The sequence below is a fragment of the Amblyomma mixtum genome, chromosome 2 (genome assembly GCF_055824585.1).
Source record: "Amblyomma mixtum isolate Tamu chromosome 2, ASM5582458v1, whole genome shotgun sequence".
NCBI classification, from domain to species: Eukaryota; Metazoa; Arthropoda; class Arachnida; order Ixodida; family Ixodidae; genus Amblyomma; species Amblyomma mixtum.
This window is the reverse complement of record NC_143013.1, coordinates 17164444-17228325: the sequence shown is the minus strand read 5'-3', so window position 1 is coordinate 17228325 and position 63882 is coordinate 17164444. Positions and strand designations below refer to the sequence as shown.

The window sequence follows — 63882 nt, the reverse complement described above, 5'->3', positions numbered from 1 at the left end:
TCGGCCTTAAGCAATTTCTACAGGAATTATCCTCGCGTACGTCGAGCTCCCCGAAGCAAGTAGCTTCGCGGTTACTCGAAAATCATGAAGCGCCTGTTGTGTACGCATCGCTCGTAAAATGAATGGTCCGTCGACGCAAAAGGAAATACTGTCACGTCATGAACTGGACATAAATTCTGTAAAACCGGCACCTCTATTTACGAACTGCCATTCACAATGCCGAAACGACCGGTTCGATTAAATTTCTCGGGGCAGCACAACTAAACATTCACTATTCTCTGACACCTGTCCTCCGCTTTCGGCACACGTCCGCCTACAGATATGACGTCAAGGCAGCATCACTGAGGCCTCGTATCTAGATGATGTTGGTAGAATAAGGATAGCACGCTTTTGCAGGCCCCGCCGCGGTGGCTCAGTGGCTACGGCACTCGGCTGCTGGCCCGAAAGACGCGGGTTCGATCCCGGCCGCGGCGGCTGAATTTCGATGAAGGCGAAATTCTAGAGGCCCGTGTGCTGTGCGATGTCAGTGCACGTTAAAGAACCCCAGGTGGTCGAAATTTCCGGAGCCCTTCACTACGGCGTCCCTCATAGCCTCAGTTGCTTTGGGACGTTAAACCCCAATAAACCAAACCAAACCGCTTTTGCAGGTAGAGTTGATGGAGACAAAACGCAAAAACGACCGTGCGCTGAAAGAACGCCGGTTGGTCTAAATTAACCCGCAGCCCTTCGTCATGACGTCTCTTACAGCCCATGTGAAGCTCTGGGATGTTAATCTCACCGTTTCCTTTCCATTTTTCAGTCAAAGCAGAAATCTGGGATAGTTGGTAGTCATTCAGGTTAAAAGTAAGACAAGCCCTTAAGACGTGGACATAGAAAAAAAAAAACGACAGGATGAGCGTTAATATGTTCCATTTTTCGTTAACTATTTCCTGAGGAGCCTCGAGTTCGCACAAATTTTTCGGTATATCTGTTCCCACCAAACATGGAGGGTAAAAGTATTCACTAACAGTTTTTCAGAAATAATATACCTTGAGGACTCCTATAAGCCATTTTTAGCTTTTGCGATGCGTCATTTTCGTGATGACTGATACTCGTGCCGCTTAAACTGCATTAGTCTTCACACTTGGTTAAAGTTCCCTTTGAGATCATCCTTAAAGGGCTTTAAGGGACTTCTAAAGAAGATATCCAGCAAAATACAGCGAAGCTTAATACAATGCTGTATCAGCGGAAATCTGCTCTAGCAAAGAAGACCTTCGCATGCATGATCTGAGGACATATACAGAAAACAAAACAGCACCTTTTGAGTGAAGGAAAGAATGTTTATGAGCCTGGCAGCCGTGCGCTATAGTACCTTCTCTCCCCCCAAAAAATTGTATTTTTTTTTTATCTTTTAGGTTTGTGTCTTGTATAATGTATTGAGAGAATTCAGGAAGATAAGCCAGAGGTTTAAGTTTCCATTCCCGTGCTTCCGCGGAGCATTGAACGGATTCTGGATGGGAAGCGATAAGCGCCGAATTGGAGGGGAGCCATAAATTGTGCGAACCGTTTGAACCGTGGATACCGCTTAAGTCTTAGCTTTCAACTTCATTGCGCGGCATGCTCCAAGGTGGAGGGAAGGGTGCGCGGAGTTGATAAATAACGGGCGCAGCAATCAAAGTGACACTTTCTAAAGAAACTTCTAGGTCATGGCACACGAATAATTTACTTTTATACTTTCTGGTCCCTTCTGGTTGTCCGAACTGAACATTCCTGCGACTTACTCTTATTAAATGAAAAATAAGATGGGCTTCATTCAACAGAGGACGAAGGGTAACTCTCTGCCCCGAATTTCTCCGTTTATTTGTTTTCTTTTCACCGAGGCAGCTGTAGTGGACAAATGAACCACAACATGGCAAATACCTCAGCACCATAAAAAGATGAATGCATGTTTCTTGGATGGCAAGAGCATGCAGATTACATTAATTGTGGGTAGTAAAGGCAACGCTTGTTTTCACTTACGGTGCGCAAATAATGCTTTTTTTTTCAGAACTTTGCCATGATTTAGCTTCTATCAACCACCACATTTCGCTTACTGTCTGCTCACACTAATTGTCCTGTTTGTACGGCCCGACTGAGTGTCGCACCGCCGCGCACACGCAGTCATTCGTTTTGGCATAAGTACTGTTTCAGACAGAATCGTAACTTTTCTATAGGTGGCTCGCATTAGAAGGAGAGCAAAGCAAACAGAAGAAAAGTAAGGTGAGAAAGAAGAAAAAGAAACGCTAGGAGAAACGGAAGGAGGAAAAGAGAGGAAAAAAGGAGGGAAGAATATAAGAAACCGGAAATTGGAAATGTGTGCGAAGACGAAGGGTGATTTAAAAACGATGACACATAATTTGAACAGTACGTCTTCTAACAATATGAAAAATATGTATCAACGTGCCCGATTCTATTTGATTTTGTACATGAGAAGCCTGGCTTTTATAATATACCCAATGATTCACTCGCTGTCCTGTATAACAGGGGCGAGTGTGTGGTCAGCCTGGTTAACACTGCTTGAACTTTCGGCTTCGGCTTTGCAGCACGCCAGTGCGAGTTGCAACAGCGACAGGCGAAGCTAAAATAGCTGCTCAAACGACAGCGCTTTTCCATAAATCCTAGTTCGCGGCTAAAAAGGATAAGAGCAAGTCTTGCACAAAGCGTCGCATTCATTTCGTCTTTAACCCCTCTGGTGCCACCGAGAAAGCTAACGCTCCGGTCGTATCTCCCGAGTCATTTCAAATGTGGGACCGGTATGCAAATTAGAAGCGCAGCGCACTTTCTCGCGTTAGAAATCCGGCCACCTCCTCCTCTTCCCATTGTGTCCCAGTCTTAACCGGCTACGCAGCCACCCACCGAACCCGGCCTCCTGAATCCCGTTCCCGTTATTTTGCTTCTTCCCTTCCTTTCCACATATTTCTCGCCGTACACAGATCCCTTTCTCGTGCTTTACTTTTGCTCGGCATAATTCGGACTTTCATTTTTTTTTTTTTTCCCGCCATCGCATCGTGGTGTCTCGTCCCTCTGTCATTGTGCGGGCGAGTCCTTCCTCTCTTTGTCACTGGTCCGCGTTGCGAGGGAAAGGGGAAGGAACCGAGATCCCGATTAGGATTCTTTTGGACGCGACCAGCTTATCGGGAAGCCGTACAAATGGAAGCGCGGTCCGAGGCGAGGAATGTCAAAAACGATAAGCCTCAGCTCAGAGCCGGGAGAGTGGGATGGAGGTGTAGGAGGAACAACTATCTATTATTCGCGCGGCCAGAAGACGGCGAGAGTCCAATGTTCGTCCCCACTGTACGAATGGACGATGTGATCCGTTCGTTCGTTCTTCGCGAAGCTTTTCCCCCTTCTTATCGTTTGAACAGCGCCGCGGCCGCCTTCATTAAAGCGAGGCTGGAAGCGAAATGTATGGGTTTCCTTTTTATCTCTCGATGGAGCCGGCCGCAACACTATTCTAGCTGCCGCATTTCTTGTCTGATTTTATTAACTTTTATGCTGCTTTTGGACCGCGATGAACGATGAAGAGATTACCAGGCTAGTGCGGGAGCGGGAGGCTCCGAATTCGGGCCCGGAATATTGGAATTTTTATCGCCTTCCCTCGTTTATCGGTGGCAGCAGCAGTTGCGTGCGAGAAGGGTTGGAAAAGAGGGGGCTTTAGCTTTTTTGCATCAGCACAGTTCCTGTAAGTTTAATACCTCTAGTTCTTTTATCTTCTGTTTTTCTATTGCCTGAATGCCTGGTTCTCGGAAGTCCGGGAGTTACATTACAAAGAGATATTGAATGTGGGCGTTCCAGAGAGAGTGATAAGAGCGCCGATCTGCATTGGCCTCACGTCGCGAATCAGTATTTTGCACTTTTTTTATCAGCGAGCGCGTCTTGCTGCCAGAGCTCGGAGCTAGAAATTTGTTCCGTGGTGCTTGCGTTATAAGTTTGAACGAAGATAGGCTGCGAAATTTTCGAGACGAAGGCGGTGTATTACTGCTGGGTGCGATTATCCGCTGCACCGACCTTTCATTACAGACAATGGTGCGATTGTGTGTAATGCAATTCTAGGTTTTGCGGCTCGACAGCGGCTAAGTTAAGAAGGCAAATATACATGTAGTTCGATAAGATAAACGGTTCGCAGACAACAGCCCCGAAGGGACAAGGGAGAACCTAAGTTGATAACCTCGTAATTGTGCGATATATAAAAGGTTGATTATACTTCTGATCAAAAGAAGAGATATCGGGGTGAGTTGGTGTGGTTTTACGATCGAAGTATAGAGAAAACAAAAGTCCGGCATCGTATTCATGATTTTCGTGAGAAAAAAAACAATTTTAACTGCGGATCGCTGACATGGAGGGGAGAGGGGGCTCCTCCTGATGGGAAGTCGTCACCACTTCAGCCATGATTTGAACGCAGCAGGAAAAGACCACAGCGGTGATCGTGTGGCTTGAGCATCCACCTCGCTTGCGGGAGGTGTGCTGGGTTTCCCAGCGGGTTTCCCACCGGTTTCCCAACGGGTACAAGCTATCCCCCGTCCTGGTGCTCTCGGCATCTCTGGGGTCTTGGACCAGACTGTTGCTCTCACGGATCGGTGATTCACTGAGCTGACAAATTATAGCCTTCCTAAATGTCTTCTTGGAACTCCGCCTCATGAGGTAAATAAAGCCTACTTGTGAGCGCCATGAGCATAACCGCCGCCTGCCTCTTTTCTCTTAATTGCGCTGTGGAGCCTTGAAATCCAAACTGCGTCTATATAGTTTATTTTAGTTAGACCAGATCAATTCAGGCCCACTGAGTACTCGCGGCGATGAAGGGCGCTGTAAGCAATTATATACGCGCTTTATGTTGTACCTCTTGGGCATCAGCGCATTTATATAGCTTATACACTTTAAAGCGCAAAAACGTTCAAGCAAACGATACAAGCGCGCTGATTTCCTTATCTTTCTAGAACAGATGAACACTGTGCACAAGAAGAGGAGACAGTCTCCAGGTTCGAAGTTCCCCCGCGTGTTGGGTATTGCTTTACGTGTATCAAACTTATAATATGTGCTTTCAATTTTGCTCGTATTTATTCCTTAATCCTAAGTTATCGACCTTAAAATGAGCACTGCTGCTGTGCGCTATCTGTAGCTATTTGACTGTGAGCCACAAACAGCGCAGGAGAAAAACATCCGCTCGAGTCATCGCCTTTCTTATCTCCTTGTACCGAAAGCCTCCGCGCTCGAAGTGGGAGCAACCGCATAGTGTCGCGAAACAGCGGCTCTCCAAAATTGCCTGCGTTTCGTTTGTCTTTTCTTTTTAAGTGTTCAGTTAATGGAGAAGAGAACAAACAGAAACCAGCCGCAGTTTGGGGTTTCTTCTTTGAGAATCGATATTGATTCGTACCACGACTGAGTTTGTTTTCTTTGCACTGTTGAATTTTGTTCTTTTGTGGCTGTCGTCACACTTCTGGATCGTTTTCTGGTACAAGAGGTGTCTGTATGGGGACCAGCTTGTCTCGATATCCCAAGTGTCGTTGATGTTCTTTAGGGAGACTGCGACAACTTATCTTTACTTGTGCTGGAGAGAAAAAAGAAAATCGTGATTTCATACACCTTTGAAAGCTCATGCGGACTTACGTAGGAGGACGGGAATCATGCGAAGCGGGTACATTTCGTTGTAAATCAGTAGTAGTAGTAAAGAACATTATTAAGGGCAAAGATTACTGGAGCTCACGAAAAACTAAGATTGAAAGCTGGAAGTTTAGAGAAAACAAAGGCGGGTAAACAAAAACAAAAATTGAAAAGAAAAGTCTAGACGTCAAGAAACAAAATCCATCAGGAGAACAAAACAGTCAAAAGGGAGAAAAGAAGAAATAACACAGTATGATGATCAGTAACTTGAGCAAAGCATGCGCACTAATAATTAAGAAAAGTAGCACTGAAGAGGTGAAAGTAATCCACAGGTATGGCGCAGTGTGGTTTGTTGGTTAATAACAACTACCTGTTGTTAAAATTCTTGCCTTCTTTAATTACTGCAATAAACTGAACACTGTTAAATTTTGTATGTACTGTGATGTTATATTTTGTTAATATATAGCTCTTTCTTTGACTTTGAATTTATCCGTATTTTTGTTTTGGCCTTTGATATATTTCATCATAATATGCAAGTGTTATTAGCTTTATATTTTTTCTACCGACACATTTCACCTGTCTGAATTGTCCTCTTTTGCTCTTTTTCTTATATTAATTTTTCTATGCTGTTAAACCTATGTGAACATTGTTACTGTTGTGACTACAGGAGGCCCCATTACAGTCTTCGGACTGTATACTTTTCGAGATGTTTGTATGTATTACCTCAGTAAGCCTCACCAATAGTCCAAGAGTGCAGTGTGCGGTACCTTCCAGCTTCAATAGAGCTATCCGGAGAGCTAATTCCACAATGTTTAATCTTACAGTATTGCACTAGTTTGTCCTGTGTCGGTATAGTTCTAAAAAATTCAGGCACGCTGTGTGTTTCAAGCAGGAAACAACAAACGACAAAAATGCTACTTAGACGGATTCTGTACTCTAAAGCTTTGCTGTAAACCATTCAATGCGCTCCTTCGAGAATGACTTGAGGCTGCAGATGCTCTAGACAAAGGACGGCATGTATTACCATGGCAGCATCACTGTGAGACCACTGCAAATGTCGGATTATAATGAGCAGCAATCAGCAAAGTACAACTGGAACGTGCGCCGCACGCTCAGAGCTGTCGTGCGCAGCCAAGCATTAGCTTTAATGAGTAAGCTTTTTTGTGGGTTGAACGCTAACATTACTAGCAGGTGCATTATCCTGCCTTGCCGAGAATGCCAAGTTGGTCCTCTAGTATAGACGAGAACGGGCGCCCTACGCTGTGATAATTCACGTCACCGCCAGCTTCCTTCTTTCTTTGATGTGTCGTCGGCTTGGAAACGTAGAAAAAATGTGAAAGAAGTCAGGGAAGCAGTTATTGCAAAGTAATTAAGGAACCATTGACGTGCGTAGCTTACACTTTGAGCACTAGGAGGTCCCAGTACAGTCAATGACTACGGGGCCTCTTTCTGTGCACATTTGCCCATGTTATAATTCCTTTTCTATGCCAATAACCTGATTCTGAACGAATACACAGCTTTTAAAAGAGAGCTCCGTGCGTTTGCGCGTGCACTTGTGCCGGCATGCGTTTCTTGTGGCAATAGTTTGACGTTTCCCATATGGAAGAGCATATCTTTGTTTTGGCCTTTGATATATTTCATCATAATATGCAAATGTTATTATCTTTACATCTTTCCTACCGACACATTTCACCTGCCTGAATTGTCCTCTTTTGCCCTTTTTCTTACATTAATTTTTCTATGCTACCAGACCTTCAACGATCATGACTTTCGCGCTTGCAATCAAAGCTGTTTACATCGTGGGCAGGACAAAAGGGAAAACGCATTATGAGAGGAAAAAGCAGCGGTTGGCGTGAGCAGTGACAGTTTTTACGTTCATAACTGCAGAGGAGACCAGTTCACGAACAGCTGCTACTCCGATATTACGAGCCAGTATTGAACTCTAGGCCAAGCCCGTCCTGAAAGGCATAGTTTCTGTCAGTGCCGACAGCACGCCGTCGTAACTAAAGGCTTGTCAAGCATGTTGTGTTTCCGCCGGCTGAAATGCTCAGAGCAGCCCGGCAAGTATTTATCGGTAATCAGTGAGTAGTGACAGGCCTTTGGGCGTATGTCGTTTGCGATCAGTCAGCGCAGTCGAAAGCATGTTCCCGCCAATTGTTACATGATTTTTTTCTGAGCAGTGCAACCGTAAGGGATCAGAGCCAATTTATTCACAAAAATTAGCTGTTACTTCTGGTTTTCTTCAACTCAGGCTATGAGGGGACGCCGTGGTGAAGGGCTCCGGAAAATTTCGACCCCAGGTCGAAGTTTCACTGCGTGCGAGCAGGTGGTCGAAATTTCACTGTGTTCATGTAGTCTTACCTCATTTTGTTGATGTGTTCCGGATACAGTCAGCAGGGTCATACGCTGCGTCTGTGTTCAGCGCGTGGGCAGGTGGTGCCAGAAAGGGTATGCATTCCTTAAAAATTAGCTTCAAGTAATAACTTAATGCTGCTCGTGTTCTTTCCACTCTATTCATGAAATTGGAAAATTGGTTTTCTGGGAAAGGAAATAGCGCAGTATCTGTCTCACATATCTCGGTGGACACCTGAACCGCGCCGTAAGGGAAAGATTAAAGGAGGAACTGAGAGAAGAAAGGAAGGAAGAGCTGCCGCAGTGGAGGGCTCCGGAATAATTTAGACCACATGGTGATCTTTAACGTGCACTGACATCGCACAGCACACGGGCGCCTTTTGCGTTTCGCCTCCATCGAAACGCAGCCGCCGCGGTCGGGTTCGAACCCGTGTACTAAGGCTCAGTAGACGAGCGCTCTAACCTCTATTCATCGCCTGCAGGAATTTCCGCTAGGGACAGAGAAAAGCGGGGAGTGGGGGAGGGGTTAGTGGGGTGAGTAGTGCTTCATTCACACGGTATAAACGAAGCCTTCCTACATGATGAAACCGTTTATCATTCGAGCCGAATGCGCACCGTTATGAACGCCTAATACACAGAGTTGAGTCCACAGGTAAGTCATTCTATTGCACAAAGTCAGTGCTCACTGCCAGTTCAGCGCACAGAGCGGCTTCAATGCTGTTACGATGCAGTCCCACGGGGCTTGCAAAGGTAGTCTGGAGTATAGTCGGACGTAAGGGGTCCATGTCAAGTTGATGCTCGTCGACGATATTGGAATGCATGATTATTTACTCACAGCCTCCAACTTAACACTGAGGGCCCTCACAAAATCTAAAATTAGGCAAACTAGAACGATGAGCGCAAATTCCTTCGCGAATGAAGATGCCAATCGGACGATGCGTGCACTTTGTACGCCGTTGTAGTCCACCAAAATTGAATAGTTCTCTGACGTTCCTTCTTGTATATCTTGAAATGCAAGGCCGCAGAACAGTACGCCAACGGGAGATGTCCAGAGAACAACGAACAAACGTAAGATAGAGATTTTCAATGACGTCATCTTCTGGCGTTCTTGCCAGTGTCTTCTCTACGTGGTGCACTGTTGTGATCCAGCGTATTTACATTGTCGCATGTTGAGCCTTGTATTCCTCGCCGTTCAAATGTAAATGTGTTGCACTCGGTATCTTTGCGCACAGCGATAATTGTCTTTTTTTTTGTTGCACACAGTATACAGAGGAGTTGAAGCAACGAGAACGAAACATCATATCACTGCCGAACGAGCCGGGCAAAGCGATGACAGTGTCAAGTTGCTTTGTAGCATGAAGGGAGTAATAATAACCGCCATCTTCTTGGGGAAGACCATAACGAAGAGCTTGGGCTTTCTATTTCTTCAGCTTGTGTGTGCGTGAGAATTATTAGATAATTTCCTCGGCTGAAAACGTTCAGTCGAAACCACTTCATTACGTCCGGATGTCACATTTCGCTTTGTTCGAAGAACAGTTGGGCCCAGGCATTCCAAACAGCTTCTTTTCTGGCGAAACTGTGGGTCTCGGCGTTCTCTTCTGCATCTGCCTGTTATGGCAAAAAAAAAACAAAAAAAAATGCCAGAGTTGTTCAGAATGTACGACATTTTTCATAATGCATGTGAATGGAAAGCCGATTTGTGTGCACGTTTATGGAAAATCACGAGAGGTGTTCCCATTTTAATTATTGCAATACTGTTGTAAAAGCGAAACTACATGAACGAAGCACCCGGCCTTTTCTTGTTTTAAATTTAGTTTAGTTTTAGGTGGTTCCAGGTAAACAGAGCAGAAAAAAAAAACTAATTTTGTAGAATGCACCACGAAGGTGCTAGGCGCCCTTTTTTTTATTTGGTTATCATTCAATTATTTCGGGTGACTAAAGTTTTTAGATTAAATTCGCGACAGTTCAGGGTTCTAGAGCCGCAGTTATGCAGAATGATTATGGCACTATATGCATAAAGCTTTCCTTATTTTTAGCGCCCACATGATGGAAGCGCATTGAGGTAGTTCCGCAGGGTGACTGTACTGGAGTTGAAATTAATAGTACCACGTTCCATCAAGATGCGTACGCCAAGGTGCAAACATCGAAGCGCATGGTTTTCTGCACAGTCGTCACCCTTATAAAAATGGTCTACAGGCAGTCTATGGACTTCTTATAGAATGTATTGCTTCCTATAGCTATTTCTTTTTGTCTATTTATAGTCTATAGACTGTCTATAGACAAAAGTCTACTAAAAGTGTATGACCATAAATCTATAGATTGTACATAGGCTGTTGAATTGCCTATAGACTGCTCTTTAGGATTTGTCTATAGAGAGAGTATAGACTGTCTAAAAATTTTTTTGCAAGGGCACAACCTAGCGGCAAACGATTGGTACGATGATTGGCGTTAAAACTTTACAAAACCCTGACCATCGCAGTAAATCGAGTGTTTTGACACTGCGCGGTCATGTAGGCGGCGCCCCTATCTCACCATTGTTCAAAGAGAAGGGATACTTTAGCGCCAGCATAGTAGGTATGCATAACTGTCATTAAGCGTAGAAAGTTGGGCTAGTTGGTTGGTAGTACTATTGTGATACATTCCAGCGGCTAAAAAGACACGGACGAAGGTAGACGAGACCGGCGTTCGTCCTGTCTCGTCTACCTTCGTGCCGGCGTTCGTCCTGTCTCGTCTACCTTCGTCCGTGTCTTTTTAGCCGCTGGAATGTATCACAATGCATAACTGATTTGCTCTCGCGCGACAAACGGATGCAGACAAAGGTATCAGCTTTGATAGCGAGAAGCCTTACCCAAAGAAGTTTTTTCGTTGTTTGTGAGAAGAAATCCGCGGGTTGTTCTCTCTCTACTGCATCGGCGTAGTTTTCTTTGCATAAACGATATTTTAGCCGCTTATATCTGCTGTGCCTGGTGCTCCACCTGTAACGACATACACTTTGTAATTCACGCCTCTCATTTTATCACTCATCAGAGGAAAAAGTTTCAACGCACAGAGAGAGAGAGAGAGAGAGAGAGAGAGAGAGAGAGAGAGAGAGAGAGAGAGAGAAACGATAGACATGCACAGCCAATGTGAATTATCAAATGTTTTTACAACACTACAGTGACATTAATACTCATTACAAAGAGGCGAAACTCAGCACGGTTGTCGACTTATCTTAGCTGCCAAACATGAATATTTGGTTATTTGCCGTAATGCAATGACACCTCGCAAGCAACAGTTATGCACTGAATGAACATTCCCAGTTTCATAAACGTGTCTTTATTAAGCAGGCCCGCTTTTTATAGCGCTGCTTGATCACAGACATCGTATTGCGAAACCTCGGGGCCCAGAATCCCTACATATACTCTAATACCATGCATGAACTTTAATGCAGCAAATATTAATAGAATAGTTTAATACATAGCTGCAATAGAAAAAGAAAAAAACTTTTTCTGCTTACTTTATATGTACAACTTAGAGTCCTGGAGATCCAAGTCCTTGTCCGTGCTCCACGCGCGCCGAAAGTGACCGGAGGGCATCTCCAAGTCTGCAGAAGAAGGATTTAATCACCACTCTTTAAGAGCAATCCTAACTTACCGCTCCCCATGCTCCCATATTCGTGTATAGTCAACCAAAAGCACCCAGCTACCACAACGTCCACAGACGATTTTTTCCCCAACTGACGAGTTGGAGAGGTGAACTGAATCGTACCACTAAGTGTACACTTGCAGAATGCCCAAATATTCAGAAGCGTCCATTACAAAGCATTTGCAGCTTTGGTGTCTCCTATGCACGTGTCGCGAAATTAACCCCCATAAAAACACATTTTTTTTTTTTCAAAAATGGCACCAAAATTGTCGTTTTAGTGTCCGTGCTGCCATCTGCCGGCAAACTAAAAAATTCAGGGGGCACTTTGACTGCCTAAAGTGGGTAGAGGCGGAAGCGTTTTCCGCACCACCTTAGCTGTTTCTGTGGCACTGGTGGCGTCACATGTAATTAAGTACTAATTACTAAGTGATGACAAATCACTAATTAATTGTTAATTACTGGTTAATGCCTGAATACTAATTAACTGCTAATTAATGACGCTTAAGCTTCGCCTTTAGGAGTGCAACGCGACAGCGCGTTGTAGCGCTGCCAGGGAGTCCACGGAACGCCACCACCCGTTAGGCGCGATGCCTTGCAACGCTTTTTTGAAAGAAGATAGATAAAGTGAAAGAGAGGGAGTGAAAGAAGATAGATAAAGAGGAGCCGTAATGAAGAAAATGAAAATTGTATTTGAGGAAAGGAAATTACGCAGTAACTGTGTCACAAAATTCAGGGGGGCACTTTTTTGACCTAAAGTGTGGTCACTGATGTGTGGTTAAGATAACATCGCCTCTAAGAGTGGAACGCGACAGCGTCTTGCAACGCTGCCAAGGAGTCCATAGAACGCCATCGCCCATTCGGTTCTAGGCCTCGCTCGTCGGTAAATTGGTTTTTGAGGAAAGGAAATGTATCTGTCTCTCATTTGTCGGTGGACACCTAAACCTCGCCGGAAGGGAAGGGAGGAGGATGGCAGTGAGCGAAGACACCGTATTCACTAGACGCGCCTTTGTTCATTCCAAACCATCGAGCTGGCATGGCGGAGTGGATAGCATGCTCGTCTCTCACGCCGAAGACCGGGGTTCGATTCCTGAGCTCGACCAATTTCTTAATCGGTTTTATTTATTTATATGGCCTGACTAGTAAAGCTAATTAGGCTAATTGGGTAATTAAGCAATTAACTAAGCTCAGTCCCACTTACTTGGAGCATCACTATACGATCCCTGCAATTGGTTGCATGGTTACTAGCCAAAGTACAATTGGCCCCGTTTGAAATTCGCGCACTGTGACGTCACGACCGTTTCCACCAATTGAAAAGCGTGACATTTTCTGTCGACAACTGCTGCTTACAACGATGAGACATTAAAGGCTTCCGCCTTAAAAAATGCTTCGACGAGCCGTACTCGCCTTAAACAGGACACACAATGCGCCTCCTTGGTTGTCTTTCTGAGTGAGGCGAGGGGCAGCAGCAAGGCGGCGCCACGCGTGCAGCTCTCCAATTTTGTAGCGAAAGCTACACTATTCGCCGTGAGCCTCCGAATGACCTTGAAACGACCTTGAGATAAGTCATGACTAGTGTTGCTATGCACATATACCTGACCATGTGTGATCCGCTTAATAGACCACCTTCGACATTGAACTTTGACATTCAACTTCGTCCTTGGCCTTTCGCCTTGGCCTTTGCTTTCACCTTTGATTTTTGGCCTTGACATTGACCCTGAACTTTGATCTTGAACTTCGACATTGAATTTTTACATTGCAAGTTGTCGGCACGTGGCAGTAAGGAAGCCACGTGGTAACCACGTTGTGTCACGTGATTCAGTTCATAGTTGTGATGTCAGGTATGGGGTATATATAACCAGAGTTATGCGCTACTGACCATCGATCAGTCTTTGTCTCCATAAAGCCAATCAATGAAGACGGATAAGCGACTGTGATGTGGTAGGGGGAATTAAGAAACAGTAAAAGATGTACCAAAGTAAAACCATGTTTAATCATGCTTATGTAGCTTTCGCTACGTGAAACTCGGTTCGGCAAAGTTGAACCGCTGCCGAACTTTTTCAGTAGCATATCGATCAGAGAGTCGTTGAGTGTCCCATGCAGGACCACCGCGAAACGGGCGACTGTACGCGCATGCGCACAGAGCTCAGCGCGTACTCTCGCCTGTTTCGCCCATGGTTTCGCCACTGCTTTCCTACATAGGAGGCTGAACGACCGGCTGGTAGATGTTGCCATGGTATTGCTGAAAAACTGGAGAATTGTACTTACATTAAGTATCTTCGCACTACCGCCAAACTGAGCTGGCAGCCCGTATAGTGGAACGTGGTGAAAAGCCTGGCCCTTCGCTTTTCCCTACGTGCACGCTCGCTTGCATCCGGTTTATTAGGGTCACGCTAATACGAGTGATAGATGGCACGAGCTTTCCTTAGAAAGTAAACGTGACGTTTTGAAGTCATCTGTGCCTGGCAATCCTTTCATTTACTGCGCCTCGTAAGGGGCGGTATATAAAAGGCTAGCTCTGTGTGCAGTTTCACCGCAAACGAGCCAGTGGTTGAGGTAAGAAAAATTTTGAAAGTCTTTACGATAAAAACGCACAATACTGTATAATTGTGGTTATGTTGGTCATTTGACTCTCGCTGTATAGTTTGTGTCCCGGCAGCTCTTGCGTGTGTGCATTTATACACATGAATGTACTAATTGTGCTGTGATGTATGTTTTGCTTCTATTATTTCACCCGTCTTCTCTGCCAAACTGTTAGGGTGCCGAGGCCTCATCAGGCTTTTCAGCCTTTTGTCTCGGCTGCCTCTTTCCGTAGAAAGAAAAACAATAAAGAAAAAAAATTAAACCGGGATGCCACAGTTATAATGATTTCTACGTTCCCCGCGTTGAGAGTGATCCCCCCAGCGCCCCGTTCCGGAGAATCGAGGCAGCTTTGCTGAATGCGCGCGATGGACGATGCAAGCTGTGCGCTTACCGTAGATCTGCGCCGTGCAGTTTCCGGCCGCCAGCGTGGAGGCGTACGCCGCCTCAGTGGAAGACGGGAACGCCAGCGACGGCGTGGGCGAATAAGTGTTCGCCGCTGGGCGGCCGAAGCAGCCGGCGTCGTACTGTTGCTGTTGCTGCTGCTGCTGTTGCTGGCGAGCGGCTTTTGCCGCGCGGGCGTGCCGCGCCGTGCTTCCGGAGGCGACGCCACCGTTGAGGCTCGGCGCCACGTTCGCGTACTTCGCGATCTTCGCGCCGGACGAGTCCTCGTAGTCGTCGTCCAACCGGTACTCTGCGTTAGGCAGGCGTCATGGTCATTGTAACAATAATTACAATCATCCAGATTGCTTACATTCAGAACAAACGGCTCCCCCGTAGATCTGCAATAGTATACCTTATCTTGGACCAGCCGTAACCATCCTGTCCCAGTAGGTTTCTTTACCTTTTTTTTCCCATCTTACTCTCTGCTGCCTCCCCCCCCCCCCCCCCCCCCCCCGCGCCCTCATATGCTTGCTGTCTTTTGGAAACCACTTTGGTGCCCCAGCCCCCGTCCTCATACGGTTCCTGTCTCTTGGAAACCACTTTGTTGCCTTAGGAGACAACCAGTTACGTGCTTCCCAGGCTGCCCGTTCCGACAGTCTTTTCCCTTGCTTCATTAGCACAATTATCTCATTAACGCGAGTTTGTTCTCAAATACGCGCTGCTTTCTGTCTGTTTAAGTCACCGCAAAGTATTTTTCGCTCCACAGACACCCACACACAAAACGATATGCAAAGCAATAAATGCCTGGCACAGCTTGCTCGTTTCCTCCCGTAGACTGAATTTGTAATGAGGAAAGCAGAAGACACGGACTAATGAAGCTGCGTCTGATGTGGCATGCGACCGGATCTGCATAGTGAGCGTCGAGATTCAAAGTTGTAATTATTCACACACACTGAATTTAGTTATATGAATAGATTTAGGCTGTAAATCACATTTAATTTCATTAACTTAATTACCTTAATAGATTTTCACGATCGTATTTGATAAGAAATGCGTGGCAATCACCAGAAGATCCTTTCGACTCCCAGAGCGCTTCAAATTTCGTTCGTCAGCTCGAAATGGCATAGCAAATCTGCCTAAATTGAGGGAGTACAACCGGTGCACGCAATATATACACACAATACGCGTATGCAGTAGAGAGAGAGAGAGGGAGAGAGAGAGAGAGAGACGTGCTTATTCAGAGATAAGGCAAAGAGGTCCTAAGGCAAAACGGTCTGCCTTAGGGATCATCTGTCCTGGTACTCTCAACTGGGGAAGGGAAGAGAGGTAGAGGGGGCTATGAGAGGTGATTATGTGGACAAAAGTTTGATGCGAATATATGCAAGCACATAAGGAGCGCGCCTAATCACAATCGTGAGTCGAGACCGCGAATCACGAGTCGTCTACATTAGGCTACCCTTTTGGTCGCAAAAGCGCGATATAAAATCAGTGGCTGTGTTTCGGCGGTGATCCTCGAGGGCTTAATCAGATGACGTGATTCAGTAGAACTGTTTCCGTAGTCACAAAACCGTCTCGCATAACTGCGATGCAAGGTTAAGTCTTCTGAATACGGCCTCTGATGTGGCGCAACAAATGCTGTTTGAGCAGCTACTCACTCTTTCTTAACTGGCTGAAGCCTTGCTGCAGTAGCCACATAGGTTATGCCACCGAATGTTCTAACTCTGAAGATTACATGTGAATTAGCATCTACAAGAAGCTGAATGTCTTTTTGCGCGCCCAAGAAATGCTGGGCTCAAATTGTATGCATGGTTGAGGCTGAAGTCTAGCAGGCATGCAAAGCAAAATTGCCTCTAGGGCTAACGCCTCCAACCAGGGCAAATGTTACGCAGCAAATGATTTCCCTTCTCTCAAACAAATCCCCGTAAACCGAAACAAAGCCGGAGACCATGTCAACGCTGTTTGACAAGATTCTATTTGCAGTATTTTGTAACGGTACAGCTAGTTCACTCATATAAACAAAGTGAATCAGGGTTCCGTAAAAGTCGCTGGAACACTGTCGTGACATCTCACCTTATAGGCTAGCCACCAATCTTTTCTCAGAACGCGCTTTGCGGCTCAGGCCAGCCAAATTCATGCACGTGAATCAGTAATTTGCGAAGCAGGGCCAGTAAAAATCGAATTCTCGAGGAATGAAAACCGACAAGTGTCACTACCTTGCGCGATTGTTTTCATTTCATACATAAAGGGCAAAATTTTTGCCTGATGGCATCATGGCATCAGCTTGTGCGATGATTTTGAGACGAAAAAAATGCAATTTCGGTATGCGTGGCAAATTTAGTAACAGCAGCGGAGAAACCGTTGCAGCCTATAACTGCACAGTTGCTTTTGTAGGGTAGCTAACACTAAAATAGTATATGGTTGAGTAAGTGCATGGTTGCGTATGTTAGAACAGGAAAAAGTATGTTGTTGGAATGTGTGCCATGCTGAAACTATCTCTAAGCGTGTGGATATGAATAAAATGCTTAACACAAAAAATATCAGTTTCACATATAGCTAAGCGTTAACAAATAACTGAAGGCGAAGCAAAAGTTTTCATCAAAAAGCACGCGCTGCTCGCCCCGGTTAGAGCATACATGTCACTAGATCAACTTATGCAGCGCCCAGTACGTTGACGGACGAAACGAGCAGTTCGCACTTGCCTCCCTTGCGAAAGACGAACCGCATGCAAACGATTTCACGAAGTTCGAGAATGTGGCCACAAATAAATTCGTCTCGGACGCGAACACCGAATACGCTTTCGTTGCTCTGCACCGATGGTATTGGGCGAAGGCCGTGTAGAAGACCTGACCTCGAGTTAGGGCCCAAGAGCTGTCCACTGGCTCGCTCCAGCCTGGGCTTTCAGCAAGCAGGGCGCAGGTGTCAATGGCCAGCCAGAGACTGGTGCCGTACATAGGCACAAGGCTGTTGCTACTTTGCTTGACGCAGGAACGATACGCTTGGATGGAGGCCTCGCTGGCGCTGCTCCACTTCGTGCTCAATACTATGTCCCACACGGCGGTCGCCAAAGCAATGCCGACCGTTGGCATGGACACCAGCATGTCTGTGACGTTCGCCAGCAGGGTCATGGTGTACACGTCCACAGGAACCATCAAGGTCTCGTCGTCGAACGAGATGTTGGGTTTTTGGACGCGGTCGATGACGTCTCGAGTGATGTTCAGCACTTCGGCGTGGTGTCTGCGAACACGGAACCTGTACTCTCGTGCCGCGAGATAATCGTGCGCGAAGCTCTTTTCATTGAGTGAAGGAACCTCTAGATTTGTCGGGACGACGTCTGAAGGGAACAAGAAACGGAGGTTCCTTAGCTTTTGGTTCATTTCCCTGAGGTCCGAGCTTGTCATGCCGTTCCGTAGTCTCTCGACGACGCCTTCCACGACACTTTCGTACGTGGCTCGGATGGCGGCGTCATGGGGCTGCGTTGGATAATGCTCGATTTTATCCAGGATCCACAAGGCTCGCAGGTTTCTAGCCTTTTTTTCGCAGAATTCCGAAATAAATTCGATGGTTTCGTTTCCTTCTGGGCTGATCTTCTTGGCCAGGTGTACCGATGCAGCGACGAGAATTAATGCGAGGCTGCGTTGCTTGTTTTCGGGCTCCAGCAAGTCGGCGAAGTATTTTTCCACAAAGACTAACGGCGGAGTCACAACATACGCTATTCGATCATATTTTGTAAAGCCGTTTATAAGTTGGATCCACTGAGATGCGCTGACTCTGCCATCTGTAGTCTTGGTGAAAGATACTATCGTGGTGTTCTGAGTGGCCAGGCCTTCACTAGATTTTTGCAAGGCACTGAAGTAATTGCTGACTTCGTTGACGGATAAAGTGGCTGCCAGTGCCTTGTTGACGACATCAAGGGCGTCACTTGCTAAGCTCAAGAAGTGGCTTTCCGTGTCTAAACCGTTGCTCTCGTTGAAAGACGGCACAGAAACGTTCAAGACGGTGAACGGGTCCGTGCCGTTGCCGTGCAGGCGGATGCCGAAAATCGAAGGCAGCTCGTACTGAAGAGAAAGGTCTAGCATCAGATCAATGATGTTGACCGGGGCCGTGGAAAAGTCCAATTTCAGCGCCAGATCCACGATTGCCTGCGCCGAAGTCGCTCCGTGCATTGAAGGGTCTGAAGCCCATGAGAGGCATTGCTTGTGGTAGCTGGACACTGCCCTTCCGGCCTTCGTGACGGGGTAGCCTTCTATGGGGTCCGTGCCTAGGTTAGCGATCCAGGAGTAGCCGTCTCCACGGCCATCCATGTAGCTGTAGCAGGCGTACTCAAAGAAGTGTCCGCACGGGTCCAGCGTCAAGTTGGCCAGGTTGTTGAGGCGGCCCAGGAAGTGCGGGCAGCAAAAGGTGCGCTTGCGTGGCGAGGTGCGGGGCGTCCTCGTTAAGTAGAAGAGCACCGCGGCGGCCACCAGCGAGGCGACCACGAACGCCACCACGCAGCCCGCGAGCGACGATGGCCGCGAGTGAAAGGAACGCAGGACAGAGCGGGTCCTTCCCTCCTGCTCTTCAGTCATAGTGCGTCGCAGCCTGTGCTTCTGTTGCTTGTCCTCTAGCAGCGGTCTCGCACAACGCCAGCTCCTCTCGCTCAATCTTCTTTGTCCTCCACAGCAAGAGCGGCAGACCACGTGACAAAGGACTAGGAAAGCGATGCACTGGCAGCTCTGGTGGAACAGATTAATTAAAGTTACCGCCGAGGCAAAGTTGCTTGTAACATTAATAATTGACGTGACTATTACAAGTCGATGCAGTGTTAAAGGGGCCCCGAAACACTATCTTAATTGACTATTCTGCCTATTGATCGCGTACAGTAGTTACAATGGTGCTATTAGCGTCGGTAATACCGCGTATATTCCGTTTTTTAATATTTTAATGTCCTCCCAAAAACAAATTCATGGCTCTGATGGTGTCCCCACACAGTGGCGGGTTTCAGCAGCGGATATGAAATCACCTGGCGCAAGCTTGATGATTGTACAAACAGTAAATATACTGCAAATTGTGTGAATAAATAGAGAAACATTTTGTCACCTGTCTGCGTTTTATATTAGATCAACAAAAACAACTTGTTTGTTTTAGATAAAAGCCCTGCACAGCAAGTAAAATAAAAATACACCACCAGGGGCTCCGGCATGGAAATGACGCTGCCAGTCTCAGCAAGAACGAGTTAAAGAGAGCAGGCAACCGTGGAGTGCAAACTTCCGCGACGTGCTCTGGCAGGCTGTTTTGATTGGTTGCGCTAGGTGCCGTCATCGGGAGAGCGAAATAGGAGTGGGAAGCCCCGCCAAAATCGAGTTGAGGGCAGCGTTTTGTTTGCTTGTATTTTGAAATTTCTTCATTGAATAACTCCCGTTCCTGTGCATCGATTCCTGTAATTCTTTTTAAGTCAGCTTCTGTGTGACATAAAGTATCCACCTGAAGTATAGCCGTTATCCCCCCAAGTAGTGTTTCGCAGCCCCTTTAAAGCCTACCCAAATCATAGACTATTCTAGGATCTAGAGGGCGCTAGCGTTTACTATCTACCACCGCCTCGTAATCATCATCATCATCATCATCATCGTAACGCGTTCTCATTTTCGTTCTTTTAAATTTTCGCACGGTTTAGGTGGCAAGCTGGTCTTTTTTAACGAGTTTTCACAACACTGACGGCGCCGCTTCGCGCAGTCGGGAAGGCTGATGAATGAGGGAATAGATTATTGAGGGATCAATAAGGAAGTAATTACTCTAAAGGTACAACAGGTAGCATGAAATCTGATTCAGAAGGCAGGGTGTATCAAAGATAGATTTAGCCGAAACAAGATTTGGACAGTACAGCGAGGTAGAGAGCAAGAAAAAAAAACATCTCGAAGAGGCACTGTTGCTATACTTTGAACTGTTTTGTCACTGTTTTCTTTTGATACATTATTCATATGATATTTGCTTAATACGAATATTCATGTAAGACAGAGACAGTGCAGTTGAAAACAGAATCGAATATACTAATTGAATATTCGTAATATTATTCGTTACTCGCGCTAATATTGATACAGAACCACTTATCATGTGCTACAATGAACCGCTAGAGGAGTCGCTATAACCACAAGCTAAAGCCGTAGCTGTCGAAACACGCAACGATAATCTCTACCAGGGAGGACACAACATAAAATCAGTGTACTAAGTCGGTGACCATCATACCATGCGCACAGGAAAATTTTTTTTTGCTACGCAGGACGATGACGGTCAAACTAGCGCCGCTTGTGAGCTGGTGAGAGGGGCAGGAGTTATGAGAGATGGCCTCCGATATCCGGCGTGATGAAGGCAGTGTTTGCTGAACCTGGCTAAACCCTGCTGCGTTGCCAGTCTTTGAGGCCATATATGTACGAACGTCATGAACTCCGCCTCACGAATTGACCTCGTCGCGGCGCTGTACGCACAGACCAATCGCGAAAGCGCTTTGCGCAGCGTCGTGGCGCGCGCTGGTTTTGAAACAGCCGTCGAATAAAATTACGGCGTGCCATATTCGAAGCACATACATGCCTATTATTAGAAAACTACCGGGATACTTGGCATGGTATTTTATTTGTTCCGAATAATTTCGAACGTGCAGTTTTGATTAGTTCATCCAATCGGATAGGAGGATGTTCGATTCGCTATTAGAAAATTGTGAATATTCACACAGCCCAACCGACAACCTTTTGCGGCTTGGGCTGACCAGTTTTTCCACCGGTGCTTCCTTGATTCGAATTAAAGTATTATTATTATAATACTTGGTGCGGCAAACTGGTGCGACAGTTAAACTTTTTTCTATCGCTTTTCGCGTAAGCTTATACGCATCTTGTTGGTGCCATCGCTCAAATTTAATAGCATGCTATCACTATTGGCCCGCACTCTTTGGAAGTACTCTGGACACTCTGTGACATATGGATGGTGCACCAATCCGACGATATATCGGTGTCGGTGAGAGCGCTTCGAGGGCTCTAGAATCCGGCCACAGTACCACCAAAAGCTGCCACTGTGAAAAAAAAAAAAGCAAGCTTTAGCTCAGTTTCCCGTTCACAATTTTACCTTTTTCGGCGTCCTCAAAGCTTCGTCTTCGCAGATCTCTGCTTGATCTCCTCGTGTCGAAGATGTACTCGTAGATGAGACCGGCCAGCAGGCCCCCAGCCACAGGCCCGAACCAGTACACCTGCGAATGCGCAGTTGCGTGAGTCACTTCAGCCGCGTGGACCGAAGACTTTATGACAGCCGCCTGTGCTTGAGCGGTGAACCATCAGCCGACACAAGTGCAAACATAAGCCTAAATGTCAGACGCAGAATCTGAGTATTACCCTAGAGCTGGCCATAGCTAATGAAGCCAACGAGTCCTTATTGATGTAATCATCGCTTTCACGGTTATCAATGCATCTACCATCATCTTCTCCATTCAAGGGTCCATAGTGAACGATTATCTTCACTTATTGGCACTAGGTCTGTAGATGCCTATCCTTTTCACCTCTTTGATACCTTTTTTTTTTCTCGCGGCGGCGTGGTTCAGGTGTCCACCAAGTGTGAGACAGCTGCCGCGCCTTTCCGTTCTTTGAAACCATTTCCCTCCATTTATTCCCGTCGTGTGCTTAGCAGGGACTGCGCTATAGTTTCGAATTCGCCCAAGCGTGCGGAAAGATGCAACTATGGTCACCCTTTCGGCCATTCGACCGAGGCTACCCTCACGGCCATAAACGAAACCAAGCGGCATAGCAATGACGATGAAGACCATTTCGCGCGTCCTTTACGATCTGCTAGAACGACTGGGAGGCGTCAGCGTGCAGGCGGATTTCAATTACTTCCGCACACGTGGACTTGAGAGGCGATATTGCTCAGCCAGTAGTGCAGGGATCAGCAAAAGCGAAGGAAAAAGAAGACGGAAAGAAGGGAGGTGTCTGACCTCATTCATCTCTTCAGTCACTGGACGCGTGTCTACGTGTTCGGCGCAGCAAGGCACCGTCGTGACAACCTCGCTCGTAGAGGCAGTGCAGGCGAGGCTTAGCGAGAACTATGAGGCCGGCGTCCCGCCACCAGAAATACATGACACGGAGCCACTGGACGAGGTAGCAAGAGAGCCTTCTCATGTTACCCGGGCTTTGTCGGCAGGAGAAAGAAGAAACGACTGATGAAGGGGGGGCAACAGGCGAGGGGGAAAAAGTAAATGAGCGCCGGCCCGCAAGTTGGAAGACGGTACGGGGACGAGATTAGGCTCGTTCGGGGAGCGAGAGGAGTGTTGTCCCGGGTTCTCCGGGTATCCACGAGCGAGTCGCGGCACAACTTTTCTCTCTTCTTGGCGCGCGCGCTCGTTTTGTTCATCTGGTGCTGGCATCGCTGGCGCAGTGGCAGCAGCCACGGCACGGTGCTTCCTGTCTCGGAGCGACACCAGGCAGCTAGGCGGACGATGAAATATCGCACCCCGGAGGCCTTCCCCCGTGCCTGCAGCAGCGGTGCCAAGAAGAAACAGCGCGTGACAGCCGCCGCGGAGAAATCGATCTTGGTTCTTGCGCACACACACGCACAAACAACCCGGGTCGGCCTCTTTTGCCCGGCAGTTAATGCGTAGCAAAAACGCGCCCGCCATCCCTGCTGTTACTGTTTGTGCCGCCAAGGCCGCAGTTCTGGTGTTCCTGTGTGTAGTGTGCTTGCCTGTTTATACATTTTTCTTTGTCTTCGTGTTTGTGCCCTTCCGTTTGCGCAAGGGAGGGAGGGAAAAAGAGGCACAATGTGCGGGTGTTTGTTTAGGAAGAAAAAAAAAAGACGCGCTTTGTTTGTGCTTGCGCGTGTGCCAGAGCCAATGAGTGCCCGTGTACGTGCGTTAGAGTGAGCGTGCGTGCGCGTGTCACGTGTGTCAGAAGGAGTACGGCGTCCCCGAGATAGAGAATCGGGCCAGAGAGGAAAGAATTGGCTGCCGCTAAGAGCCCCTCTGTCTGCTTCGCACATTTGCCGCCGGGAAGCGTACGTGACGCCTTCTTGGGCCGCCCGGTTTGCCGTTCGCTATTATAGGTGCCTTCGGCGACGCACTTTCGCTAATGCAAGTCCGCACAGTCGGCTGGTTACGCTCCTGAAAGCGTTGTGACGAGTAAATAAAAAATAAAATAACGCGCTGTCACTCGCCGGCTGCGACAGAAAGGTATAACAAGGTAGCTGGAGCTGTTTCTGATTTTTTTTTTTTCTTTGCACTCAGTCCGTACTTTATTTTTATTTTTGTTATTATCTAGAGTAGCAGTATTTTTGCCGCTCTGACTCTACCGGGGGTGCATTTCCAACGGGTTTATTATTCGACATGAGCTCTCTCCGAAATGAGAATTTGGCGTGAGGTTCGACCAGTGCGCAAACTTCTTGGTTTTAGGCTCTCGTTTTTAGAAAATGTTGAGTCCTTTTATAGGAGCATAAATGTGGAAAATACACAGACGTACTTCGATGCTGAGGTGGAAAACGTGGTCTTCCTTCAACTGGAAGAGAAGTGTTCCCTTCCTGCCGTTCATTTCTGACGTAGTATCCTGATGCCGCACAGCTTCTAAAGATTGCCTAGAGGCAGAAGAGGCATTGAATTCTACGCGGGCCTTTCTAAGAGCTCTTCGCTCTCCGCGGGAACGCCGGAAGAGAGAAACTTAGTATTTGACTTCGCTTGTGTTAGGCCGAAATACACAAGGACGAATAACTCAATTGTACATTGACAATGTGATAGTATTCGAAGCTGATGATGCCTTTGCCGGAAGTACTAGCGAGATTTGTGAGACTCAGGTTGCTCTTCTTGGGCTCTTCCCGTACACCACTTACCACGGTTGGCAGCTGGAGTCCACACAGACGAACCTGGTCTGGTGACGCCACTTTCTTTCAGCCAATTGGCGTGCTCCGGTCTAGTGAGGTCACGTACCTCCAACCAAAGAGATTTCTCCACTCTGGTGACATCACAAATGACGTCACATCCCACCAGCCAATCAGAATTTTTGTGGACGACGCCGGACGGTCACTGCCGGCTTTTTGCTCCAGTGAGGTTTCTATGCTATTGGATAAAATGAGCATTCTGCTCCGGAATTTTAGCTGCGCCACGATACCCTCCGCTCTGCGCAGACTGAGTGATTTTCGCTTCCTTTTCCACTTGTTTGATAAATTAAGCTCGTATGGAAATTATTAGAACGTTTTTTTGGAGTTTTGCCTCGGGGCGAGTCGTATTGTGACGACAGAAACCAAATTTTCTTCCAAACCCTATTTGTCGACTTCCTCGAATTTCAGAGCTATCTACCGCGGCGCCTTTTTAAGTCCCAGGTGATTTTTAGAAACTCATGGCGCTTGTGATGACTGCCATATGCTCAATGTTGATTACTGCGCCTTATAACAGCAACAGGTTTTTACTCCTACAATAACCATCCTTGCTAACTTTTGTTTTGATTTCCAGTGGGCGCGAGCTAAATTAAAAGGTTAGGACTTTTTTTCACTGAGCCGAAATGCACTAAACGCATGAAAAACCGCCTGTTATTGATATCTTTAGAGGACATCTTCTCCTCATGTTGAAATAACTAAAGGAAAAGACAGCTTTACAAGACAAAAGGGGTGGGTACCGGGTGGATCTACACGTTTAGTCGCTGGCTAGTTACGAAACGATTGGTGAAGTAATTACAAATATATGCGCTACGAAAGTTTAACTATAATACGGCTGCTAAACAGGTTTACGCGTTATCTAAAAATCACGAAGTCATTGATGTATGGAGTGTGGTTCTGCTCTGTGTGTTTCCTACGTATGAAAGGGGTTTCAATGAGTGTGTTAGTACTTTTCATTTATGCATTCCGATTTAAAGTACCATAATGCAAACAACATAAAAGCCCCACCAGACATTTATAAGCCTTTGGATGGAAAAGTTCAAAGCGCTCGTGCCGTGCTAAATTTTTTTTTGTTTGTCTTGCGTTTATGCTCGTCTCGGCATTGTGCTACTTGCCGATACGCTTTGCCGCGTTCATGGCTCTTTGTCGGGGAAAGAAATGCAAGACGAACATTGCAAAACTGAACGTATCGTCAAAATAACAGAAAACAAGAGATAGATAGACAGTGAGAGGGGAAGAGAGATAGAAGCAAACTATTTATCTGGCCTGGTGCCGAGACAAAATGGAGGGCTGCAGGGATAGAGACAGCATTTTCGCAACCCGCTAACTTTTTTTTTTGTTATCAGCAACCAGGGCCGGGCAGTTATAAAGGCTTTCTTTTTTTCACTCTGAATAATAGAACAAGGTGGTGAGCTCAAGAACCCTGCAATTATGCACAAGTGTTCTTTGTGCCCATTGTCAGGGCCCACTCATCTGTAATTGAATTGCTTCACACTATTGTTACCAAAGCAGCGCCGGCGGCCAAGATTTACTTATCTGTGTTCTCGGGTCGTAAAGCAACTCTGTCCACATCTATATTTTTGTTTGCTGCGTCAGAACGCATCAATAAAAGAACTCTCTTGCCATTCGATCGCTGTTCTCTCGGCACGCTTTTCAGAGGCATCCTTCTAGAAACTTGTGCTGACTGATTCAAGTAATGAAGTGGACAGAGAGGGTAATTTTGTTTGCATTGATTTATGATGCTGCTTCCTTTGATCTCTGCCAAGCGCTGAGATAGGAAATCTCTATGTAGAAAAAAAAAAGATAGAAGGTACTGGATTGAATGTGCTTGGTCGCGGAAAAATGTAAGGAACTTACGCTGTTATTGTAAAGTCAACAAGAATGGAAGTTGCGTAGTTGTTACGGAACTGGCGCAGAAATTACATTCACGTTTGCCCAACGCCCGAATTCTCTCCCCCCCCCCCCCCCCCCCCCGCGTTCCAATCCTGTGATATATTGACACATGAATAACGTTGCGCCTTATTTTGGCTCAACGTTATAGCTGGCTCTTTGCGTGTACCCCTTGCGTAGTGAGGTGTATTTTTTGTTTTATCTCTCTATTTGCATTGCAATTTCGCTAACCTAATGAATATCTACAGCACACAAATAATGCATAATTTCATGTGCAACCTATCTCGTAAACTTACGTGTTGCAGAGTTTTACTGCCCAGATTATAAGGTCAGGCGTAACGGCTCCGAGGCCGGGTTGGGAATCGAGGGAGCATTTGAATGCAGCAGCCGGGGCGAAAGGCTTTTACTTTTCTGTCTGCGTGTTTACTCGTCGAGCGAACAGCAATTGTCGTTGTCGACAAGGGTTAACGACTTGTAACGGCCGCGGGGATGGTGAAAAGAACAATTTCACTTTTGGTCCCTCTGTACACACGTCGTTTCTTCTTTTTTTCTTTGTTGGCATCGAAGCCGCCTGTTTGATCGCGCCGTATAAGTTTGCTCGATTTCGCGAGTATGACACAAACCGCAGTGACAGCTTTCATTTCATGGAAGGCAACTGTTTTCTTTTATATGTGGCGCCCAAGGGAGTGCTGTAAATTGCCTGAAATTTACCAGCAAACAAAGGACGGGAGAAAAGTAGGATGAAACGAGGATTGAGAGACACACGGAAAGAATGCAGAACGAAATATAAGAATATAAGATAGAAAAGGAAGAAAAACTATTTCGTTTAGATTATCTTGAGTAAGAATTTGGGTAAATAAATAACATGAAAGCTAAAAGTGGCAATCGAAAGGGCTGAAGAGAGGGACATTCTATCAAGCGAGCAGCGTAGCTCTTTATTACTCGCAATGCGGACAACGGAGCAAAAGTCTGTCGATGAATTCCAACCGTGCCTCTCTTAACTGCAATGAATTTGCAATCGAAAGAGGGATTCCAGAGTGAAAAAGGGGAGAGAAGAACCGGACCGCTGAAGATGAAAATTTCGAAGACGAGGACGTCTCTACATTTTTTTTTGGTCTCCTTTTGTTTAGCCGCAAGTGAATGCATGCAAGTTTTCTTTGTAAGTGGGTGAATAAATGTTTCTAAGCTATTTCCACAGAGTTCCGGAGTCGTAATAAAACAAGATTGTTCATGCTTTCTATTCACGCACTGTAGAGCAACAGAACAGACTGCCGAACGTATATATCTGACATTGTGATTGACTAATTATAAACTTGCCGATGAAGCTCCGAAAACGCAGACGAAGAAAGCACCGTGGACAAGGAGGAAGCAGTTCTAGTCTGTTGCGATGGCATTAGAAGTCCCATGGGGTCAAAATGCATTGGCGCTTGTACTTATAGACCGAGCCTGTGCGGTGGCTGTCTCCGCGGGGAACCTGGGCTAGAAGAAAGAAGTCCGCAGCTACCCACACTGCGCCAATCGGGAAGCCTTCCCGAATAAAGTTTTCTTCTTCATCGCTCATAAGTTTCGCCCATTGGCTGGAGGAAAGTGACGTCAGTAAGCTGGAAGTGACACTAAAAGACCGGAAATGACGCCATCAGAGCGGAAATGACGTCACTTCCGGCAAAGGCATGAGCAGCTGCTCCAGCTTTTCGCATTGCTAACCCATAATGAAGTTAGGTGTCCCTGTGAATTTTTTGAACTCACAGATCTCTGCTTCACTGACATGTGAAAGTTTTGCGAAGTGTGAGCGCAATATATGCCGGCATACTTTTCAAGGTTAATTGGGATAAGTGCTGATCAGTTTTATCTCCTTATCTGATATGAAAGACAAGACATTACATTTTTTAGCAGATATCGACGAGCGAAGGTTGCTTAGTTCGTTTCAAAGACCTACCTGTCGTGAAAAAAGGGTGCCGCAGGCGGTGCAATGAACTTCAAAACGACTTTCCGTATTCGTCTTCATTACACCGCATAAAATTCAGTTTGCTAGCGAGTTCAGCTGCTCGGAAAAACCAGGCGGGGAAATAAAAAAAGAAAAAAAAAGCCGTCGTCACGGAAAATGGTTGTAACCGGTGCTTTTCCTTCACTGTACAGAAGAAAAATGAAGCGCTCTAGAAACAGAAATGCGGAAATGTAAAATGGGGAAAGGTGTAGAAAAGCAAAGAGAGACGGAGAGAGAGAGAGAGAGAGATCAGAGAAGAAGAAGCACTTGTCGTTCGCTCATAACGGTGCACAGGCTGAAGTGGACGCCAGTATCATTACAAAGGACAATTTCAGCGCACGCGTTACTTTCCGTTCGAGTGCGGCTTCCTACGCTGAACATGGTATTTCGGCCGACAGCTGATCCATCTTTATACTCGGCTACAAAGCACGGCCAAGCACAGAGACAAGTAGAACTTTATACTCCATGTACGAACGGAGGCTGGATACTTGACATCTTTTTTTCTGTAGTTCCCAAACTCTGGGCCCTGTGAAAGATGCGAAGTTTTTTTACACTGTGTTGGAACAACGCGTGAGAAAGTGTCATAAAAAGACAGAAAAATGAAAAAAAAAAGTCATGCGGTGTCGGGAAAGGGTGGGGCTAAATGATTGCACTTTTCAGTGGAGGTTTAGGGCGTGAACAATCTTGCAGTATGCGTCATCGCATGGAATTTTTTTTTGTACAACGAAGAAAGGACAAAAGAAAAAAAAAGACGAACTCCATCAGGCTTTGCCCCTCGGGAATTTTCAACCGCGCGGTCTATCTTCTGAAGGGCGTTTGCGTCAAGAAGAATCATGGACCTGTCGGCAGGGAAGCCGGTATCCATAACGACGTCAGTTTTTGGGTGCGTGAAGAACTCCATCGGTGGATTGATAAAACTGTAGAAAGCGCCTGCTAGTATTTTTATTTTTTATTCGCAAGAAGCCTTCGCTACGCGGTCGGTGTGGCGATACGATTCTATTCTTATTTGTTAGAAGTTTTGGTTTCTGCCCTTACAAAAAATTTTTTAGACAGCAGGATCTTTTGACTTTTGTCTCTGAAGTCTAGACTTTCTATAGAGAAATCTTATACTCTAGTCGATGCGCAATACAAATATTACAGACTGTCTATAGACAATATATTGATTTATGACCATGAACTTTTAGCAAACTTTTGTCTATGGACAATCTATAAACTATGAATAGAGAAAAGAAATAGCTATGGGAAGGCAGTAGAGTCTATAACATGTCTATAGATAATCTATAGACCATACATGCGACTGAAAGAAAAGCGGTTACGAAGTCCGCGCTGCGGTAAGCGATGTTTATTGTCTCCAGGCATAAAAGGAACTGATAGTTGTGTTGGTGTTTTTTTTGTGCCTCTTGCGCAACATTATTTTGCGCCATTGTCCTGGCCCCTGCTTAAAGAAGACTTCATAAGGACTGCATCCACATGAACATGCTGACCTCTACGGGCTAGACATAGAATGTACAAATGCTAGCATGCGTAACTTGGCGTGTGTGACAGGGGTAAGGAATTTGTGTTTTTTACCCATCATGCACTAGTTAAGAACGCGAGTGACCGAATCAAGGAAAGTAGTAGTTTTAAGTCTTCTTAGACTCTTTGCCTTCCACAGGATATGAAGAAATGACGTCAACGTCACTTCTCTACGCGTGCGCCAGTCTGCACCTTCATTGCTGCGCCATCTCGTCCTAGACATAAGGGAAAGCGGGATGTGGGGACGAATTACGAAGCCCTGTCGACTTCAAGACAGCCTTAAACCAGTCTGAAAGCCCCTCTCCTATTGGTTGGACCTGACCGCTTCCTGACCGTGGTCAGGGCCGACCAATAATAGTGGGGCTTTCAGACTGACTTGAAAAACTCTTCAGATTGACAGCGTTCCGTGATTGGGACCGTGGGGACTTCAGAGCAATTCGTACATGTTACCCATAGTGGCACACTGAATACGCCGTACCTCACACCTATCTGAATGCACTACTGGCCAAGCCCGCCCGGCCGACCTTTACAATGGCTGTGAGCCTGCCCGCAATCACGCGAAGTCACCCAAATTCCTTCCCTATCCCGCTCTTCATTGCAGGATGCTTTTCTAGCTGATAACCCAACCAACCAGCTGTATCTGATCGACTGGGCCAAGTGCGAAGCGGGAGCCAGAGGGCTAATGGGCCGCTAGGGGTCCTCCCGGTGTGAATACAAGAGCTTCAACCACCTTTCTTTCAATACGGTTTGTTCCTTGTCCTCTTTGAATAATACTCGGTCAGACCACGTGACTACGAATGCCTAATTCTTAATGGCTGGTAAATTGGTTAGGTTTGGTTTATTGGGGTTTAACGTCCCAAAGCGACTAAGGCTATGAGAGACGTCGTAGTGAAGGGCTCCGGAAATTTCGACCACCTGGGGTTCTTTAACGTGCATTGACATCGCACAGTACACGGGCCTCTAGAATTTCTCCTCCAAAGAAATTCCAGCCGCCGCGGCCGGGATGGAACCCGCGTCTTTCGGGTCAGCAGGCGAGCACCATAACCACTGAGCCACCGCGGCGGCGGCGGCTGGTAAATTGCTTCAGAGCAATTCGTACATGTTACCCATAGTGGCACACTGAATACGCCGTACCTGAATACACTGAATACGGCGCACTGAATACGCCTGGTAAATTAACGGCGGGGTGCTTCGTTCTCATTGGTCCTTGGTGAATGAGTGATCCAATGGCTTTGGAGGGGTCAGTTTGTTTCCTGCTAAGTGGACATGTTAGATCCCGTACTAATACGGCGTGGTAGGAAAACTTCGCTCACACATCAGCAGTTGTAACCGAGCACATTTTTCCATGCTTTCACAAAATAGCAGCTAGTGCTACCTGCGATGACATTGTGGAGAACGGCTGTAACATAAAAAGGTATTGAAAATAGAGCACAATGCGTGGTACGTGAAATGTAAGTACTGGACTTCTTGAAACGGACACCTCTTCAATTTATTTCTGCCGAGTAGCTTACTTAAAGCGATTAGGCGTCAAGCGCAAAAGAAAATCAACAAATATCGTCTTCCAGCGAGAAAACGAAGCCTTCAGGTTTATGAGAGGTTGGTAAAATAAGGTATTCGAAGTTAAATAAAAAAATAAAAGTACAAAAGCTCGGGCGAATTGCCGAACTATGGTAGTGCCATCTTCATCTTTTTCTTGGTGGCCGTTCGCATCCACGCCTGTTTCCAGTACCAACAAAAATTCAGAAAAGATCAGGGAGGTTCTAATTTAGCTGCCACTCGTTACGGTCCCTCTCGTCTTCCTTGGGAGTGCCTCTCGATGTTGTCTCTAAAAACAGATCCGGCGCTTGTCTTCGTTATTGGCATCGATCGGCTGCTTTTCCCGGCAACATGGTCCTGGCTTCGACGCCTTTCTCAAGCGGAAGTCGAAGAGGAAGCACTCGTCGCGTATCCGTTCTTTTCCACGTTTCTGCAGCGCTAGTGAGGCTGCTGCACTGTTAAGTGCACCGAAATTGCGTACGCATTCGTTTCTGTGTTTTTGCAGTGCTAGTAAGGCTATTGCACTGTTCAGTTCACTGACACTGCGCACATGTTCGTTTCTGCGGTGCTATTGGTGCTGCTGTAGTGATAAGAGCACGGACACTGACGACCCATATGGTGGCGAAATTTCTGCAAACATTCGCTTTTAAAGGGTCTGATTGCTCTGCTTTTTTTCTCGATTTCCCAACGCAGATACAAACAGAGCTTGTTAAAAGGACAATTAAGGCGCTACACTTAAATGAATAAAGAATCTGAATGCGTTATTTCTCTTCGGGAGACTACAAACTAAAATGCGCGGAAAGAGGCCCGTGAGTCTCAGGATTCTGTACTAAACGCAAATTTTGTTCCCCAGCGCTTTGAAAGAATGCTAACTTGAATAAGTTCGCAATAATAATGGCTTCATTAGCGGAGTACTGCACATACGAGAAATTAAAGCAATTTAAATGCAGAAAATAAAACAAGCAAGAAAACTGAAATGAAAAATCAACTTACCCAGTGGTTTTTCCATTTGTTCATGACGAAGGCAGGACCAAGAGACCGAGCTGGATTCAAAGATGCCCCGGAAGCAGGTAGCTAATGGGTGGACAGAGCCAAGGGAATTTGCACTGAAGCGCATAAAATAACATAATTATGTATATATTTTAAAGTGTTGCTAGTTATTAGAGTGCGAGTATAGTGTTTCGAACAGTTTGAAATGCTAGTAGAGGTTCCGCGCATATTTTACCCAACAAGGGCAGGTTGCACTCCAGGAAGCCGTGCGAAAGTGCGTTGTGTAGCTGGCGCTCAAGCGAGCGCATGTTCCGCACGCTTGTGCCCATTAGCTTATGCGACTCTTTAGAAGCATGGGCTTGGGGGCCTTCAGTCTAAGTCTGGCTGGTGGTGAACACTCTTAATGGTCATTACGACATGTAAGGATGTAAAACAAATTAATTGCACTGAAAAGAAAATTGCGGTGAGACAGGAATCAAGCCCGCGTTCTTTGGATCTAGAGTCAGACACGCTATCCCCAGGCCATCGAGACACATTCGTTGTTCCTTGTCGGACAGTGTCCGTGTCTGCGAAGCGATACGCAAAGAGGACCCCATGCCGCCGAAGGGAGCCGTTATTGCTATCGCGTTATAACGTAAAGCGAAATGTCGCCCTAGTTCTCTTTTTCACCTTCTCGATTTTCCTTTAGCTCTGGTTTCACATTTCGGTTTCTTTCTCAATTTCTTTTCAGTCACTTGCAGTAGCAAGACATACACTACTCACACCGGCGAGCGTGCAGGTGAGGTAGGCGAACCCCACGACCAGAGCGTCTCCGCCTCCGGTGCCCAGGTGGCATCGGTGGGGGTCCCTGGTGGCGAACACCGTGGAGGCCAGCAGGAAGCTGAGCACGAACTCGACGCCGAACGCCTGCCAGGCGCCTAGGGCCTCGTGGGGTCGGCTGCTGCCCAGAGAGCTCTGGTGGCCTGGCAGTGTGACGCTGAGGAAAGACAGAGGAAGATGAAAAGTGTGTTTTTAGGGACACGTTGTTTAAGCCTTGCGAACCAACGCCGTAAGCGCTACAACCTAGTACCGGCTGTTTAAAGGAAGCGAGGGTCCGTGAAGGGAAAAGAAAAACACTTTAATATTGCACGGCCTTACTACAACGCACTGGAGGGAGTGAACAGACAAAGGCTGTCAAAGACGGGTCGGCCAGAACTTGGGAGGCTATAATAGACACCTTTAGCTTACCGTACTGTACCATGTTACCGGTACCACAGTACCGGGAACCCACCCACCGCCGGTGAGCACGCGCTTATTGGTACCGATGGCGCAGGCACGCGCGCATGTGCCAAGTACCTGGCGCCATCTGGTGGCGTCAAGACGATTTACGCATGCGCATTGGCTGCGAGCGGGCTCCCGGTAGTCCTGTACCGGTTACGGTAACACGGTACACGGTATGCTAAAGGTGACTAATAACTTAGTACCTGTGTCGTCCGCCCTCTCCTACCGTCCATTTGCTAAACAGCAGCGGTGCGCCATGAACGCTGTTGTGAAGCTAAGCGTGACCATACCCTACGTGAGCAGCTCCATTGCGGTGTTACCGGCTAGCGCAGTGTAAAGGGGGATTCACTGGAAGCACATAATAAATATATAAACGTCAGTTTTTGTTTATTTGTTCCATTTAGTGAAAAGATTGCTACTACCAGCATGCATATGTGTACATTTTTTTAAAATGTGACTATTGTATGTGTGCTGCTTTGAAAAACTTCTGTACCACTCGTTGCTACTGCATAGGGATCTTCCTAGCCCCAGACAAGCTGCACAGTCAGCTTTTATCCAGGAAACCCGCCAGTTGAACGTAGAAAATAAACTTATTGACTGTTGACTGTTATATGCTACAGTCTTTCATTACAAAGATTAGTTATTATAGACTAATGTTGTCGTAAGGAGTGCCACGCTGGAGGCGCTGAAGTGCCTACGGAGCTAAAGCCCCTCAATACAAAATTTATAGAGGGACCTTATACGGAGCAATGCACTTCAATAAATCCTATGGACATCACCTGTAGACAGAGTGAACACAAATTTGGGCTAATAAATTTTCAATGGCGCAAGGCAACGAACACGAGAAGAGAGAAAGAAACAGCGCTTGTGTTCGTTTCCTTGCGCCAATCAAAATTTATGATGAACCAACTAGCACAACAGCAAGTGCTTCTGGAAGTTTGAGCGCTCATGTTCTGCGACATCTGTGGTACCTGGTCATGGTACATCCCGGAAAGGCTGACTTGCCACACTGGTATATCTTCTACTGCCGCAGAAATCTGTCACCATTGCAACGGTATTTAAAGGGAAACTACACTACTCCTTGAAAATTTCGCGATATTAAAGGATTAAGTTCTATTTACGCTATAGGCAAAACATGCAGTTTTTTTTTACATGTAGCTTTTAAATTGATGCCATAATTGCTGATTAAATCCCCTGCATCTCCTCACAGCGTCGGAATAATGCGGAGTAGCTCGGGGATGATGTCGCGGACAGGGAGAATTTAGATTTAATCTGCCTTCACGCAAACCACTCTGCGCGTCGTTTAAGGCGCCAAACAACGCTCCTCGGGATTTTACTTCGGTGGCATTTTTTTTTTTTTACTGTTCAAAGTAAGTGCTTCTGCGTTGGAAATGTACTCGCACCGTAGGTGACGTCATCATGCGCCCCCACTTGGCGCTTTGCGCTGCGGAGAAGCCTGAAATCCGCCGCAGTTTCAGTCAGCGATTGCGTCTCCATTTCAAATGCTTGCTTAAAAAGACTTCGCATGCGTTACATCCAAGTTTGACACATTCGACCTTTTAAGCTCTTGAAATTCTAAAACAGGTGGTTGAAATTTCCGGAGCCCTTCGCTACGGCGTCCCTCATAGCCTGAGTCGCTTTGGGACGTTAGACCCCCATAAATCATAAAACATCTGCCCTTTTATTTGCGTCCGCTCTCCAGTGCCCATCGCGTCGTGAAACTGACTCTAAATGGATCGATATGCATTCGCTGCTGTTCTCTTTTTCTCATTATCATTCATGAAATCCCCCGCATTCACATTTTGCCTGTTGTACCCCCAATGCAGAACACAGGGCAGAGAGATGCGTGGTTTCTTTGGAAATACATCCTCTCACACTGTAATACCAAGAAATACTCTTCACAGAGAGAGAGAGAGAGAGAGTCAGAGAGGATGGAAAGACCTGTTGCATACAATGTATACTGCACTATTCACACTACATTGTGCCTTTAAGACCTGGTTTTAGGTTGTAAATGATTCAGTACTAATTACATCGAGCGGATGCATTTCCCGCTCGCATCGAGGCTATCTCAGGGATGAAGCTTATTCCGCGAAAGAAAAAGGAGAAAGAAGGAAGGAGTAAAGAAAAAAAAGCAGACGCAGCGAGAAGCAACCAGTGGGTAAGGAGAGTGCATAATTTAAATGTCTGGGAGCAATAAACGACCTCACTTATGCGGGTAAGTTTAATTACAAACGATGGCCTTAATACGAAGACAGCCTTAGGCCTAACATAATGCTAACATTGTCTCGCTCTCAGCACAGAATAAAAAAAAAACAGTTCTTTACATCATAATCCCTTTATAGGAAAGGAAATAAATAAAATAAGAAAAACTAATCTTCATTAGCCTCCCAATTTCTTATAGAAAACCAAGCGAACTGCACTTTACTGCAATCGATTGTTCTGGTTCAGTTTTTTTTTACATTTACGTATTTGCCTCCATTAGCTAAAGAGAAAAATGCAATTTAAATCATGAGTCTTAGCCAAAAGGCTAGGAAAGCCCTTTAATGCAACGGGGAACACAAAAGCCTTTCGTTGAGCGTTTATTTGCGCAATGCGGCTGGCTCAGTTTGATTGAGGCTTGTACTCGCCATGAACTAAGGCGCTCATGTGTCTGCTCTCGTCTTTGTGCTTGTCTGTTTTAAGCTGCGCTCTATATTTTTATTCATGGATCACCAACTAGCACGCACCCTTACCCTAATTAACTAAGGGGCGCGCCTAGCAATTGACAATTATTAGTTTATATTAATGGACAGAAACCAAACCAAACCGTTTCATGGAAGACGTAAGACTGCCCGCCTGTCAGTGCATGTAAAAGAACCCCAGGTGATCGAAATTTACGGAGCCCTTCACTGCGGCGTCCCTCATAGCCTGAGTCGCTTTGGGACGTTAAACTCCCATAAACCAACATATGCCTATGTGAAAGAAATGCAAAACGACGAGTGCACTGAGACTTGGGTGCTCGTTGACGAAGCTCAGGTAACCTATGTTAATTCGGAGCTCTCCACTAGAGGCTCTCCCGTTGCTTGCAACGCTGCTACAGAACATGAAGATACATGAATTCTTACTCATTTTATGCAAGTTAATTAGGAGGCTTGGATGAAGATAAGTTAACTAGGGGCGGCTTCGGCCTCTGTCGTTCTCACATGCCGATGCATGCATTACAAAAGGTACGGAATGATGGCAGGTAATAAAATTAGCGAAGAGATGCATGCCGACAGTGTGAAAATATTCATATGTGATTAGGTGAGGTCAAGAAGTGCAAACATTTTGCAGTTTGTTAACACCATTGTCCAAGCAACCTTGGGTTTTTATTGTGCTTATCTCGTGCGGCGTATTTTAACGCTTATCCGAATTACCTGAACCTCTGTATGTTTGTGAAAGCGACTGCCGTTAGAACACGAGGTGAACATTTTTGCCCGATGCTTAACACAAAGACACTAATACTACCAGCCTGTGCAGCGCGTAATACCGCAGTTGAGCGCTAGAATGAAGGGCCGACTAGTTAGGTCAGCGCAATTAAAGAGTGCCGGCCAGGAAAGCGAAACGCAGACAAGCAAATGGCGGGAAACAAATAACAGAGCACAATCGCGCAAGTGGGGAGCGATCAGTTTCCGCTTAATTCATGCGGTCGCCGCCGGCGGAGCTGGTAATTTAAACCCACGCGAAACGACTCGACGCGCATCGAACAACACTGAAAAATGCACTCACACACATTTGCTCGTGCGAGGCACAGGGCCCGCTTTCAACATCGATCGCGAGCGAAAAATTGACTACCGTCGTGCGCGAGCACTTAAGAAAAAAAAAATTACACAGCTCCTCCTAGAGGAGGAAGGGTTTCTTCGTTAACTCGCTTTACCTAGTCGATACTGTGCGCTGCACATACCCCGCGTTTTTTCCCGGAAACGCGTGGGCCTGCGTGCTTCTGAAGCCGAATTTTGCGAAGAAAAGAAAAAGAAAGAAACGACAACGCCTGGGTTTCTTTAAAGCAGCGTTGTTTTGAAGTCACTTAAAACTCTGCAGGAAGCGGTAACTGCTCTCCGGCGGGTGTCTGGCACGCCGTGATTAAATTAAACGAAGCGCCGTCGATGCCTGGCAGTGTTCGGCAGCGGCTTCACCCAACTCGATGCTTACCCCCCCCCCCCCTCTCTCTCTCGCTCTCCCGGTTCTTCCCTCCTCACTTACCCCGAAAATTAACAAAGAATGTCCAATGCGGCAGGAAAGGAATGGGGGCAGGAATTCCCGTAATTAGAGACCGCTTTCACCACCGCGAGCTTCCCCGAGCTGGGCTCGCGGTTGCGCGGGGCCAGCGAGAAGAGATGAACATTCTTGGTGAGATCGAGCCGAGTCTGGCTTCGATTAAAGGCGCGCCTATATATCGGGCTCGCAAAACACGCTCGCGTTACTGTGCGCTCCATCTGGCGGCGTAGTGTAAAGCTCCTGCCAGCTGATCAGTTTGTGTTTGCTTGAAGGAGTTTAATGAGTTATTGCTGGGGGAAGTGGCGACGTTGAAATTCGCTCATCCGTAACGCGTGCCTGAAGTTTCGTGAGTAACGAGGAGAGAACGAACCGTTGAAACAGCAGAGTATTTGCTGAAACGGGTGTCTTGTTTTTGGTTAAAAAACGTGAGTAGCCAGATGTGTCTAGTGGAGTTATTGATGAGGTTTCTCCCCCACTTTAGTTCGCAGTGCTTTCTCATGCATATAATTATTCAGTTCAGGGTAGCTAACAAAATTAAATACTCGAAACCATATAAATGTCAAAGGCGGGTCTGTCGCTGTTTCGAGTGCTGCATCTTTGTTTGCACTGTGCTAAGGAAGCTTTGTTTTGTTCATATTTAGACGATTTATATAGAAGAATTTGATTCACGGATGGATGCAAGCAGTTTTTCGCATGATTGTTTATTTGCACGTGTTTTTCACGCTTCTGAGCGTTTTACTGTGTGTTAAAAGAACCCAGACTTCCTTGTCTCGTACTGCTGCTTAGCTTCAACTGTGCGGGCTTAAGTGTTAATCCTGTAGGGCCAGAACTGCACACAAATAAGGCGCTTGTTCCATTATTATGCATTCCAAGTACATCTTGCGGTGTTCAAAAGCATCCTTCCGGTGTTAGGATCGTTACTGCTGTGTGGTTATCTGAGGAGCCTTTATATTCAAGACTGCATGCAAGCCAAAGTTGTGTGACGCGCACTGACGCAGTTCTGCCGCTGTACAGTAGCATGAAAGGGATCTCTTTGGACTTGGCATAACTGGATTGGGCTGCTCACAGCAGTTCATACAATCCTGTAAAGTCACTTTTACTTGACAGAAAGCGGCCGTTGCTGCTGACACAAATCTTATATATAAAATATATAAGATGCTGCTGATGTAAAATTTAACAGTGGAACGGAAAATGCTTAGAGCACTTCCACACATTGGTTGTCGCTTTACAGTTCCTATAGCTTGCACGTGGTACGCTGTCTTAATTTGCGCAAAAGAGGTGCCGACGACCCGTTATTCAAAGCATTCACAGAACAATCCTCTCCTCTTCTGACGTAACCTGACGCGCTGGTGGATTGCAGCGCCTTGATTACAACGGGAACCGCAATGAAAGTGTTTAGTACGCTGCAGCATTTCCACATATACATTTTTACCATTTATCAACACTTCATTGTTTGGGAGGGCGACTTTGACACGTAAAATAAAGTTTAATGCTCAAGGTACCACAGTGTGCACATATTAGTTGAGGCCACTAAAAAAGCATCATTCGACCGCACGACTTGCTATGTTCGGAGGGTGCGTAATATTTGGAATCACACTGGCAACTCTCGTGGAAAGAGTTTTCTAATGCGATAACATTACAAACTACATGGGCACGAAAATGCGCCGTCGGCCTAAAATTCGCTCATTATGGGGACAAAAACGCGCCATCGGCCTAAAATTTGCTCATTGGCTGGAAGGAAGGGACGGCACGAGACGGCAGCTTTCCCACTGAGTAAAGAGAACTGACGTCACGAGGCCGGATGTGACATCACTTGCTGTGAAGTCATCAACAACTGCTAATGCTTTTCTTGAAATCCACATTGTAGCTCTCAAGGTATCCCCTGGTTGTTATCAGAAGGGTGGTATATGATGGTCACAAACTCTGCTGAAACAACATCAAAGTTCGTCGGCACATTTTTGTTGTAGGAGCGGCACGAAAGTGAAGGGTACTGAAGTGAACTGGAGGAGAATACAAGTAAAACAGCAAGACGCGACAAAACCGAATCGGGAGAGATTTACGGATGGCGAAGGTTATCCAGAATGTCTAGACCAGCGACGGTTCGAGATGAGAAATGGCCTCGAGCGGCAATATCGAAGCTCTCGGGGCACAAGAAAAGAAGAATCCAATTTCGACGTGGAAAGCAGGCGTCTGCTGCTGCTGCTCCCGAGCTTCTGTTTTTTTCGGCGCTCATCATTTCCGTTTATTTTGCGAACGCACAAAAGGTAATCTTCTCCGAATTGATGTTCTTTAATCTTCTTGCGAGAGGGATTACAGTAGCGGCCATAGATGAGCTACCTTGAATCTACTGGACTGTTGCGAGAAATGCCAGGTATGGATGGAAGAGACAAGTGAAAAATGAGGCCCGTCAAGAGTATGTTGCAACGTGGCTCAAAACGATGTTTTTGGTTCATGTTTGTTTGCTTGGGTCTCGATATTGCTAATTCCGGGACCGTTATTACGTTGCAGAAATCGAAAGGAAGGCGTTCCATTAACGTGGAATGATTTCCTGATGTGCACCTCAAGACGAAGAGTTTGTGGGAAGAAGATTTTGGTAACTATATTTCGTGCGAGATCATTCAAAGTCCAAAAGAAAGAAGAGAGTTTGAATGAAAAAAAAAGTGTATACGAACGCTTCCCGCTTGGCGAAAGCTTTGGTTGATGCCGAACGCCCATTTTCATTTCAAATATAGGTGAGAAGAAAAGTTTCCTTATGGATGAAATTGTTCTATCGATTTGAGCAAGATTTGTTTTATTCAAAAGGAAAAGGTTGAGCCTTTGGGACTCTTGAAAAAAAAAAGAGCCATTGCCTTTCGCTTTGCAAAACTTCTTAGAAAACGGCAGATTTAAAAAAAAAAAAATTTCAGTTTCGGAACAGAGCCATGTGACGAATACCGAATAAATATTAGCTGAAAAACAGTTGTTTCTCAGTTTCAAATGAGCAAAGCTGATCCGCGGAATTGCACAGTACTTAAGTCTTTACCTTAGTTACGCAATTTTGCAACAGTTTCAGGCATGATGCGATGACACTACAGATAAGAAAATTCTAGGGGATTTCGTCAGCTCTATGAGATGCAGCTGAAACAAGTCGAGCATTCTCGGACGAAAATTTTGCATATTGAAAACTAAGGTACTGGTATAGAAATATTGAAGGCAATGGTTCATTCTTCTGATATTTAGCAAAATCTTTCTTTTATAGTGCTGCCATCGCTCGAATCGAGTAGTTAAGACTGCCATAGAAAAGCAATGAGGAACTCTTTTGATAATAGGAAAAAAGTTAAAACGAAAAAAATTCAAGCCTGCCGACGAGAGATGTGCGGATATATTGTTTGTTATAGTGAAATTTTATAGTATGTGAAAAAATTGCTCTCATGAACTCCTTTCCGTTCAAAAATGCTTTCGCGCAGAATTGTTGGGTATGGTTGTTTACTTTAGATCACCGCAAAGTTTCTCAAGAAAAGTATAAATGCTCCGAAATGTGTCGCGTTTCTTGGAAATTGTTTGCAAAATCATTGTTAATCTAAATATACATTTTGTTTGCAGCAGTTACTGAGTTTCAACATTCTGTGTTATGTGGATGAAGTTTCAGCGAAAGCAGTTAAGCGGTCGCTTAGCAATACCACTTCTTTATTCCGGCGTCCACACGCGTATAAGCATTCGAAAGCAAATTTTTGAAAATTAAAAGTGTAGATGTAACGGGAATTACGAATGGGTGATCTAATTAGGAACACATGTAAAACGCTGGTCTACAAAATGAAATTACATTATCGAGAAGTGTGCGAGTCGAACGCAGGCATGGCGATGCTGACAGGAGAAAACAAAAATTCAGTGGCCACTTTGGCTCTCTAAAGTGCTGCAAGGCGAAAGCGTTTCCTGGTGCAGCGTTTGTTTTCATTTACTTTTTTATTTTTCATTTTTTGTTTTCGTTTTATGTTTTATTTTTGCTCCTTTTTCTTATTTTTATTGTTTTTATTTTCATATCTTATTCTTATTTTTGTTTATTTTCTTATTTTTATTTTCATTTTTCCTTTTCTTGACTTTATGCCTTTTATTTTATTTATGAAGCCCATGCATTCACTAGATGCGCCTTTATTCATGCTCGAACCTTGAGCCTTCGTGGCGGAGTGGTAGCGACTCCGCTTCAAATGCCAAATGCCCTGGTTCGATTCCCACCCTCGGCGCAGTTTCTTTGTAAGCAGTGACGCCGAAAGGCGGACAAATCTGCCGACGCGTCTGTCGACACGGCTGCCGACGCGTCTGCTAACGACAGTATGAGGCATTAAAGGCTTTCGCCTTAAAAAAACTGATTCGTACAGTTAAGGTCACTGCGCGCGTTCGGCACGAACCGAGACGGCGCCCAGCAGCGGCTCTGTTTCGTTGTCCACTGCGTTGCCGTTGGTCATGCTGCTGCTACAAATTAAAAAAAAAACAAACAAATTATAACGTATATTTTTGGACATGTCGCCTCACGCGCTTGACTCAACTGGTATGTATTGAATCCTGAACAGAAGCTACGTGTCGCGGACTCGCGGTACAGTGAAGTCACAGAAAGCTGCCAAATATATTTTGTGTGGAAATCACACGTTGTAAGCTGGCCTTAACAAAAGAACGGAATCAATGACACGAAAGCGGCAGCGTCGCCTACCCGTAGAACTGTGCTGTCGTCCACTGCCAGTCAGAAATTTGGCGCAACCTGCACCAAATGCTGCATAACATATTGCTTGTGTTCTTAATTTTTTATTATGCTTGACCGCTCACTTGCCGTAAAAAAAAAAAAAAAAACTCCCGCGCATGCTTAACTGCGTTTCTCGCATTCTTTCTCTGCACGAAGTTGCCGCAATCATCGGCGTGCACACTTGCTTATTCATTCACTGGCACTCGACCACACAATCTGTTACCTTTTCACTCATGCGTTCACTCATTTACTTGCTCACTCTTTCACCCAATCGTTAGCTCGCTCGCTCACTCTCAGTCTCACCCCTGAGTAACTCCCTCCTCGCTCACCAAGTCACCCACTCGCTCACATGCCGATACGCGGCGTCTGCATGGAGAGAACGGAAAGAATCCAAAGCAGGATGTACCCATTACATGACGGCTCATCTTCCAACTCTCGCATGTACGGACACAAAGGCCGCAGACGCGCAAAGCGAGCGCTATAAATTCGCACATCCCGTACGCTGCCATTACTGTTCCCTCGGCGATTCCCGAGACGCCCACGGCAGTGCAACTTGTTTCGCAAGCCTTCCCGCTGACAGGGGCCTGCGAGCGGCCACTCGTGCTTCGAATGCGTTAAGAACAGCGTCAAACCAGCGAGCGCTAGAGAACCACAAGACAAAGCAGAAAGAGGCTCCACACCGTGACTCGTTTTTGCACCACGGCGCAACACGATGCTCGACGCGAAAGCCAGGGGGTTTGCAACAGAGCACCGACGAACCGGAATGGTGCGCTCGGTTATCCTTCCATTCTTATTCTTCTTTTCATTCTTTCCCGGCGTCCGTTTCTCTTTGTCGTCGTCATGCATCCACCACCGTCCAAAACCGTGCAGCATTGGTAGAGCTGTAGCTGGCGTCAGTCAACGAGGAACCGGATGAACTCGTGATTGGTTTGTGATTGGCCGGACGATCAGAAATAGGCGATCGCAAAAACAAGATATACGGTGACAATCAAGACTCCAACCAATCACGGGCTGTCATTACGCGTGTGCAGAGTACCGCGAATTCGATGAGCTATTCACTGACGCCAACTGCGGTTTCTACAACATTGCGTGGTCGTGGCGAGGCGCGAGGGTGTAGGGGGGGGGGGGGGGGGGGTGCTCGCATACGCCAGTGAGCAAACGTCGTCCCTGGGAAGCCACCGAGGCGCCTCTGATGAACGAGCCCCTCTCTTTGACGCTGTATGCCGCCGGGCGAGACCCTTTTGAGCATCGTCGAAGCGGAAATTTTCCGCAGAAACGCGCTTGATAAACAGCTCACTTAAGGGCGCGCGGATCGCAGCACGCCTTCTTTTTTTTGTTGTGTCATTCTATCATTATCTTGCTTTTCTGCGCGTTTGATGACCCATACATTTATGGCGAACGCGCTTTCTGATCCGTTGCGGTGGGGTAATAATAGGAAAGTAAAAAGTATAAATGATATCGAGGAAAATGATATATGCTCCATCAAAATCTAGGTCGTTCTCGAGTGCCAAGCTCCTTTTGCACTGCACTGAACATTTTCTTTTTTTTTTGTTGGAAACGTTGCTATTTTAGCGAGGAGTCCCCTTTGTCACAATTGACGCTTTAGCTTGCCTTTCGCGAAACTGAACGCTTATTGGCGCAACAACCAGATAAAAAGTTAGCTCTTATTTTAGCAAATGAAACTAGCATACGAAAGCTTTGTGTTCTCCACAAACGTTTTTAAATAGAGATCCACGGGGGGGATTAAAGATCAGGTTCTTCTTCTTCTTCTTTGCACCAGGGGTGCCCCGTCAGAGACGGTCTCAAGATGTGTTGACACGCAGGGATAAAAAAAGGGAATAACTGAAGATTTATATACAAACATTTACAGAATATACAAGTTAGATACAACGGCAACAGGACCAACAACCAAAAGGTGGATCTGGCTAATACTAGGGGAGGCCCCTACTCGGCGTTGCCGAAGATGCGTAGCATCTCACCTTAGTGCAGAACCTCGCTTCCGGCTCCGGGACCCGGTTTTAAAGCCCTAAAGGCCCGGCCCACATTTCGTAGCTTCCAATCATGTTGTGCTCTTAACCTGATTGGTTTATCGAGAGCCTGGCCAGCCCTCCAGCTTCCGTAAGGTAGAACACTCTCTCCACCACAAAATAAAAACAAACACAAATTGACATTCGTGCCAGCACGTGCGCGAATCAGTACCGCGGGGCGGGGTGGACACCCGTACTTCTTGGCGCGTTCGCGAGCGGCCGCGTTCCAAATAGGAGACGCTTCGCTTTGAGCGCCCCCAGCCGCGTTCCGATGACCTCGCGTACACTAACGATCCCTTACAGGGGGATTCTAAAACACATTCAATCATTCGACCGGTGGTTTGGGGTGTCTCTGAGGTTGGAGTGGCGTATGAACGAGGAAATGACCATCACTAACATGCACCTGGGCGTAGACATACGGCTTCACTGAAAAGCTATGCAGCTGCTCAAAACCACCGTGTGGCAAAAAGGATTTCTTCTAGCGCATGTCTCGAGCGCGGTATGAGCTGTGCACAGGACCGGACGCAACACACATGGCGCTGAGTTGAATTAAGTTGGCGTAAACAGTAGTGTTAATGTTATTAAGTAGAGTAACTGCTGTGGAGTGGCAGCGGTCTCGTGTTCAGCCGCAGACCAAGAAGGATTTTTCTTCCTCTACGAACATTTGACAAACCTCCATACTTTTCTTAGCAGCCTTTTGTCCTATGTGCTGCATTTGTTACATGCGTTCTTTTTTGCTCTATGTTCAATTAAAATTTCGAAAAATGTTTTTGAACAGTGCTAATCGTCTTTGAGAAATTGGAGATTTGCTTATGTGCTAAGTTGTCGCAGTGGCTTTTGTGCTCGGCTGTACTGACTCCAATGTCACGGGTTCGATCGCTGCATCGGCTGATGTATATCGATGGAGGCAAAAAAACAAAAAAACGCCAGTGTGCCGTGCGACGTAGCGCATGTAAAAGAGCCCCAGGCTGTCTAAGTTTTTCCGGCATCCTCCTCGGCAGCGTCTCTCATGGCCCGTGCATCAGTTCGGGATGTTAAATCGTATAGTTTAGAATTTAATTTTTCTTATGTGCTCTTATTTAGAAAAGCGAAATTTTTAGTGCTTCAAACCTTTCAGTTTTCGACTTCATCGCTTGTAACTTTCCATCTGGTCACTATAGCCGTGCACTGCGGCACGTGCAGTGCGGCACTGTGCACTGCGGCTCAGAGAGAGATCGCGGCCGCATGCCGTGCGATGTCGGAGTGGGCCAGTTTTTGAAACAGTTGTCAAAAATTTGTGCCGGTCTTATTCGAAATTTATGCCAGTTATTCAAAGACTATTCGAAAACTTCAGAGCGTGTCAAATTCGTTCCAAATAATTTTTGAACCAACGTTATTTAGCTTAGTAAGCGAATCGAAAAGGGGTATAATCGATTAGCTATTTTAAAATTGCGGATATTCGCCCACCCCTACCAAGGTATGCTCAAGAGAATTGCGACGTGATATCCTAGTAAGCCGATGCATGTTAACGACTCATGGCACCACGAGCCGAGATTTTTATTCATCTTAGGGATATATTTGTCATCATAATATATCTTATTACCTTGGAAAAGCGCGAGGAACGCTAAAAGCAATTAAAACGCTTTAGTGGTTACTGCCTGCTTGCAGCTTATGCTCTGCGGAGACGTCCAGCAGACTAGTGACTCTAGAGATTAGTTAACATTAACATAAGTTGACGTTTGACAAAAGAAATTCAACCCAAGACTGATGAGGATGAATTCTTAACACGTTGCCTGAAGGGGTTGTTTCCATCTTCCCTTCGTGTTTCTCATGAGAATAGCAAGACAGCTTCAAACGTTTCACAAGTTTCACCACGTCCAAGACAAAGGGGTGGCATGACAAAATTAAACACTTCAGCTGCATGCAAAAAAAAAAAAAATCAAGGAGGAATTTGTCTGCGTTCATAGAGAAGAAATCCACATTGGTTCGCTTCGTTATCGCTTGCATCCTCTAGTAGGACACTCAGTAAAACCAGGATGAGAGTTCTTTTCTGCTCACATCCGGCGGAAGGGCTGGGTGAACAGTGTCAAACAACGCAGGTATTACGCCAACCTATATCGCACTCATTTGTTTTAGCAGGTAGGCTTACTGGTCGTCTCACGGCAGCGGGCTTGAGAAGGTGCCGCAGCAGTTTGAGACGTTCAAGAATTTTATGCATTTCTATTCTTTTATATTTAGATTTCTAACAGTAGTTAAATTTGTGCCATGTTTAGCGGCGCAGATACTGCCAGCTCAGGAATTCTATGCAGTTTTTCATTCTGGCTGAAGACACCTTTAAAATATTGCGCTCCACGGTTCCTTTAGCTTCAGCCTGTAAGTTGAAGGGGGCTACCGTTTGTAATTGTCTTCTTGGGACCACGCGTTTCCCACCTGTTTTACCTCGCAGTTCATGACAACTTCCGCACCAGTCTCAATTTCTTCGCAGAACTATGATTATAATCAAACTTAAAGGGCGAGGCTCACGCTACATCAACCTAAAACAGGATCCAGCGATGATTGTACAGCGTGCAGTGATTTATGTACAGTGACAAAAAATAATTTCAACCGCATCATTTGCGTTGGTTTAGGTTGGTACTTCCGTTAATTCACTCTGCAAATCCAGAAGAACTCCGGATGGTTTCTCACTAATCATAACTAGCCGAAAAGAGTGGCTGGGCATTTCTGGCGTCAACAGCGTTGGATTGCAAGTTTTAACACACCCGTTCACTCAACGACATTCGCGCAGGCAAACAATAGTGCCTATTATCCGTGAAGAAATGCTGCAATGGCAGTGTCTCCCTCTGAGACAATCAGTAATCAAGACCCGATGGAACTTGCTATCAAGCATAAATACCACCACATGCTTTTAAAGACGTTGCAGACCACAATCGTCACGTTACAGTCGTAAGAATGGCATCTACCTTGTCATACTGGCTGTAACGTAGAATTATCCTTTGTCAATTGCCACCATAGAGATTTCCTGGCGCCAGCACCGTGAAACACATGTAGGTAGGCTACGTATCCTCGTTCTTGCCTCCTTTATCCCTTCCCCCTCGGCGCAATTCTGGTGTCCATACCGACTGGGACGGTACCGCTCCTTTCCTTTGACTGTAACCCCCTGCTCCTCCTCGCACTCTAGCACGCACAGTACACACATCCTGCAGGCCTCTCACTCACCCGTAGAGGAGAGCTGCTCCCGCGATGCCTCCGCCGCACTGCGCCGTCACGTAGAGCACAGCGCGCAACGGGCTCACTTTACGCGTGGCCAGCGCCGCCAGCGTCACGGCGGGGTTCATGTGGGCGCCCGAGACACGCGCGTAGCACTGGGCCACGGCGGCGGCCGCGGCGCCCGTGGCCAGGGCGATGGCCAGCACCGAGGGCTCGGCGTATCCCGGCCACGACACGTGCGCGCCGCACACGAGGAACACGTAGAAGAAGGTGGCCAGGCACTCGCCCACCACGGCGCGCCACAGGTCCAGCGTTCGAATCTCGGCACGCAGTGGACAGCGTCCCGCACCGCCGACGCGTTGGCGCCTCTGGGAACGCGCCGTGGTCGTCGTCGGTGAAGGGGAGTCCAGCCGGTCGAGCATCTGCAGCAGCAGGGACTCGAGGCTGGCCGCGGTCAGCATGGTTGGAAGAAGCGCCGTCCTCCGCTGCACCGCCTTCTTTCCCTTCCTGCGGCTTCTGTGCTGGCTGGCTGAGTCCCACTGCCGATGGAAAGGAACCGAATTAGGGCAGGTCTCTGAAAGCCTTAGTTTGTGAAGCTCACCAATTGTTAGTGGTGCGAGGATTCGTTGTTAGAAATGCAACGGCAAAGGACGGGCGCAAGAAAAAAGACAAGTTCAGTTCGCCTACAAATGATGGACGGCATCGCAAGGAAGTAGCTTTCGTGCGTTGTTGTAAGAAAAAGACAAAGGAGTATATGAGGCAGTTCATAAAAACGAGACCGTTCACAAATTTTGGCGAGTGTGCTGTAACAGCAATGCCAACTGTACGATGTATACAAGATGACATGTGCCGTCGCAGACACGTCGGGAGGAAGATAGGAGTAGCAAGAAAGATGCTCCGAAATGTGCACAGCGGTGCAAACAAGCGTGATAAGCGGGTTAAAGAGTTTTCGGAACAACGCTGGAAGCCTGACCACCACAAACTTCAGAGGTCGCAGTTCAAAGAGAGGCGGATGAGTTTATCAAAGGGAAACGAGATGTCGAGATAGTCGTACTTTGAAACACCCCAGAGGTCGGAATGACAGACTTTTCTATTGCAGATCTTATCTATAGCACCTCCTTCGTTCGACAGTGTTCCCCGCCTTCAACCAATAAGTGCGAAAAGAGGATAGCTGTTTACAGCTGTGGAAGTGGTATAGCACAGCCAGCCTCGCAGGAAACGCGACACGTCTAAACAGCATCTTTTGCCGTACTTGGAGCATTGCAATGACATTCCGGAAAGCTTATCACTCATCACTCTGGAATGGTTTTGGGGAAAAAGTATTTTGAATGTGCATGATATATTTGCGTTTTTCAGCGTATCCGGACGCACGCATGATTTCCCAAGACGCAGAAGCTACTACAGACGATGCATTCTCTACTGTAGAAGAAACACTGAGACTGTATTTTACAGGTATTACATTCCTCGTCAAGCACTGGAAGCGCCACGGTGCCGTCGTTACAGCCGAAACTTAGAGGTGCCGTGGAAGGCAAGATTAGAGGAGTGTCGAATGAAAAGAATTGGTTGCCCAGTACTTGCGCTGAACAATGGCAGGCGTACCATTTAGAAACTGGCGATTTTATTAAACTAAAACAAAAGCTCACATTCGCTGCCAACGCTAGTCCCTACTTCAATTCTTCCATGCGGAGAACGGGCCGAGAAAGGTGCTATTTCCTAAACACAATACCTCGTGCCGTGACAACCACTGCACAACCGGCTTCTTATTCAACTAATGCGCGGCTGATGCTGCATGCAACAGCCACTTCTTATTTTCTGCCAGGCAGTAATTACGACAACGGCAAACCACTGCCGTCCAATGGATTTGCCGCGCACGTGCGTAGACGTACCTGCGGATCGCTACATCCTCGGCGCGAAGAGCCTCCTGTTGCGAACTTTCACGTCGATCGCATCGGAGAAGTCCGCCTACGCGGCGGCCGCACGGCCTCCGAAGTCAGCTCCTCCGGGCGTTGGCGGTGGTGTTGCGGGGCTCGCGCCTTCGACCGGGCGCCGGAGCGCGCGTGGCTGGCTTCGGGGTGGTCGACATTCGGCGCTGGGGCGAAGGGAACGCGGGGCCGGGCACCGTCGGTGCCGGAGTCGTCGAGTACGCCGGGCGCCGGTAGCGTTTCTGCGCTCTCGCCGATAGCACGGAGGGAAAGAGAGGGATTGGGAGGGAGCGGCGGGAGAGCGGGCGGAAAAGGGGGTCACGTGTTCTGACGTCAGGCGGAGGAAGTTGGGAAGGGGCTGTTGGGAGTTCCCCCTCCGGCCCATTCCCTCTTGAACGCCATCTCTTTTCCTTTTTCTGCCATCTGCTGTCCTTTTCGAGGAGAGGGGTGCTTCTCCTACGGTACTCATGGACGTTTAGGCTTTTCCCACGTCTGAGAGAGGTTATTTAACGGTGTCGAAGCTATACTGGTCATATCTATGACGCAGTCATCATCATCATCAGCCTGACTACGCCCACCGAAAATTACTTTCCTGAGTTGTGGCCGTTTGACAAGTTAGTCAGTAGGAGTGTTCTGAATAGTTATGACTGCCTTCATTGTGTATACGCATGCGTAATGGTAGGAAAGCGTTAGTACATATCCAGATTAAGTTGTCTGTCTTTCAACGGTCTCAAACTTGTGACGTACTGTACGTTAATCGAACATCATTTTCGAACAGATAGAGCCTGTAATCTTGTGTCTACCTCGGCCATTAACTGTCAGATGAGTTTTTTTATAGTAATGGTGTTTTTGACAACGCCACATTTTGGAACTCGTATTGTTTTGTCTTGGCCTCTGTTTCATCTCATTTCTTCGTGATGTCGTTGCCTAGGTGGAACCTTGTTCTGGCTTTGTTGGTTTCTAAGCGTGCTCTACGTGAGGGTTCAGTTGAGAAAATTACTTTCCTGAGTTATAGCCTTTTGACAAGTTAGTCAGTAGGAGTGTTCTGAATAGTTATGACTGCCTTCATTGTGAATGCGCATGAGTAATGGTAGGAAAGCGTTAGTGCCTGTGACGGTGCGCGTTGTATTCTCTCGCTGGATGCCCCGTGCGCCTTTCTCTGGTGACGAGCATTTTGTCCTGACGTCAAGTGTAAAATGGCGTCTACGCTTTCATTTCATGCAGGCATCTAGGCTAGTTAATAGTTAAAATAGTTCGATATAATTATTGGCGCAAAAAGACACGGACAAAGAAACAAAATGGCTGGACACGCTAGACATCAAGCGGCTTTACTGGACAAGCTAGATAAACGCACATATACACACACCGTGTGGATTCACTTTGAGAACCTGTCTAAACCATGTTTTCTATAGGAAGCTTACAGATGACAAAGTTCCGGCGTAATACTCGCCGCTGGTCTGGACTCAATGCTTCCCAGTACTTTCATCAGCTGTCTTACCACCTTTAAATGGAAGCGGAAACAATGAATGTTCGTGTTGTACTTAGTGCAGCAGACAGACGGAGAACAATCTGCTCTGTTTAGAGCGGATCCACAACGAGAGAAATAGAAAAAAAGGCACCTTAGTCAAAACAGCATTTCGCGCTTTATATAAAACGCAGGGCTGTAATGGCTGACACTCTTGACTTTTTTGTAGTGAGTGATACAGCTGCCAATGTGGCCGATGCATCACTGAGCGATAAAGGGAGGGCAGCGTGGTTATTAAGCCACAGTCAGCTCAAGGCCTTTAGCGCAGTGTTGCAGAAAGTGTGGGTGGGTTTCTGCCTTCGATGCAACGCGTGCTGTCACACCTCTTCACTCAGGTGAACAGCGCGTGAAACACAGGAGGCCTGTCTCATTGACGTCGATAACGATAGAAGGGCGAGCTATTCTTCATTACCTTTGTTTAAATCTTTGCTCTTAGCTTTGTCCTTATCCTATCTCCTTAATTACTAAGGATGTGGAACAGTTGAAGCGCAGGGGGCCAATGCGCATGCGTAATTTAAGTCATGTTGTGTATTTGGTCATGTGCTCCGTCGATTATGCCTGAATTAATGCTTTTCTGTCACTAAAACTGGTTGATGTCTCCATAGTGTGTCCGTTTGTGTCGTTTATTTCTGCGCTTTTCTTTATGCTAGTTATTACACCGCATTAGACTGTGCTGCATTCAATTATCTGACTTGCCTTGGTGGTGTGTAGTGGAGAGTGCCAAATTTTCTTGGGTACAGAGTCAGTCAGTGTCACTCAGTAGGCATTATTCAAAGGATGACCCGAGACCTGTCTCAGGTATAGAGGTGCGGAGAAAGCATAGTTCCGCCTTCACTCAATGGATGGCAGCACCGTTACCGTTGGGCTACTGGGTTGACAGTCCTTCGCCGCTGGGCATTCAACGGCGTTACAAACCTTTGTTTGAAATCGGTCATTCTGCGCCAGAAGAAACATCATTCGCGTATAATTTTATGTCTTCATGAATTGTATTCCTGAATCCTTTCTTTGCAGCGCATAAGAGCACTCTCTAGCTTTTTATGCAAATATGTCTAAAAAGAATACCCCAGAGCATGAATTGTACCTTTTCATCGCGCTTCAAGTGTTGCTATTTTTAAGACACAATCAACGAGGCGCACCCTTAGTACTTATCTGTTTTATTTATTTATTTGACAATACTGGAGAATAGTATTCTGGCCCTAGCAGCATGAATGTGGCGTACAAGCAAGGGAATGAAGATGGCACAAGTCTCCCGCGAAACTAACAGAAGGGGAATGTCATCACTTGTAGTGAGCAAAACGACTCGTGACTCGACACGATTACTTGACATCTGCGCACACTCTTCCTTTGGAAAAGGCTTGTTTTTACTGTAATCTGTATAACTGGTTTGGTTTTATGGGGTTTAACGTCCCAAAGCGACTAAGACTATGAGGGACGACGTAGTGGAGGGCTCCGGAAATTTCGACCACCTGGGGTTCTTTAACGTGCACTGACATCGCACAGTACACGGGCCTCTAGAATTTCTCCTCCAAAGAAATTCAACCGCCGCGGCCGGGATCAAACCCGCGTCTTTCGGGTCAGCAGCCGAGCACCATAACCACTGAGCCACCGCGGCGGCGTAATCTGTATAACTGTACTGACGTACTTGATCGGCAATATATCGATATAGATTTGACACTGAGACGCGTGCGAGCGCTCGTCCATATCTATCACTGAGCCGTGTACCTCCTGCGCCGTCTTCCTTCGCTATGTCACTCCAACTAGCCCGAAGTGTCACCTTAGTACATAATCAATTTGACGCGTTAAGAATGCGTAGGGTTGGCTTCTCGACAAGAAGGGTTTATACTAGGTGAAGACGACTTTACAAACGATATAGAGATACATTCTGTATCACAGAGAGAAAGCGGGCATAGAAACAAGAAAAAAAAAAAAGACAAGTACGGCTGCGTCCGTAAGATGAAGGGGACGTCAGAGGAATTTTAAGTAGTTTTGTACGAGGTCAGTAAATATCGCCTGACAATCTTGTCGTCAACAAAGAAGGGCGATGCACCTTTCTACTAATGTGAAGATGATTGCCCACATATCTCCCCGTAGAACGTCGAAAGCTGCAGCATGAAGTCAAATAAAGGAAAAAGAAAAAAACGGCGCAGGCAGACAGTCGCAGAATGCGGATGCTCTCAACGACAGCACTGCGATTTCTTATGGCATACACACACCGACGCCCCAGCTCTCAAGTACAAATACAAATAAGTTCAAATACATGGATGGGGCTGGTCTATCTACAAGCGCGCTTCCGACAAAATTTTCATCAAAATTTCTCAGCTTAGAAAACATCGGCAGTACTGCTTAAGCCGGATGTAGAGTCTGCGCCGATGTAATCTTGAGTGCTCATAAAAGTTCGCTCACTGAAAAACCCTGAAGGGAAGTGAATTAGAAAAAAAAGCCTAGGAAGTACTAAAAGCACGTTCCGAACATCCTGGAACGTTGGCAGTGCACTGTAATTTTTTCAAGAAAAAAAGAGCAAAATAAAAGAGCAATTGTTCAACATGAAAGAAGGAACCAGGCGGAAAATTACTAGGGGGAAAAGGCAGCACACGAGGAATTGATCACGGGACAAAAGGGAACAAAGCATCCCTTTCGCAGTCATCTCACATCCCAGAGGCCACGCCACCCGCTTAGTTGCGCGCTTATTTGTGCGCGTTTTTCTTTCATTTTTTGTTCAATAGCTGGCGCGATGGTTTTTGTTCACTTCCCAGCCTGGGCACGTAGAGCGTGTATTTTCTCACAGACGGGCGGTATAATACGTGACCGGAAGCTTCAATGGCGCCATCGGGAAATGAGGAAAGGAGGCCAACTCGGGCCTAGCTGGATGCCTTGTGTTTGTGCTTTTTTTTTCTTCCGGTTGCTTTATCAGTGAACGTAGTGCAGGCCCCATGAGAAATCCGGCTTTTATTATTTTTTTTTTTACCTTTGGTTGGTTTGGACTCTCTGTGAAATCTGTTGAGGATTTTCATGTCTAGACAGTTTTCGGAACTAGGAGGCTTGGAGCGTACAGAAAATTAAAAAATAAAAAACTCGCCAGACGGCGCATTTAACTGAACCCGAAAATAGCGCTAGACGCCAGAATCGAAGAACGGCTTTTGTTTTTTTTTAATAGTGGCTATTTAAGTGTTCGAACGGAAGTGGTGATGATGTTAAGTTTAAAAAGACTACTATTGTCTCGAGTGCCTCGCAGAGTAAATGGTATTGAGAGAACAGGGGAAAAGTTGATGAAAATTTAATGACGTTGTCGGTTTAATACAATTCGAATTGTATTAGGATGATACTGAGTGATGTTCAGTACCACTACTCAGATCCCTCTCCTTATCCTTGTTCACTGGAAGACGCTGTTGATGACAAAACAGAAGAGAGGGAATAGGGTAGCTTGGGCGGAAGATTAAATCGTTCCAACTCTAGACAACTGCGGACGTACCCTTCCTGGCTGCGTATTTTAGAGAGGCTATTATAAAGCTTTCTTATTTCAATCCACTCTTGAGATCCTTTGATCGTTTTTTTTCTACGCTTTGCTTGCCGAAATGGTAATACAAACGAACTCTGGAAACAACCTTCTGTAATCTAAAAGTGATTTTCGCGATGAACGGCACCACTCGAATACGCGTCTGCCATTTGGGATCCTCATCAGAATTATATCATCACTAACATCGAAGCCCTGCAAAACCGTGCTGCGCGATTCATCTTTTCTGATTATTCATGTTACACCAGCGTCACCTCATTGAAGACTAAAGCCGAGTTAGATAACTTAGCACTGCGCCGAAAAATTTCCCGTCTATCACTCTTCCACATGCTTTATCACCATCCTTCCCTTCATGATGAATTCTTTCAGCCGCCGCCAGTTATCTTTCCACGTCGCGATCATCCTTACAAAGTTAAACGCATGAACTGCCAGTCATTCCATTATGCCTATTCTTTTTTACCACGCACAATAACCGAATGGAACGCTTTGCCATCAGAAATTGCCACAGAATCTGATCTAAATAAATTCCAACATCTTATGCACTCATGTCTCTACAACTAAAAAGGTATTTTTTTCAGCGTTCTTTCTTCCGCCTTGTCTTCTTTTTATTTTATATTTTTTGTTTTGTACTTCAGCGTACTTTTTCCAGTGTCGTCTTTTTCTTTTTCTAGCGGTGCTGTTATTTTTTCTCAAATTTTGCTGTTATGTGCATTGTTGCGAACCTTTCTGTGAATGCCTATTTATGATTAATATTTTGTGATTTCTATTTTATTTTAGTGCAATATTTTTAACCTTATAACAATGCTTTGTACTTAACCCCCCCCCCCCCCCCCCCCCATGTAATACCCTCAAATGAGGGCCTCACGTCGTCGCCATAAATGAACAAAAGCACACTATTACTCCCCATAACCATCCGATCTGGGGGAAGGAATTTCTTTGGATGAGTATTTTCATATTGTAAGAAGAATACAGACTACGGACGGGCCCACAGCGAGGCGAGCAGCAGCGTACAAGATAGCGAACAGGCTGAGCATACGTGCATACCACTCTAATGGGCACAAACATCAACCCGCTGGGGTTCGCAACCTTCATAGAAATCGCTAAGCAGCCATGCCTCAAGGCCCTTCAGCATCTGCGCGGAAACAAGAGAAAAACCCTGAGTAGTATGTGTTGCCCATTTCATCCATGCCGGAAGAGTTACCGAAGGCACGCAGAATCTGGTCTGTGAACTCGAAACAAACACTGCTCTGTTCCCTGCTTTGAGACTCAAAGATTTTCCACAAGTACTCTGACGAAGAGATGTGTCACCGCTGCCGCGCAACCGCTACCTACCAAGACACGAACCTCTGTCGCACGACACAATGCACACACAAGAAAGCTTGTCTCGCTATATAAAATTGTGTTGCGTGACAGATGCGCGATAAATTGTGTCATGCGTTTTGATTCGGTACGCTGTTTAAATGTGCCAGGTCTATTCTGAGGAAGGTCATGGAACTTCGCTTCGCCATTCGTCCGGCCCGTACGGTGGCTGGGCGCTTCCCTCAACTCAGGGCAGCTCGCTTGTCGCTCTGTAATGAGAAATGTTCCCGAAATTTTTATCGGGAAGCCCTAGTAGTGTCTGACCAAATCAGTGCCGGCCTTGGACACCTAACAAACAACGATGCGGCCGCATGCCAGTTCTAATGGCAGCGAACAAAAGGCAGATAAGATGAATATAATGAAGTTTTTCAATTCAATTGAGTTCCTCCTGGCTGTTCACTACGGCGTGCTCTGCCAAGTTGTAATGTTCCTCAAAGTTGCTCGGAAGCTGTGAAGATGTTGTTTGAAATTGCGTCGCGTATTGATCACTCTTTCTTGCATCCACTATTCGAGGCCCTCAGAGAACCGACTGTCAAAGCGTAGGAACAGGATAAAACTCTTGTGACAAGACATCCGACCGGCAAGACACCGACATAAATTTTAGTAAGCCGATTTGTCATGAATGTGCGTGCATATTACGCAGTCTGTCTCCATAGACAGGGGTGGGTGACGCTATCCGTCATACCGCCGCTCGTTCAAAGTTCGGATGCTCGACGACCCAATTTTCAGAAAGGAATGGGCCTGTCATGGTAGCCTTTGATGAAGGCAGAAAAGCGCTTTAGTATTTATTGATTGTTTTCTTATTTACATATATCATAAAAGTATTCAAAAATAAATGAAAATGAAGTAAAATAATAATAATAATTGAACCGATGAGTAATTATCCGCCTACAAATTGATTTAGGGCACTTGTAGGGTCTTTAAATTCACCAAAATCACAATACTTAACCGTTCTCGCATTCAGCCGTCGTCTAAAACCGACTGTGTGAGCTTAAAGTGACCTTTCCCTCAAGAGCAGAGCTTCGTAGTCTCTTATACACAGTAGTCCGTGGCAACGTATGTGATGTGGAGGTGTGGTGTCATATTAAACTTGAAATAATAGGCGTAATAATAAACCAGTCAAAGAGTCTAGGTAAGTATTTAAGGTCCAAGATGAATCCACGTAGGGACATCATATGCACGAAGAGAGAAGCAGTAAAAATTTAAATGGAGCAGTTAATAAATGACATGCATGGCAGCTGACACCACAGCTGCTTTCGTCTGTCTTCTTGTTATTACAAGAGGCTGACGAGGTAATGACACAAGCAGAACTAAATATATGGTGATTTTAAATATTTCTTCGAGAAAACTTATTGAATAGAAGTTGCATTTTCTTGAAATCGGCTAGCTCTAATGCTTTTTCACTTGAGTCATCTGCTTTTCCGCAAGAATGCACTCAAGTACTTTTACGTAAGGTTATTATTACTTCTTTCTATGACAAGAATGCTCACAGTGATTCGCCTATGAACATCATCTACGGAGAACAGGTGCGTTATACAAATGACGCAATTATTGTACAAGGCGCTCACAAACGCAAGCGAGGCGTCTATGTGACAATTTTCTTGTTTAGTTTGTTACTAGAGTTTTACTTCAGGCGGTGTCATCGTTCAATTTCTTCTTTTCGTAATTTTTTGCCATCTTTCATTTTGTTCTCACGACAAAGATGGTTAGAAATGCACACATTACGCCACTGTTGGCGGCTTCTGAACAGAACGGAGGATTTCATTGCACCTGCAAGAAAGGAGGAACGGTGAACAGGTGTGAAGACGACTGCGCCTGTCTCGTCTCCGCGAAGAGAGAACGTGGAGCAACGACGAGTGAGACAGATCGCAGGCTGGAGCGGAATAATTCAATTCCGCTCGTTCGCGATGTCGCAGCCCACCGTTCGCGCGCGCGCTGGCCAGAACCGGAGCCCGTGCGACACCGCTGGGAGACCGAAAAACGTATTTGCTGAATTTCGATCTCTTCCCACTGCCCTCCCCCTCCCTCCCTTTTGCCGCTGTGTGCTCTTCCCTTCACTTGTCTCAGGTGCGCCGAAGTATTGGAGATTCGAGAGGCCGACGAATACAAGAAGCCGGCCGCCGTCCGAGCATGAATAATTCATGGAGACTGCAGTGTGTGCGTACGTCCGTTTATCCGTTCCGAGGATTATAATATCCGAGACCTTGCTGACTTTATTTGAACTGCAAAGCAAATATGAAACACTAGTCTTTGTTACCTCGAGTGATGACAGCGGTTTCTTCCTCTTTGTCTCTTTCCGAGAATTTAATAACCGTGAACAAAATTGCTCAGAATAAATAACATGCTTTTAAGAACATCTTGAGTCATACACGACAACTAGAACGCTGTCGAAATTCAGGAGCAGGCGAAGCACAAATGCAGAAATTGATGTGCATTAAAGGAAAAACTGCAGCATCAAAGGGAGATCAAATTATATGCGTAAATGTTGTCATTGCTATGAAGGCGAAAGCGCGAGTGTAAATAAAGTGCCATAAGCGAGCACATCCACGAGCGCATAGCGCTACACCAAACCGTAACAAACCATAATTAGCATTTTGAGATTGACTAGTTCCTGAAGGACTAAAGAATAGAGAAAAGCTTTTCTGAAAGAACCACTTAATCCAGACGAAGGAATTGATATTTTTTTGGCTGTTTAGGATCAGTAATCAGACTTGTTGTCTTGAAGTGTGAGAGCTGTCCGGCCTGGAGGAGCCTTTCTTACTTGAGCTTATTCTCTTTCCCAAGGTACAAATGAATAGTTGATTTTGCATTAGCAAAAAAAAAAAAATCTTCATTGCTAGTTATTCTTAGCATCTGCTGAAGTCGGGATGTGTTCTTATTAAACCGGATGAAAGTCACGAGTTTCTATGCAGAGAACGCAGGCCCGAACTTATCACTGTAAAAGAAAAGAAAAGCATTCTACGGTCTCAAGCCCCTACAAAAATATAAATAAAACAATTGGAGTAAAGGATAAGCTGCGGAGCAGCCAGGCTCGGTAGAAGGGAGCAGCTGCATGTTACTTATTCGCTGCGGGGATTTGCTTCCGGCTAAAACGGCCTGTCACAGCCAAGAAAAGAGCCCTCGCTGTGCGCGTTCCGGCCCTAATGCAATTAGCGATCGCTCTCGAGCTCCGATTTTCATGGCTGTTAGCATAAGAACGCTCTGAATCACCACAAATCCTAACTAGGCTGAGGCGCGTGAAGAGATGCAGGGATGCTAGGAGGAGCCGTGGAAGTCGCATTCGCCGGAGCAGATTTTGTGTCCGTGCAAGAAAAACAGAAAGAAAAAAAAAAAACTAGAGGAAAAGCGGCGTTTTTTTTTGTTCTTTCAGCATTGTGAATGAGACGCTACGGTAGAGGATATAAGTAACATCAGGTTATAATTGAGTTGTTAAATGGTATTGAATAATTAATATATTTGCTAAATGAAACGTCAGCTATGACTCTTGCTCTACGCACTTCAATAACTACTAGAGACCATGATTCTGAAAAGACTTAGTCTTAGAATACAGTGTGTGTTCTGCGATATACTGTGAGCTTATACGGCTGGAACACTGGCTTGACATCAGTTTTGTTTTTTGTTTTTAGCGAAGTGCGAAATTTAGGAAATTAACACCAGACAAAAGTAGACGCACACAGGAAACTGGGAAGAAGACGGCAGAGAGGCTGGACTGTCAAGACTCTGTCTAATTTCTTTCCCAGTTTCCTGTGTGTGTGTCTTCTTTTGCCTGGTGTTAATTTCCTTAATGCAGCGCAGCAGCAGTCCTAACAACGTGCTTTGCTTGAGAAGTGTGCCATAAAGTATGGTGAGAAAATGGAAGGGAAGGTAGATTTGGTTTATGGGGTTTAACGTCCCAAAGCGACTCAGGCTATGCGGGACGCGATAGGAATGTAGGAAAACTTTTGAAAAATGGTTTAAGACCATTCTTGCTTAGATAGCCATGAAGGCTGCCGGTGTAGCGACTGTTTATGGCCCATCTTAAACGCGACGTCATCGTCGGCGGCTGCGTTGTGACAGAAAAAAGAGGTGGCCAACGAACTTGCATCCGTGGCAGGACGCAGTTAAATTAATGATTGGTCCCGAGAGGTTGCTCGGGAAGAGCAACCTGGCTCTCACAAGCCCGAGCGGCGGCTGTATTTCTGACAGCGACCTGCTAGGGCTGTGGCGCATCGCTTAACCGCTGCGCCACACCGCCAGGGGTTGTATGAGAACTTCCAGCGACCTACGAATGTGTGGCAGAGAATGACCAATTCCGCATATTTATTTATTTATCATCATACCCACAGCGCCATTGTCTGGCATTACAGTGGGGGGGTTGAAGAAAAAGTACACAAATTGCACCTCATGCAGGTGGTTATAAAAAAAAAAAAAGATAACAATGAGATAGAAAGAACACGGAATTATTATACATAAAAAATGTCACAGCATGGAAGAAAATGAATCATTTGATAGTATGGACACTACTTCCTCAGGCAGCTTGTTCCATTCAGAAATAGTTTTGGGAAAAAAAGACATTTTAAAAAGGTCAGTCCGGCATCTGTATTCTTTAACTTTAAGTGGATGATCTCTTCGTAAAGACACGTAATCAGGGTTGGCTATATATTTGGTTCTGTCTATTCCAGTTCTAGAATGAAATATATTATGAAATAATTTTAAACGAAGAACTTTCCTACGTTTTTGAAGGGAGTCCCAACCCAAAGATTTTTTCGCGCTCGTTGCACTAAAATATCGCCCATAGTTATTGAAAACAAAACGGACAGGCAAATTCTGAACTCTTTCTAGCTTTTGAACGTGAAGAAAGGATTTCGGATCCCAGACTGTGCAAGCATACTCAAATATGCTTCTAACATTTGTATTATACAGCAGTTCTTTAGTCTTTAAAGGGAAAAGTTTAGCGTTACGTCGCAGGAAGCCTAAAACACGACAGGATTTGGCAGTAACGAAATCCACGTGACGATGCCAAGACATTTAACTTGTTAAATATACACCAATATATTTAAATTCCAACACTGAAAGCAGTCTGCTATTATTTATGTTATAAGTGAAAATATGGGGAACCTTCTTTTTAGTGAAACACATATGTACAGATTTTTGTAAGTTAATATGCATTCCCCAGTTCTCACACCACCCCAGTTCTCACACCACCCCAGTTCTCACACCACCCCAGTTCTCACACCACCCAAGTTCTCACACCACCATATATTGGTATTAAACCATTAACGCTATGGGGTCATATCCTTAAGGTCAAGCTTAAGTGTCCCCTGGAGTTTTTCATGTCAAAACGTGCATCAGTGATCCAGAAAGAAAAATTTGATCTCGGCATCTGTCGACTTTTACAGTGAAAGCAGTTACAGGCACGTTTCGCCGTTTTGGAGTGGCGGCGTAACACCGCGCACTCTGATTGGTCTGCCTGAAATAACGATGCTCATGACGTCTCTAGAGCACGCCACGCTGAGTGGTTCGAAACACAGTGACGACACAGGAGACAGCGTGATAACGTAACGCACGCTTTAGTAAAGAAAGGAAACAATAATAGCAAATAAGATGTACGATATTCACCACCATTAAGCAGTTATCGATGAATTCCGCATTGCAAAGTGGCGACCACCTCAGTGTGTTTTCTTGACTGGAAAACATTGTTTTCAAGTATTAGCATGAAGTCGTAGTTAGTTTTTGCTATGATTATTCATGATGAACCACTGAAGAGGCCCGATTTTGTGATGTGCCTGATTTTTCATCCGCTTAGCGCCCTTCGACGACAAAAGCGCATTGAGGGAACGGACTTCACTGCGCTCAGGCGAACTACTTCATTTAGGATATTCAAGAGGGTACTGTAGTAGAACAGCAAGCTGGGCTAGGTGATGTACGTTCATCTTGAACATCCATTAACTAGCCCAACTATCAACTAGCATCCTGTCCATGTTTTCAAGCGCAGTAGCCCCATTTTCAAGTTGCAAGAGCATGTTGCGACATCTCTTGCCCATTGTTGGTACATTCGCGAATAGAAGTAGGATCCCAACTGTCTCAATCCGTTTAACCGCAGGTGCATTGTTCGGCATGTTCAAACACTTTGCGACACGCTTCTGCGTACTGTAAACCTTTTCCATGAAATGTACGATATCGCAATCGCACCTAGCACACCCTGCGTTCCTGAATCTGCACGCGTTGCAGGGTTCACGATTAGTTGAGGTTTGTTGAATCTGAAGCAGTTTTATTGACTACGGGCGCAGCGACAGGCCTTTCCGAGCTGCGAACTCCACTGGCGCTCCTCGAAATCTGCCGCTAGGGGCGCGGGTGACGAAATGTCCGTTCGCGCCGGATCCATAGGCCAAGCAGATATTGGGCCGTGCTGTCGTAAGTGCACTCTACAGACGGCGTTGGTGTAGCGCTGGAGCACCAAGACAGCGTTGACACACATTCCCGCAGGGAGTGAGCTTGGCAAAGCTCAAGTTATTTTTTGTTTTTTCTTGCAGTGCAGTTACTGTGCACTCCTGAGACCGGCTTCGAAGGTGGTTGCAGCAGCAGCAGAGTGAGGCTGTCCGAGAACGTGTCGACCCTCTCTACATTAGCCTCAGGCTACGCGCCACTCGTGGCGTAACGCAATTACTGAGTGACGGTCATCATGGGCGCGCGCCGTTTACCGAAAGAGAGGGGGGTGGGGAGGGGGGCTGCAAGTAATTCGCTTTCTGTCGCACGTTGCGCAATGAAGCTGTTCCTAATGTCACTGCCCGTGCGCTAATCTGAAACGGTACTAGCGGACGATTGTGTAGCCTCTTATGCTCTACGTGGATTGTAAGGAGAAAAGCGATATTGCGTTTTTACTAATGCTACTATGCTTACGACAAATTTTTTGTGTTTAATCGTGGACTTGGATAAAATAGTATCCACTAAGAATATTTCCTGTTAGCGATATGAGCTCCACCTTGAAACGAAGAAGGTTAATTTTAACGCATTGAAGCTGGTTTGAGCGAGGCGTTGTCATGTGCAAGTTCCTTGTTAACGGTGGTGTGATAGAAGGCCAGAAAATAAACCGGGATGCTTTGCGTCTTTTCAGAAGCACCGAAAGTCATCTAATGTGATATGAGTACCCTTTCGCTCTTTTGACTTTTCATGCCGCTGCGAATGTCATTGAAAGCACTGATTTACCGTACAGGCGGTCTTCAGAAAAGCGGACAACCTCACATCATGAACTTATGAACTCAGTGAAATGAATGATCACGTTTTCGAATACGAGGCGCAGTGAGTGAAAGGAAGCGTGCTGCGTAAACTTGATTTGCTCTTGTCACATCGCCATTAGTATCCTGGCGCAATATATATGCACTCTTTCTCATTTCCTTTTGCAGAGAAATGGGCTAGAGAAATGCGTCTCTAAACAATATTTCTGCGTTTTTTCAGCAGTTAGCAGCTCCCACTTCGTCTCTCACTCAGCGGGATTCACTTCGCTTCCTTTCACTTTCACCTTCAATGAGATGTTCTACATCGCAGCTGTGTAAGGAAATTTTGAATCAAATTTTGCAATATTTAATGAAACATCCCATATACAAACTTTCAAGAAAAAAACTTCTAGTGCCATCATCGCCTTCTGAAAAGCCTGAAAAGCCTTTTCGAAAATAACAACGCCCTGGGCATCCAAAATTAGTCATGGCTTAGATCGTCTTATTTTCGCTGCGCTATTTGTTTTTTTTTTTTTTGCTCGTAAGCTATTTCTCGCCGGGCTGTTCGCACAAGCGTTGAAGCGCAGCCATAAAATTCCTGGCGCTCTTTC

The 63882-nt window shown here is 46.1% G+C and overlaps 1 protein-coding gene across 1 annotated transcript; it reads right to left on the bottom strand.

Annotated features, from left to right (window-relative positions):
* Positions 1-8543: 8543 nt before the first annotated feature.
* On the bottom strand, positions 8544-49933 carry LOC149358538 (lens fiber major intrinsic protein-like). The gene is made up of 9 exons (XM_089568852.1): positions 49648-49933; positions 47771-48300; positions 33101-33314; positions 32342-32422; positions 21643-21763; positions 14564-14863; positions 11465-11551; positions 10817-10943; positions 8544-9576 (listed from the first exon to the last, which is right to left on the bottom strand). The coding sequence occupies exons 2-7, from the start codon at positions 48220-48222 to the stop codon at positions 11466-11468; spliced, it is 1254 nt and encodes a 417-aa protein (XP_089424978.1). The 5' UTR covers positions 48223-48300; positions 49648-49933; the 3' UTR covers positions 8544-9576; positions 10817-10943; position 11465.
* Positions 49934-63882: the final 13949 nt, after the last annotated feature.

Coding starts and splice junctions, on each gene's coding strand:
- LOC149358538 (XM_089568852.1), bottom strand. CDS start 48,222: ATGCTGACCGCGGCCAGCCTCGAGTCCCTGCTGCTGCAGATGCTCGAC. Junction 32,423..33,100: donor TCACCTGCACGCTCGCCGGT/GTGAGTAGTGTA, acceptor TCCACCCATTAG/CTACCTGCTTCCGGGGCATC. Junction 21,764..32,341: donor ACAAATGGAAAAACCACTGG/GTAAGTTGATTT, acceptor GCGCATTCGCAG/GTGTACTGGTTCGGGCCTGT.